Source organism: Gobius niger (genome assembly GCF_951799975.1).
Source record: "Gobius niger genome assembly, chromosome: 19".
Lineage (NCBI taxonomy): Eukaryota > Metazoa > Chordata > Actinopteri > Gobiiformes > Gobiidae > Gobius > Gobius niger.
The window spans coordinates 23,832,278-23,904,366 of record NC_136870.1 but is presented as its reverse complement, the minus strand read 5'-3'; the positions used below and the strand labels follow the sequence as shown (position 1 = coordinate 23,904,366).

Here is a 72,089-nt window from a genome sequence, read left to right as displayed (position 1 = left end):
TCACTCTGTCCCGGTCATTTCTGTCAGTAATAGCTACTTTGCTCACAGATTGAGTCATGTACAGTATATAGAATTTTGATGTGCACGTCAGAATAGATCGTTATTGTAGTGTCTCAAACAAATTCGCCGTTTTGGCCTCTGATAATACTAATCACATGAGTCGTGTAGATCTGTTGAAAAAATATGGCGTGTAAATAGACTCTGCAGCCTCAGCTCCAGGCGACGTGTCCCGCACTCGCTCACTTTGGCTGAGGAACAGCAGCCACCGGTTATAAGCGCGTCTACTCGCTTCCCGGGGCAGCCTGCTAATGTATCAGTCTGCAAAGTTACGCCGACACTGTGCGCAAATGTGCACGAGTCTGAGCACCAAACTAATCTAAGTTTGACATGACTGTAGCTTTTGACAGTAGCTACAAGCTAGCCTGTAAAGCTAACGTATAGCTAGAACGTACTGTGTGTCTGAGGCTAAACTGACCGGCTCCGTGCGCGCTCTGCTCCCGTTTGATGCTCGATTGCGGTCAGTGAGGAGAGGGCTGACCACTCCAGGTGGACCGTGTGGTCAGTGAGGAGAGGGCTGACCACTCCAGGTGGACCGTGTGGTCATTGGGCGCTCACAGATGTGAGCTGGTCTTACGTGCTTTCAGAATCAGTATAGTTGTTATTGCCATTGTTGTTGAACAGGTTCACAAAGTAGGATAAATTCTGATAATTATGTTCATGTTGACAAGTTTTCTGAAGTGAACCAAAGTTTACACCTATTTGGACGCAGCTTTTCAAAATGCCAAACCATTTGGAAGTTTTTAGTAGCCGACTGTAGCCAGAATTAACCTGATACAAATATTTGGTTTATCTGCTATAGGGGGGCATATTCTAAAGTATATCGTAGGTTGTATTCCTATAAATCATCAATACAAACAATGTGTTTGCATGTCACTTGTGTGTGCACTTTATAAATATTATTTATTGTTATGTTTTCAGCCAAAAGTGAGCAGAGAGAAATGTCCAGACTGATCCAGTCATTACAAGGCATGCAAGTGTCCAGGCCAATGTGAAGCCGAGCAGGCGACGCAAAGGTGAAATCTATTTATCCTTTATACAGTACTGTCATTTTATGTATAAAACAGTCTACACTTTTGTTTTTTTATATACTGTAGTTAGACACAAGTTGTGTAATTACTGCCATTTTAAACGTGTTTATTTTGTTTGTGTTTTGTACAGCTACTCAAGCCCGGACCGCTTACACAAGCGTCGGTTGTGGGACAGGGGACCTGATGGAAATCCCTCTTCCTGACAGTCCCAGAGCAGCCTCTACACCTTTAAAAAGGAGAAGGTGTGAGGTGTCAGCATCTGACCCCAGCTTCCACATCGATGACAGTGCCAGCACTGTGAACTGTTCAAGGTACAAAGGAAATCTAGAGTTTTAATTGAAAAAATATATACAGCGTCCTGGTTTTTTTAAGGGGTTGAAATATCCTTTATTTTATATAGCATTCCTGCTGAAGTCCCTCCACACAAGGACAAAAAATATATTGTTCTTGAGGACCAACTGCTGGAGCTGTTCAGGCGATGTCCTGTCTGGGTCACTCAACAGTGTCCTCGCTGTGAGTTCTCCAGTCAGTGGTCCAGTCAGCCCATGGTGAACAACATCCCAGCTGGAAACCTACAGCTCTGTGCTGCTGTGCTGTTCACCGGCTCATCATTTAGCCAGATTTCAAAGGTACTACAAAAACATTTTATTTTTCCATATATTATCCGATGATAACAGATGTTTTAATTTTATAGTTCTTGGGGGCCTTCAATATTCAGGGACTGTCAGAGCAGTGCTTCTATAGGCATCAGGCAAAGCTCCTCATCCCTACGGTCAACTGGCAGTGGAAGCTGGAGCAGGATGACCTCATCAGGGAGGCTCTTGAAAGCGGCTCTGTTACACTGGGCGGGGACATGCGGGCAGATTCACCTGGTAAATACATTTCATAAACATTTATCTGAAAAAAAACCCTGTTCCCTCGCTGTCTTCACAGGCCTTTGGTTGGGGATGATGCAAGAGTGTGGCCAAAATCAAGTATGTGTAATTACAACTACTCCTCCCAATATCTAATGTATATTGATGTATTTACACTTCACATATCAATTTATTATTCTTTGTAATTCTTTATAATTCTTTGTAGGCACAGCAGCATGCGAGAGACTCTTACCCTTTTGTTAACACCACGTTTTTTGAAAGATTAAGCTAAAATAAGCCCACAATACCACACTTCAAATATTGAGGCATCCATAGTCTGATTCTCTCACAATAGTCTGGGCTTCTTATTCAAAGGAAGGCTGGCCAGGTAATGAATCCTAAAGGTTCAACAAATATTCACTAGTTATTTTATCACTTTGAAATGTTTAGAAAATAGATACTGCATATTAATGTTTATTTGTGAAATTTTAAGGTGCAGGTTGGTGCCTTGAATTATGATTAAAAAAGGCAAATCGTTTTGCTGCTGTATGTCATAGTGTATCCAAAATTCAAGCGTGGAGACTACACAGTGAGAGCATGAAGACCAGAGCTACCTCAGGTATGTCACATTAAAAACAACACAACCAATGCTTTTACAAGAACAAATGTTTTGTGCTTTGTTTACAGTCTACTTTGACCAACTAATGGCCCTGCTGTTTGAAAGTGTGGTCGAGGATCCTCTCCCATATCAGGAGCACACAAAGCACCTGTGCCTGAACCACTCTGTGCCCATTGGACAACGTAATAGATTAAAATCAATGTTTCATGCAAGATTTAATTGTGGGCAGTAAAAAAAAATGAAGCCTGTATATGTTCTGTCAGATATGTCACAGGAAGGTATATGCAGCACCGCTTTGTTTCTAGAAGCTGAAAACTTACTGCATGTATATTTATTACAGTTGGTATTGTATAACATAACCCGTCAACTTTGTCTGTTCAATTTGTTTATTGCACACATCTATGTAGACCAAGTGAGTGGCACATGCAGCTCAACCTCAAGTGAAATGTGAGCTGTAAGTTTGTAGTAAGTTTTACCAAAGAAATTGTGCTATAATTTGGAAATTGCACTGTTGTAAGAGCCAGAAGTGCAGAATCAAGTACTGGTACAAAACAAGATCTATAATTTTCATTAATATTTCAATATTCAACTAAAAAAGCATACATATAAATACTTCATTATAGCCTTTACTCTACAGTGCATCATTCAGTGGTAGTTTCGTGTATGTGTTACGTTGGTTAAACCTTTTAGTTCACTAAATTTAGTAATAGAAATTACTTCAGGCTATTTACTTAGGGCTAACTGGCTCTTTGGGTTCACAATGTTACAGTCAAGCCTTTAGAGAAACATGACCTGAATGATTCTGTCTCACATCTTCAATAGCAAACCAAAAATCAATTTCAAAAAGACAGTGTTCCTGCTCAATAATACAGGCCTACATTTATTTATTTGATATGTTTTGTGCACTTTGCTGTAAGAAAAATAATAAAAATCTTTGTAACACAAATAGCCACGTCTCTATATCACACACTCTGCTGAGGACACTGAGACACATCTCCCATGTTCACGTAGACCACAGCAAAAGTCTACATCTAAAATAGATCGGTAAATTCTGAAGCAGCCAGGACGGTTACGTCCCTTAGCTGCGATGCTAACGTCGATCGAGCTCAATGCTAAGCCGCTAGCTTTGTAAATGACAGAGGAATAAATGACCCAGCGCCTCAGGTACAAGGCCGCTGTCTGCCACGATGCCCCCCCTGTGTAGAGAGAGCTGTAGAGCTGTCCCAGTGGAACAAGTTGCTAAATAAGTTCGCTCGCTGGAACTCCATGCTCCCATGCTCGGACTTTGTTTACGAGGAGCGCTGCAGGTGCAGCGTCGAAGTCAGACGCCTCAAGCCCCTCCCACCCCTCACCCCTCCCGCGTGCCCCTTAGTCCTCCAGGCAACGCCCCCTTTCTGTTGAGATTTTCAAATCTGAGGCTCTGATACTGAGGCTCTGGAAGGAGGGGTTAGTAGCTCTTTAAGTACATTTTTGGTCCTGTATGTGCATGACCCTGCAGGTTATTAAGTGTGCATGCCGCGGCCGAAATGTGCCACCAGGCCTCTAGGTGTCGCCACTGGGTTAAGGGTGTCAGGCTGTGTTGTGAGTGTTTCATGGCAGAATATAGGACATTTTGTACCATACATTCTGAGTGTTGGGCTCATTCAACAAGAAGAACAATAGAAACTTCTGGTGCAACTCTTAGAAGTACAGTAAAAAACGAACTCAAGTGCGTGTGGCTGAGTATCGCCTTTTGTCCTGTACGCCTATTCCTTTCAATTAGTTTTCATGCAGTAACTTGCAAAGAAAGTCTGGATATCCAACTGTATGTTCTCCCTGCTTTGGGTGTGTCTCCCTCGTGTCACTTCTGACTTTTTTTTTTTTTCCCCCGTGCAGCGCGACATACTGGTCCCACATTCCTCTGACTGCTGAGTAAACTCGAACTCACTGCGCTTTGTCTGCAGCTGCTGTCACAGGCCACAGCGGCGCGAATGTGGTGCAGCTACAGGAGGAGGAGGGAAAGTTCAGCTCTCACAGATGACAGTGTTTTACAGGCCTCTGCCACCCGTAGTTTATGTGGCAAATGCTGCCCCTTTAGCTGGTCTCTTGTCATTTTTTTGGCCATTTGGTTTTAACTGGTGCTTGGGGTGTTTTCTCTTTTCTCTGTTAACATGCAAAAATTCACCAAGGGACAAATAAATGATTAGATACTGACAATGAGATTCAAATTTCCTCCAGATTTACATGGGAAGTGTAATTTATGGACATTTTCTGGAATTGCAAGGCAAGGCAAGTTTATTTGTAGAGCACAATTCATACACAAGGCAATTCAAAGTGCTTCACAGTTGAAAACAAATAGAATCAATAAAAACATCAACATAAAATTAATCAATTACAGTAAAAGGCGAGAGTGCAGATAAAATACTTTCAGTCATATGCATTGGTAAAAAGAACTGTTTTCAGCCTGGATTTGAACATTGTCAGAGTTGAGGCCTGTCTCACATCCTCGTGAAGACTGTTCCAGATTTTAGCTGCATGAAACTGAAACGCAGCCTCACCGTGTTTATTATTGACTCTGGGATTGCAGTGACGACGGCTCCACATACGTAGCACCGACAGACGCCACACTTTCCAGTCTGGCACCACAATCTGATATTACCAAGTGATTAAAGGGATATTTCAGGATTTTTGACATAGGGCCTCATTTCCTAGTTATCCAGAGTGTTATGGATTACCTGGAGGCGAGGCTAGGGCATGTCCAGGGCCGGATTTAGGTAAAATGGGCCCTGGGGCTCAAGTTTTTTCAGAGCCCCCCACAATCCAGCGCCTTAACAACATCTGTCGGATTTCTCTCTCTCTACAATGAATGGATAAATGAATGAATTTTTAAAAAATTGAACATGCAGAAGTAACTTCTTAAACATGGCACTAGTGTTTAAAAATGACAAATTTGTGAAAAAATATAGCTCCATGGCCCTTGCGGAAGAACCTTTGCTTCTGCCAGACTGGTGGGGGGACTCGTTTAAAAGGGGGGTCTGAGGGTCCTCCCACAGAGGTCTTTTTTATTTTAATGGTGCATTTTAACAGACCAATAGGTACATATTTTTTCCCAGTGTCAACTCAGACCTTGTTTAGAACTGGTTTAGATCTGGTGTAGTCCCGGTTTAGTCCTGGTTTATTCTCAGGTATTAAAAAAAAATCATCTGATAAATGTGAGGGAGTATTCAAAGAGAGAGGGAGCTAGTTTACAGCCCGCACAGAGCACGCATTTTTCTCTGTATGCCCATGGGCCCTTCAACCTGCTGGGCCCCTGGTCTTAGCCCCTGTAAGCCCCTGCATCAATCCGGCCTTGCACATGTCTATGGTAACTAGTAGCCTGCATTAAAAACCTCTTCAGAATCATGGGGTCGTCCTCCAAACGTTGCCATATCTGATTGTAGAAAGCTCCTTTGTGAATTCCTCGTGTAGTAATGCGGCCGCAGGTAATGCAGGCTACTAGTTACCATAGACATGTACTAGCCTAGCACTAGCCTAGCACTAGCCTAGCCCCACTAAATTCTTCAAACTTATTCGCTTATTCATCACACATACATAAAGTCGAGTCTAAATGGGGTACATATGGATGTTTATTCAAAGCAAAGCGAAAAAAAGGCAGTCGTAGCTAGCGTTAGCATTAGAGCGATGCTAACTTGAAGCATCCTTTCAGCATTCTCCGTTATTTGTGTATTTATGGGCTGTTGAACCACTTTGCTCCTCTCTTTATATCTTTATTTAGTAGAAAATTATGTATATTTTTTCCATACCAGTAGTACCTAAACTTTTTCCCCGATACCATACATCATTTAGTGGATGTATTTCTCAACAATCCCAGCAAGAGAAAACAAACGGCCAGCGTATTTGAAAATATCGTTCAGCTTTATTTATAACAGAATACAGTTAATTCGGACAGACAACCTCTCGATCCTGTTAACTGTGAGACGCCAACGTTTAGACCTTCAGCTTCGGCCGGTGCTTCTCCCGCCAAAAAAACACATTCTCGACTCTGAAACCCGGGATTGAAGATTCGGTGGGAATTTGTTGGCACGTTTTTTTCTGGACAGAGCTCGTATTTTTTCACGGTTGGCATCGTCTCTGGGTGTTTTGTTCGGAGTTGTTGTACAGTACCCGGTTGCGTTGTGGTGCTACTGTGGATGCCTTTTTTTTTTTTTTTTCATTATTGTTCTAACAGAGAGGAGATCAGAATGTGGTCGTAAGGCATTAGGTAGTTGTCCTGAACAATGGGAGTTGAATCGGGAGGGATTAGCCACGCCCACTTTCAACGCAAACCAACGGGATCTTGTTTAGGAGACAGTATTTACTCTATTCTTGGACGTTTTTAGAGGGAAACTGGTGTCAAACCCAGGACATTCTGTCATATCTTAAAATAAAATAACATTTTACATTTAAAGTGGACATATCATGCATAATTAAGCCTTAAAACGCCATTTTTGGCACCTCATCATCAATATTTCTAGTTTTAAATTTCAAATTAACGAGAAAAGACAGTAAGAAGTGAGAGTTTGGGGTGGTAAAGCTTCAGAATTGGCCTTGGAGTGCCCTCTGCAGGCAGTGGTGGGAATGGCATGTAATGAAACAGTGAAAACAACCCCGCTAGCAAATCAATGATGTGTGATGAACACACTAATGGCTTCCCGGAACTGTTTGAATTGATTTTTCTATCCCCAATGCAAATGAATGTAGTACCCAGGCCCTATACTTAACTATGGCAAGGTATATAACATGTATTCATATAATTTCTGTGGTTTCTTTATCATTAATGTATTGTAAGATGATGTAAAGTGCGGAACCGTGACTGAATTTGAGTTCAGAGGACACTTTTCTACGCTAATTCTTATGTAAAGTAAAATCTAAAAGGTCTGTACATTCATGAATGATTTCTAACGAGGCTTTGACATCACTTTTATGATGTCGATGGGTTGCCAACAGCTGAAAACATCTGGATCATTCATAATTTTCCTATGTTTGATGGCTAATGCTAACGGCTATAGGGAAAATACATTGAAACGGCTAACGGCTGCTAAAATGTTTCCCAGACTAGCTTACTTCCAACTGTCTGCATACATTAGGATCGATCTTTTTTTATTTCTAGGCTCAAAAAGGGTTTGGTGTCGGATTATCAGCTTTAAAAATTTGGTGACAGCAGATCAGAGCGCTTGAGTAAGACAGTTTGCGATGTCTGTTGGCTAATGCTAACGGCTATAGGGAAAATACATTGAAACGGCTAACGGATGCTAAAGAGCTTCCTGGACTTGCCTACTTCCAACTGTCTGCATATGTTAGGATTGATCTTTTATATTTCGATGCTCAAAAAGGGGTTTGGTGTCGGATTATCAGCTTTTAATATTTGGTGACAGCAGATCAGAGCGCTTGAGTATGAACAGAAGACACAGGATTGCTCAAAACATAAGGGGATGAATGAAAAATACATCTACTCTGTATGTTTTTGACGAAGGAACAGTGTTTTAACATATTTAAAAGCACAAAAAAGGTCAATTTTGCATGATATGTCTTCAAGCGTCCAAAAAATATGCATTTTTATGGGGCGTTTCAGTTTGATAGGTAGTATAATTGGTAGCATAAAGTCCTCCCCGTTGGTTTTTTACAAAAAGGGGCGTGACGTCTCCCATTCACAAAACTTGGATTTACTTGTTCAAATCACCTTAACTTTAAATGCAGCAATCAGAGGCCACTTTAACAAACAATAAATAACAACATAAATATATATTTTTTTTATTAACACAGGCATTTCAACACACTTGAACCTTTCCATGTTTTGCAGGATGTCAAAAAGGGGAAACCGGACCGTCGGCGATGCAAGGAATCAGCCGAAAGCGTAGAGTGTAGTTTTAAATGTAACCAGTTTCTTTGCTGATGGTTTGAATTACAGGGCGAAAAGGAAACGCAAAGCAGCTCGACTTTGGCACCGAATGTCAAAACACGACACGTCTCTTTTACACTCTGGCAGTTTTAGTTATAGACGTTAATGTGTCGTAAGGCGTGACGTCGAAGCAGAAATGAAAATGGTGGATGAAGCTGCATGAAAGCCTTACAGATACACTGAGCACTTAAGTCTGTGCAGAATCGTTCACTTCCTTCTGAGCAGAGGCGTAACTTTGTGTTGAAAGTTGGTGGGGACACATAGCGGCCATGTTAAAGTGACAGTCTGGGAGTCTCAATATTTTACAAATTTTATAAAGTGTGCAAAATAGACCACCTCGTTTTGCATTTTGAAGTGAAGTAAGTACAAATATACCTAAATTATTTTTTAAGTTCCTCCTTCCCAGTCTAGTATCCTACCGCGTTGACCAATGAGATGAGCTTTTCCTGTGACCCAGCCTGTCAGGTCCAATCAGGAGGGGAGGGGGAGGAGCTTGATTATTTACTTTCAAAATTCTGTTCCTGAAGGGCTTTCTGGTCCAAGAGGGGAGGGGAGTTCACTTTCACATTTCACCCTATCTCTCCTCACTTTGCAAACTTACAGACTATCACTTTAAACAAATAAAATACACTGCCTGGCCAAAAAAAGTCACACACTGTATTATTTGCTTTGACCGCCTTTAAGCTTGGATTATTTGGGCCCAAATCGTAAATTTGCATAATTTCTCTGAAAGTTAGGACACAAAACTTTACGTTTCAAGCTAAATTTAGTTTTTTTAATGCTTTAAAGGGATATTCTGGAACTTTAAATGATGTACAAAATGTGCAAAATTGACCACCTGGTCTTGCATTTTGATGTATAGTAAGAGTCTGGTATCCTCCCGTGTCGACCAATGAGACGAGCTTCTTCTGTGAGCCAGCCTGTCAGGTCCAATCAGGAGGGAGGGGGAGGAACTTGATCATTTACTTTTCTGTTCCTGCTCTCCTCATTTTGTAAACTAGGCTAAAGAAGGGAGGAATTTGATTGTTTACTTTCAAATTTCATTCAATCTCTCCTCGCTTTGCAAACTTACAGACTGTCACTTTTAATGCAACAAATCTATTGCATTAAGCAGAGCAATTGAGTCAAATTGGGCAAAATATTGCAAATTTATGCTTATGTGAAACAACTGTAATGCTTTTCAATGACATTTAAGGCCTTGATTCCCTTAATGACTGGGAAACACTGGTAGATTTGTCATTCTCTGTTCAAATCTAACTTTATCGAAAACGTGTGACATTATCAAAATAGGTGGGATCAGTCAAAACCTAAAAAAAAAAAAGGTTTTGTCCTTCATATGTTGAAAAAATGCAAGGTGTGGGCTTGTGATCCACTTTGAAATGAGCCCAGGCTTTACACAGCTCAAAAAGTGACCAGAAACCTCACGATTAATTAGCATCTCGAAAGCGCTTGAATATAGATGCGCTGGGGGGAAAGAAGGATTGGTGGCGACGTGTCCGAACCAGCCTTTCACAAAGTTACGCTGATAAAAAATCACCTCTTAACACGCAATGCCATCATTTATCAACACATCTCTGAGCGCCTCAATTCAGTCTCTCCTTTAAATGACTACAGTGTCTTCACAAATGTAATAACTTGCCGTACAACAACATGAAATGCTACAGAAAACGAGCGGCTTCGTGTGGGTCGAAGGTCTGGATTCCCCTTTGGTGACAGATTATGTGCCATTTTTCATTTATCTCTTTAAAGCCAGCGATTTGAACATGAACCTTTGTAAAAACTTTCTGTAAACTGTGATATTGTCAAAGGACCCCTTCAAACCAGGCATTTCGATCCATCTCCGGGATTCGGGTTTTGTATTTATCACAGTAAAATGAAATAAAAAGGAATTGACACTGAAGAAGCTGAACCAATTCCACATCCATTCAGGGCTGTAGGAAATGAATGCATAAAGGTTTTGCAAAATGGAGTTTCAATATAATTTGACATTTCCGCTGCTTACATCATCAGTGACATCAGCTGGAGGCAGGAAGTGATCAAGGGAAATAAGATTAAACTAAAACTAGAGATTATAAGTATAAAACGACAACTAAAAAATGTGGTACTGTTGTGGCTTAAGGTGCCTGAACAAGAGGAATGACATTTGAGACGATAAAATAAGGTTTATCTCATATTTCCAACAACAGCTAGACATTTGTTTATTGTTGCTATGACAACAGCTACAATGGAAATAGATAGCTAGCTTCCCACCTCCAGCTAAGCCTATAGATAGACGGCATCTCGTCATAAAAGGGAACTTATTTATCACATAAATAAAGTCAAGGGTAAATCGTGTCCATATGGATATTTTCTCACAGCACATTGTTCAGTAGAAGTGAAAAAACGGCAGTTGTAGCTAGCGCTAGGTAGCGTTAGCATTAGCCCGATGCTAACATGTAGCATCATGTTAGCATTCTCTGTTATTTATGTATTTATGGGCTGTTGAACCACTTTGCTCCTCTCCATATGTTTGTATCTTTATTTAGTAGAAAACTATATTCATATTTCAGCGTTTGTTAAAATAGTTTTTTGAATAATTAAAGAAAGTTTCCTCAAATTGTTTTCCCCCCAAACATTCTAGAGATGCCGTCTGTATCTATACGACCACAAACTACTACTACTACAATTTCATGTACGATCTCTACTTTTAGAACGTCTCTCAATAAGTCATTTAAAGCAATAAAGTACAATCTTTTGAGGCACATTTTTGGTGCTGTTTGAAATGTATTGCAGGACGCCTCTATTATTATTGTGAATGTTTGGTCAGAAAAACTATTATGAAGACAAAAATAACCTTGGTACAGCGAAATTTTGTCTGTTGGGGACTTTTATTTTGATTCCTAAAGCATTTTCTTAAATATATGTGTTTTATTGTTAATTCATGAAGTTTATACTAGATTTGTCATCCAAATTTAAAGTGCGATATAATTAAAATATATCATTATACAAATTCTATTCTAATTTTAGCAACTGACGCGCTGCTTTGATTTACAAACTAACATGCTGCAATTTAACTTAAAAAAAACTTTTCTGTCATTTTATGTTTTCATACAAAAATAAGACATTTTATGCATAGAAAATTGCCAGTATTTTCAGCAATGAAATCGAAATAATAGATAGAGCCAGCTTTGAATTTATGGTTTTATTTTGTTGATATATTAGTTACACATATTGTCTGTCAGAGGGGATTTTGGATCATGTTTAGTTTTTGAAAATCTGTAAAAAATTCTAATTTCGCCTTTTTGTGTGGTTTAAAGCCCATTAAATCAGGCAGCAATTAGATATCAAAAAATCCCGCTTGAAAAACCTTTTAAAATATTGTTAAGTATAAGACTTTAAAGTTTGGAGACTGTACGAGCGACTAAAGTGGAGATGTTGTTTAAACCAGGCCTTAAAGGTGCCTTATGTAACTTTTTATGAGGAAAAAAAAAGTTGATATTTGTGCGTATTTGACCTTGTAGTGACCCAGCTGTATGTTTTGTCACCATGACGCCTTTAATTTCCATCACAGTGGTCTCTACAACGCTCCAGGATCAATTGTTTGGAAGGTTTTCACCGCTGATAGACCCTATCACTAGAAAACCTACAAAACAATTCATCCTGGAGCTTTGTAGAGGCCAGTGTAATGAAAAGTTCAGGTGCCACACTGACCACTCCTACAGCCGCTGGGGCACTACAAGGTAAAATACGCACAAATATCAACTTTTTTTTTTGCATAATGCAGCTTTAAGTTTTATCTACAAATGTGTCTGTATATTTCTCCCGCCTTTTTCGCCGTGGCTGTTTCCCAGAAAGGAAATGACCATATTTGGATTACAGCGACATCTCGGTCGCTTTCGTGCTACACATGGATACCAAACATGCCAATATTCATGAATACATGTTGCAATGTTTAGGTTATTTCTTGGATATATAAAACGCCATAAAGGGTGAGTTCACCATTTTTTTTTTTTTTACTCTGACATTAAAACTAAGATGTTAAAGGAGAAAACATGAAAAATAAAACAAAAGGAGCTTTTATATAGATGCCATTGTAAAGTTATGAATTATTGGCTTTGTGGATCATTTTACCGGGTTTGAAGGGGGTCCCTGAAGGCAACAGTCTCGGATCAGTCCCAAAAACCTGCTCCCTCCTCTGAATCTCCGCCTTTTCCGCCTCCAATGACGTCTTAAAATCGAATATTAGTCGAGTATAATACTTAATACAGAAAAAATTGTTGGCTACATGACTTTTGACTTCTGCGTGAAAGAAAAATGCACACCGAAAATAGCGAAACAGCGGATGGCGTAAAGTGAAAATAAAACTATTACTCCAACGTCTAAAACTTGGTCTTGGCCATTATCGTACAGTTACCGCAAGTCCTTGGTCCCGAGTTTCTGTTTCTTAAATCACGACAGCAAAAACCACCAAGGACTTTGCAAAAACCATTGCCTTTTGAACAATTTCTTAAGTTACGGCTACGGAAACCACAAAAAACAAGCAAAAATGTGGTCAAAAAGAACCCCGGCGGAGCTGACGATTTTTTTTTTTGCCCGCACCAGAGTATGAAAAATGTATCGCGGTTAAAAGAACATGACGCTTATTTTAATTTTTCATTGTTAACGCCCTTTCCAACGCCCTTGGCCGCTGCGGGGGACCAGTCTTTTTCAGCCACGGTGCGAGCCGTCGCCGGTGCGCTGTACCCGGGCGCGGATGAGGTCCCGGGACACTTGCTTGGGGTCGGAGGCCAGGCCCAGCCCGCACATGAGGTTGATGAAGGCCGTGGTGAGGTTGACCCTGCAGCCGAACTCGCTGGTGGCGTAGTCGAACGGAAACGTGTGGTGGTAGTTGTGGAAACCCTCGCCTGGAAACACAAGGGGATTATAGTTACCGTAATGTCAGGAATAATGCAGCATAATGGACTCCACTCTCAAACCAAACATGACCACAGAACAAAAACATCCTTCTTTCTTCCACCGCTGTAACATTGTTGATCCTCTTTAAGTCCACAGCTGAAATACTCTTCTTCTACTCTATTTCTTTCTTAAAATAAGTTTTTTTCTGGGTAGCGCTTGTGCTCCTAATTCTGAAATTTAGGAGCACATCCAAAAAAAAAGTAACTCTTGCCCCTAGAGGCCATAAGCGCAACTGCAGGTGTCGTTGCAAGTTGCGATTTTTTAACTTATTAATTGTCTTGGAGAGTGAATACTAATAATTTTTTTCACTCAAACTTGGCTGTAAATACTGTCTAAAGTGACGCTAGCCCGCAGTTAGCTTTGCCCGTTAGCCTGTTAGCTTCTTCTTCATGATTCTATTAGTGTGTATTGGTGACTCCGGCCCGGTGGCAGTCAAGTTGCAAACATGGTTTTCTGGGCAGAGACACAAGGGGGGGATGAAAGACCCTCCAATCATCCCATAAACACTTGTACGGAAAGGATTTATTAAGGTAAACACGTTACTTAGTACTGCTTTAACAGGGAAGAAGGGAATTAAAACATATCACATGCCACTTCCAGCATTCTATTGCATGTTAGATGTAGTATTTTAGCTGTTTGCATTGATTCACTAATCTAAAAAACTCATTATATTTTAACAACTGTAAATAGGACACCAGCTTTTGTGCTTCCCAACGCCCGACTTTCTCTGCTCTCCTCACTCTGCACCTTCACTCTCTTCCATTGTGATTGTGACTTTACGTTTTGTATTTTGCGAGCGCGGCGATGATTTGCTTTCAGCTAGGGATGCACCGATACCAGTATCGGGTATCGGACCGATACCACATGCTTGTACTCATTAGGTCCCGATACCAGAGACTGATAACCGTGTGGCCGGCGATCCTATGGGACACAGCTCCAGTGAGTAGAAAATAGCAACAAACTGGAGAATTCTTTAGTGGAAATACAATATTTCACATAGATCTGACTTTACTACAGACGACACTCCCTAAATCAGAGTCTGAGCTGGTTTTAACCAGAGCTAAATGTTGTTAGTGCTGCAGCGTCTGCAGTGTTTACAACATACAGGCTAAAGTTGCTAATGTTGCTAACGAGCTGCTAACTCACTGCTAACAGTTCTGGCGATTCTTAAGCCGTTTTATGCCCAGGGGCTTGTTCATCTGAAAAACTAAAAAGTACTCTGAAAATCCCAAATAAAGCAAAACAATCAAAATTCTGTAGCTACTGGATAAGTTGCTACAAACACACAGAAAATCCACACGGAGCTGAAGTAAAGGCCAAAAGAGACAATTTAGCTGCAGTAATAAGTAACATCTCAATACTATTGTTAAATAAAGATACATAAATGAATAAAGCACAAGCATTGAGGAGCTTTTGGACATGAGCTGTTCTGTCTATGACGGACAGTGCAATAAAAATAAAAAATTATATTGAATGAAAATAAAAAAAAATAAAAGGGCATCTGTTCAATTCTGATATAATTTCTCTTAAAAGTGTCGCCTACTTTACTCAAGGAAATGTAAATGAGTAAATAAACTAATTCCTAACCAATCTGCTGTGAAAAAGTCTATAAACCGTCTATTCACTTCAAAAAGTCTGTGAAAGAAAATGCCTTGTACTCGTATCAGTATTTGGTATTTTTTTGGTCGTATCGGTTTTAGAAAAGTGGTGTTGGTGCTTCCCTACTTTCAGTGCTGCACGAGGTGAGGAGCGGGTTGGATGGAGGTTTTGAGCGTCATAGTTTGTGAATACATACATACATACATTTTCCGTTTCCTCATAAAGAGACCACAGTTGCGTGAATACTTTGGCTCATTCAGTGAAAACAGGCTGATGAGCGAGCGCGGCGCTGAGCCAAAAGAGACGACAGATCAGAGCTAACGATATCGATTTATTTTAGTACAGACAGTTTGCTGTTGCTGACGGGCAGCGTTTGTGAAAACAATGGGGAAAGTTTTTTTTAAGGTCGCACAAGAATGCTTTCTTTAAGGTGGACGGAGCAGTTACGCTTGCAAGTAGTTCTATTTTTAGAACACAAAGGCGGGTTTGGGAGCATATGCTTATTTTGCTTTTATTTAACCTCTTAGCCTCTTTAACCTCTTAACTTACATTGTAAACTTCATAAATATCTGTCTGTGTCTCATCCAATCAGAAGCAGAATTAGCACAAAGCCACAAAGTTTACTCCATCAACACGTCCTCAAGTGGCACCACTTTTGCTTTATGTGATTAAAAGAAATAAATAATAATAATAATTTCATACACCATTTACAGCCAAGCGATTTATCGATTACCGGTAATCGTATAAATAATTGCGGGGCGGCACATGTGAAAAGAGAAAGTGTCATGAGCTGGAACCGATCCTACAACCTTTGACACACAAAGCTACACCCAACTTAAACTCCACTGGCATGTGGGCCAGTCTAAATAATTTCACTACAGTAGTAGCCCATACTACTACTGTAGATCCGGTAACTGAGCAGATCAGTCTGCCGCTGCACAGCTACAACCAGGAAGCTGCTCAAATATAAGTTGTCTTAAGTGCAAAATGGTTATATTTCAAAAGTTATTCAGTCAACACAGACATTTATATGGTTAGTCTGGTGTTATAAGTGATTTGCCTCAGGTGCACTGTGCTTGGGTCAGACTGTTTTTAATGCAGGCTACTAGTTACCATAGACATGCACTAGCCTAGCACTAGCCTAGCACAACAACACTCTGGATAACTAGCCTAACTCTGTCAAAAATCCTGAAATATCCCTTAAAGCTTTGTTCTTTCTCTAAAACAGGGTCGTCCTCCGTGTCGTTTCTCACCTAATGCGCTGAGAGCCACAAACTTGTTCTCCCGGGGGTTGATGTGGTGGTCGTAGGGCCGGTTGCCCCACATGTGCGCCGCGCTGTTGACGAGCCACGTGGCGTTCAGGACCACCGTGTAGCGCAGGAGCGACGGCACGAAGTAAGACACCGCCAGGGACTCCCCCCAGAAATACCAAGGCACGAAGGTGGGCAGGAGGAAGCAGGCGAGCACCACCGACGGCTTGTAATACCTGCGGGACAGAGAGATTTGGGTGAGTGACAGACAGCGGTGTTATTCAGGCTTCTGGAGTCGACATCATGCATTATTGAACAACAAACAAATCAAAGGGGCCGAAATTCAGCTCCCACGGCGGGTCACGGGCCACATATAATACAGAACATTTTTCGAATAAATGAATAATAATATTTGGTCAAAGCCCCAACTTGACTGTAGCTTCATTAACCTCTTACCACCCGCCTAAGCCAAATGCATTCTGTCCTCTTTTGGCTATTATAGAGGCCTGTGCAGCACCTCATTTGAAAGCTAAGACCCACAAAACTGTTTTTTTTGCTGTGTTGTGTCACCTTTTTTCTTTATTTATTTTTTATCTTTTTCAATTTTGGTCACATTTTTGTTGAGTTTTTGTAATTTTTTTGTTGAGTTTTTGTCACATTTTTGTTGAATTTTTGTCACTTTTTGGTTGAATTTTTGTCACTTTTTGGTTGAATTTTTGTCACTTTTTGGTTGAGTTTTTGTCACTTTTTGTTGAATTTTTATTGAATTTTTGTCACATTTTTGTCGCGTTTTTGTCACTTTTTGGTTGAGTTTTTGTCACTTTTTGGTTGAGTTTTTGTCGCATTTTTGTTGAATTTTTGTCACTTTTTGGTTGAGTTTTTGTCACTTTTTGTTGAATTTTTATTGAATTTTTGTCACATTTTTGTCGCGTTTTTGTCACTTTTTGGTTGAGTTTTTGTCACTTTTTGGTTGAGTTTTTGTCACTTTTTGGTTGAGTTTTTGTCGCATTTTTGTTGAATTTTTGTCACTTTTTGGTTGAGTTTTTGTCACTTTTTGGTTCAGTTTTTGTCACTTTTTGGTTCAGTTTTTGTCACTTTTTGTTGAATTTTTGTCACTTTTTGGTTGAGTTTTTATCACATTTTTGTTGCGTTTACATACTTGTTTTGGTGCTTTTTTCCCAAGAAGCTTTTTGATTAGGGTAAAGCCAAACTGGAGAAAATGGGATCCGTTCAGGTGGGAGTTAAGAGGTTTAATAACAACGGCTTACACTTGTATTGCACTTTACAAGCCTCGGTGGTGGTAAGCTGTTATCGACGCCACAGCCGCCCTGGGGCAGACTGTCCATTTACCACATGGCTATAATGTGTTGTTTATGTCCTGATCTATTATTATATCAGTGTCCTCTGCTTTACACATGTGAAAATCTTTCCTTTATTTAAATGTAAGGGGCTAGATGCAAGTTAGCCATTTTATACTCACTACTGCCACCTCAGGCCATACGTGTAACTGCATCTTCTCTGTTGAGCTCGTGCATGACAGCACTTTGGACCCGAATTAACACCGTTTTGAGTGACAGTGCAGGATTTTAGAGGCAGGTCTGAGTTCATTTTACATATTAGGACATTGGAACATGTAGGGGAGGAAAATACTTAATTTTAACATTTTTAAACTCTGTATAGACCCTTTAAGCTGCCCCCTGGTGGCTGGAATGAGCATTCTGGTTATTCTTTAAAAATTCATAACTCCTCCCACTTTTTTTCTCACATACTCTGGAATTTATGTTCTACATGGCAGGGGCCGGATTAAATCATCTCACGGGCCTGATGGACGTATGTTTGACACCACTGGGTTAAACCATCGCCTGACACAAGCACATATTCTACAGTTTGGCTTTATCCAAATTTAAAAGCTGCATCAAAACAGACGACAAAATAAGTGATGAAAAAGCAACAAAAATGTGTCAAAAAAGCCAGATAATGAAAGGAAAAATCTAAGATGAGTTTTGTGGGTCTTGGATAAGTGGGCTTTATCAGTCATTATACAATACAATTGCTTTCAAATGGTCTATAGCTTCAGTCGAGAAGCTTTCAGATTTGGGTAAAACTGAACTGGAGGAAATTTGCTTGGTTCAAGTGGGGCTTAAAAGGTTAACAATCTGTGCAGTGAAAACCATTTCTGGAGACGACATCGTGAAACCATTGAGAAAATGTCAAAAGTGCAAAGCGGTAATTAAAGGTGCATTATTAATGTGTATTTGACCTTTCAGTGACCCGGTGGTTATGGGTGGTCAGCTTGGCGCCCTCCAGGATCAATTGTTTAGTAGTTTTACTCGTGAAAGGGTCAACAGCAGTGAAACTCTTAAAAACAATTAGTCCTGGAGCGCACTCGAGGGAAAGTAAAGAGCAGAGTAAAGACGCCATGTTAACCACCCATAGAGCCGCTGAGTTACAGAAAGGTCAAATACGCGTTAATGTTAACTTTTCTCCCCATATAAAGTTGCATAATGCAGCTTTAAAGAAAAAGACGTCTATTTTGAAGAATCTGTTGCACCTTTAATGTTTAAAATCTAAGTCCATGCGTGTTCTCCAGTGAGAATCTACAATGTAAATAATCTAAAAAGACCAATACATAAAAAAGCGTTTCCAAATGTTTATCCAGTGCTGTGTTATGCTCCGTTTACCGGTAAATCTGACGCACGTTACAGAAGTTGTTGAGTGAACCCTGTGAACGGCAGACCTTGTGAGTGCACCGCCCCGGACACAAACGCTACGCAAAATTGTATACAAAGTGACTCTCAGTTTGCAAGAAAACCGTATCAAATACGTGTGAACCAGTCGAGCATGAGCCGCGGTAACGCAACAAAATAAGATAAGATGCAGAAAGTTTTTTGTTGCTGAAGAGGAGACAGTAAACAGGATTATTAAAACTTGACAGAAGTGAAGTTTGTGATATAACACGGTTAAATGGTCAGAATGGTACGAGACCTGGTTTGGTTTAGACCTGGGCGGTGCATGAAAGTGAGCAGCATTGAGACAAAGCAGAAACTGACGGTTTTCTTTGGCGCTGGGCCACGTTCAGGCTTAAAACATGTTGTACGACTTGTCACTTTGGTAAGTTACAAAGACTGTGGGCCCGAATCCAAGCTAGCGTTTCACCGTGAGATCTTACAGCTCCAGATCTGGTGCATTAAGTGTGCTGAAAGTGGGCTTGACTTACTCCCATGGGCAAGGGCGACTGGGATGGGGCGAGGGGGTTGTGGGGGTGAACTAGAGGTCGATATATCGGGCCGATATTTGGGGATTTTACATTATTGGCAGAAAAAAGCCAATATCTCTAGGACTGAAAGTGATAGAGACTTTCCGTTTTTTGCATTGGAAAGAGCGAAGTCATGGCTTTTTAATGTTAAGTACCATAAAAAAAAAAAAGAAAAAAAGGATTTTCTAACCATTTTCAAACCGGTCCAAACCTGATCTTAATAGATCTAAAACAGTATAAACAAGTTGTTACCTGGTCTAAACCAGTCAAAAAGTTGTCAAAAGAAGCATAAACTGGTCTAAACTTGATCTAAACCAGTCCAAATTTCATATAAACCAGTCTAAACCAGTCCAACCTTGATCTAAACAAGTCCAAACTTGATCTAAACCAGTCCAAACTTGATCTAAACCAGTCCAAACTTGATCTAAACCAGTCCAAATTTCATCTAAACCAGTCCAAACTTGATCTAATCCAGTCCGAACTTGATCTAAACCAGTCTAAACCAGTCCAAACCTGATCTAAACCAGTCCAAATTTCATCTAAACCAGTCCAAACCAATCCAAGCCAGGTCTAAACCAATCCAAACCAGCAAAAACCAGTCCAAACTAGTCCAACCCATATCTAAACTGGATATTTTGAGTATTACACACTTGGTAGAGAATGGTAGAGATATGCAGAATTAGAAACAACACATGATTCAATAAAGTGTGCTCTACCAAACAGTTGAGCAAACTATTAAAGGGTTAAAACAAATTTCACTAAACCTCAGTCAATATGGACATGCTGCAGGTCATTTTTAGCTGAGTTAGTTTTAACCTCCGTAATTGTATTTTTGGTCGCCGGGCAAAATGCAGCGGCTAGCAACCGTATGCTAATGTTAACAGCAACATATCAAAGCTGGGACAGAAGCTATGATTGGATCACCTAAAGCAGGGGTTCCCAAAGTGTGGTCGTGAGACACTGAAGTGAGGGTCGCCAGATGTTTTCAAGACAATATTCATTGATTACAAATTAGTCTTAATTTTGTATGTATTTTTGATTGAAGGCAGTATATTTTCAAAGAAATCAAGAATTACAAAACATACTATCAATACAAACAATATTACACTGGATTTAAAAAGTTGTAGGCCTAAATGTATCGTAAATACGAATTAAAATTTACAGTGGGGGGGTCCAGAGTTGTTGGTTTGTTAGTTTTGGGGTCGCAGCCTGAAAGATTTGGGGACCCCTGACCTAAAGTATGTTTTAGAGGATTATAGACCAGACATTTGGAAAAATCGGCCAAGCATATCGGCATCAGCTTTAGAAAAACCCATATCGTCGACCTCTAGGGTGAACATGTGTTTTGTTTGGATTGCATTGCCGAATGCAGATCCGCGCCACAACTTTACATCTCTCAAGTTTTAGTTTGACCTCTCAGACCTTATAAAAACCTATAACGCTGATGGAAGATCATGAGGCAGTGCGATGTAAACGAAGAAAAGATGTGAGCCCACGGGTCATTCTTTTCCAGGGTACGTACTTCCTCTGAAACATGACGACTTTGTCTGCCATGAGGTCTTTCAGCTCCAGCTTGCGGCCCTTCTCGATGACGTCCGGGTGCTTACGGACCAGGAGCCAGCCGATGTGCGAGAAGAAGAACCCCCGTTTGGCGTTGTGCGGGTCGGCGTCGGACTCCGAGTATTTGTGATGCACTCTGTGGTCCCTCGCCCATTCGAATATGTCGTTCTGAGGGGGGAAGACAGAGGGAGATGGTGGATGGTTCATTTATTAAGACGAGACACTACAGGCCAACACAGATATCGATGTCAACGGTCTTTCCTGCAGGGTATCTTTTAAACCTTCTAAACCTGAACAATGCATAACACAACACCTTTCAGTTATGTAATAGTCAGTACCTGAAAGGCCATGGAGTTGGCGACGCCCAGGAAGATCCTCAGAGGCAGTGAAGCCTTGTACGACCTGTGGCTCCAGAGACGATGCGCTCCGGCGGTGATCCCCAACGCGCTGACGACGTAACACAAGAACGCTGAAGGAAAGCACAAGAAGCACAATATGAGAAACTATTTCAGCATCACTGATAAGAGGAAGGCTATTTTGCGATGTATTGCAGTTAATCTGCAGTTAATTTGCTTGCTTGATCTCATCATATGCAAAAAAAAGCTGCTCCGAAAGTGTGTCATTTCCCCGAGTGATTTGAAGCCGGAGCGATGCCAGATTGAGATCAGAGCTAATGTTATTGGCGCTGTCATATCAGTCTCGCTCTTGCCAGGTTGAGCCGTACCTGCACAGTGATAAAAGCAGCCGGGACTGGCTTCTGCAAGTTAAATTGCCAGATTATCACAGCGGACGTACATTTGTCAAGTTCTCATGATGCAAGGCCGAGTTTCTTAATAGGTTGCGTTCACGTGACATCACAACTTTCTAAAGAGCCTATAGTTTAACACTGAGACTAAAAATACTATAATGGTAACTGTGGTAACTGGCGAATTGCAGATTTTTTTGTCTTCGTTTTTGGTTAATATCTCATTCATCCTCTCCTGGAACCGCCACCTTAACGCGGTGAAGGGGTTTGAGCGCCCGAATGATCCTGGGAGCTCTGGAGGCTTCGTGCCCCAGGTAGGGTCTCCCACGGCAAACAGGTCATAGGTGACGGGTCAGACAAAGAGCGGTTCAGAAGCCCCTTATGAGAGAACAACAGGCCCGGTTAGAGCCATGAGGCCGTCCTTCTGTGGACCCACCACCTGCAGGAGGAGCCATAAGGGGCTGGTGCCATGTGATAAGTGGGAGATGTGTGGCCGGTCGCTCCTACCTCTCAGGTGAGGAGAGAAAATAGCAACAAACTGGAGAATTCTTCAGTGGAAAGACAATATTCCACATAGAGCTGACTTTATTACAGACGTCACTCCTTAAATCAGAGTCTGTGCTGGATTTAACCAGAGCTAAATGTTAGTGCTGCAGCGTGGAGTCTGCAGTGTTTACAAGATACAGGCTAATGTTGCTAAAAAGTGCTGCATCCCTAGTGACAATGTTCAAAAACATGAGCGTGATGTTGGCCAATAGGAAGGACTTTCAGACATAACAATAATATGTCAGGTTTGTGAATCCAATCACTGTCAAATCCTGAAGAGGAAAATCATTTGTTGGAGATTTCTTACAAAAAACTGTATTCCTCCCATAGAGTTGCATTGGCCCCTGCTCCACCTGACATTATGACATCATCATATTCTAAATCGTGAACAGACCATGGGCCGGCCCTGCAAAAACATTTGAGAATAGGCTGAGTAAAGCTTTTAACTCCAGTGCAAGCAGGTTTCTCACATAACAAAAACCACATGGAGCTGTTTCCCGAGGACGCCGTTCCATCAAATCGCAGCCGCTGTGACTTAAACCTGATTGCGTTTATTCTCGCAGCTCTGTCTCGGACGGTTCGGGACATGATGTGCTGTTTACTGTGAGCTATTTCAGACAGTGGGCTGAGCGCGTCATGACCCGCTCACGCACACAAATGGACTTCTGTTCTCCACATCTGCACAGACAAAGAGTGTTTGAGCGGCGCGGGGCGGTAATATTACCTAACATCGCAGACACGGGCCAGTCTTATGTATTGTATGGACAGTATAGCGGCTCAGAATGAAGTGCGGGCTCTTCACAGCGACGCGATAATCTCCTGCCTGGAGCTGTCGAGCAGGTGGAACCAGAGTATTAAATATGAGCCCAACTGGCACTACGTTTAATTAGGTCAAATCTTTGCTTAAAAAAAACTCTACAACAGGGGTGCCATAACTTTTTGTCTCCGAGTGGGCCAAAATCAAAAAGTGCCTGTGAGTCGCAGCGATGTCAAGCACGAAAAACACATATAACTGCAAATTATAAAGTTACTTTTTTTTAATTTATTTTTTATTTTTTATATAGCCTACATTTGTTTTTATCTATGCAACCAACATCCTATATTAAAACAAATGAAAACTATGGCAAAAGCCTAATTTTAGTAAAACAAAACAATTGCAGCAATTTAGTGCAAAAAAACCACCTGTATCTACAGCACCTACAGTAACTTTACCTCATTCATTAACTCCAAGAAAATGCCACATTAAATTATTTGGAAAGTGTCAGTTCAGCATCAATTCTTTTATAAGTCAATTTTTCACACATACTGTTGTCGATGTCAACAACCTTTGCAATAAAAGTTGGAAAACTGTGAAAGTTGCCGCTACAACGCTCTGTAATTGATAAATACCAAGACAACACAACAGTGTTTCCTTAGCTTTGCGAAAGGAGTGAAACAGCGCCCCCCAATTTGACGCTGGTGGTCAAAAGGTGTACTGCATCCATATTTACCATTGAGAATGAATGGAAGAGTGTTTTAACCACACACAGCGCAAAAGTAGGTCACTCTCTGGTGGGCCAACAGAATTATTTAGGCGGGCCAAATTTGGCCCACGGGCCCCACTTTGGGCACCCCTGCTCTACAATGTATCCAATGTGTCTAAATCTTCCATAATTGCTCTGTTTACCGGAATACTGGAAACAAAACTTAAGAAATGATGAATGATTGACGGTATCATTAAAAACATTGACATTAAACTGTCATTTTATAGAATTAAACTTGACTTGCAGTTACTTGTATGGGCTAAACCCGGGTTTGGCAGAGATCGCCTTGTGACTGTGGAGATGTTGAACATCTGTGCATAATAATGGGCCCGGCCTGTGAATGAGCAACAGGTTTTGAAGATTTATACAGGTAGCAGCAAGTCACATCTAATGCTGTTTATTAGCCGTCGACCGATGTGGGTTTTTCTCAGGCCAGCGCTGATTTTTGTGGGTTATTCTTGTCCGATGCTGTTTTGCACCGCTGATATTTCCAAATGTCTTCTCCATTATCCTGTGTATAATGCGATATCTGGCATGAATATCGTTCAGCCCTAATCGGTAGTGATGGGCGAGTGAAGCCTTGTAACACTTTGAGGCTTTCCTGCAAAAAAGTGTCTTGCTTTGAAGTCTCTGAGCTGTTTCATTCTGTTTGAACACTGACTTCTTGTGGACAAACTTTATTATCACGACTTCCCATGAACACGACTGAAGCACCAACACAATTATGTGGAAGGGAAGTTTCAAACAGACGTGTGGAAGTTTTATTATTGGCAGCCTGATATTGATGTTTGAATGATCAAATCAATCAGGCTGATAAATTTGAGTCATTTTCTTTGTAACGTGGGTCTGTGCTTCACGGAGCTCCAGTGGGCGGTGCCTCAGTCACCTGCGGCTCTGCTGCTAAAGGCAGGACATCAATGTGCGATCTTTTTACTTCATTCAGTCAGAGCTAATTTTGCCACTATTTGCAGTAGATGCTCCTTACGCTTCCCTCGCCTGATCAGCTCCAGCTGTAAAGAATAGGAAATTACAAAATGTATTCAGGCTCACAGCCACTTTATCTAATGGGAAATGGGGGAAATACAGCACATTTATTTATCTGACTAATGATTACTAATGATCACTATATGGACGAGGAAACAGCCGTTATTTAGTGCCTCGCTGCTAAAGGCAGCTCAGTGAGACGCTCTGAGCTGCAACTCACAGAATGAAGCAGTTTTCGAGACAGTCACGTGACCAGGTGTTACTGAAAGAGGCTCCGACGCATCTGCTTCAGGAAGAGCGATACAAGCTCCGGAGCGCTGAGTTTAATGGCCATCACTACTAATTGGCAATGATATCGGCCAATAGCCAATATTGTAAAATACCCAAACATCGACCCGATATATCGACTGGCCAATATATATTTAATCAAAAAGGAAAAGGAGAAATTTCAATACTCAAAAGTAAATTGGACAGACACAGGAAGCAGAACAGGGCGATAACAAAGAGGAAAGAGAACTACTCTTGAACAAATGCCAAATTATGGATGAATTTTCTACCAAATCAAAACACTGAGATATGGAGAGGATTAACGTTGTATATAGACACAATATGCTTATTTTCTAATGTGCGAATGAGACCAAACATTCACTAGGACCCGAGTTAGACTAGACTTTTTAGTGTGTGCTAAATATGCTTATAATCCACCAGAAAACATAAACATCCATCCATCCATCCATCCATTTTCTTCCGCTTTATCCGGGGCCGGGTCGCGGGGGCAGCAGTCTCAGCAGAGATGCCCAAACTTCCCGATCCACACACACTTCCTCCAGCTGTTCTGGGGGGACCCCGAGGCGACACCAGGCCAGCTCGGAGACATAGTCCCACCACCGTGTCCTGGGTCTTCCACGAGGCCTTGTCCCACTAGGACATGCCTGGAACACCTCCCGCGGGAGGCGACCAGGAGGCATCCGAAACAGATGCCCGAGCCACCTCAGCTGGCTCCTTTCGACGTGGAGGAGCAGCGACTCTACTCCGAGCTCCTCCCGGGTAGCTGAGCTCCTCACCCGATCTCGGAGGGTGCGCCCAGCCACCCTGCGAAGGAAACTCATTTCGGCCGCTTGTATTCGCGATCTTGTCCTTTCGGTCATTACCCAAATCTCATGACCATAGGTGAGGGTGGGAACGTAGATCGATCGGTAAATCGAGAGCTTTGCCCTCCGACTCAGCTCCCTCTTCACCACGACAGACCGATACAGCGACCGCATCACTGCTGACGCTGCACCGATCCGTCTGTCGATCTCACGCTCCATCCGTCCCTCACTCGTGAACAAGACCCCGAGATACTTGAACTCCTCCACTTGAGGTAAGGACTCCCCACCGACCTGGAGAGGGACACATAAACATAAACAAGAGTGAAAAATTGAAATCTCAAAGATATTTCATATTCTACGTATTGGTGCCTTTTGCTGCAGCTTTCCAAGGACAGGATTTACATGTAGGGCGTCCATCAGCCAATCTGCCTTGCTCATTTACCGGTGAGCGTTTGCGTCACGCGGCGGCTCGTGCCTCACATGCAAGAGATAAACCATTGCTTCTAAAATTCTGTCAGTTATCCTACCGTGTCCTTTTATAATTGTGGTATTCATAGAACCGGTTAACCTTGACATCCTTAGCCAAAACAAGCTATCTTCCTAGTCGACTATGCAAATCTTGATTGAATCCAGGTTTGAATCCAGTTTTCTCATGATTTTCTCTCAAATGTTAAGGCTCGTGGATGTAAAGAATAATTCAATCCTCTAGTTCCTTTACTGGCAACAAATTTGCATTCAGCCAAAACCATCCAGCCCTAAATATAAGTCGGTACTACCTTCAGGTATGCACTTTAACAGCCTGCTTTTATCTGTGCCTCCTCTCGTTGGCAGGTGATGACAGATCTATGGCCTTAAACCTGTCACTGACTTTAAATGAGAAACAAACACAAAGGGCTGAGCATAATCTGTGTCAAAGGGCAACCCGATCGCACTGACACAGGTATGACACACAGGAGAGATTAGTGGGTTTTCTCTAGGGGATCGTCTTATAGAAATGTATGTATTATCAACAAAAGAGGAGCCTTTAAGCTGAACCAACAACAACACTGTTCATCAGTTCAGAGAAAAATGCATTGTTGCCGAGGCTGGAAAGACCAACACCACGGTCTCTCACCGACACAAATACATACTGCAATTTAGACTATTTCATTCAGTCTTGTATTTGTGTCCTGCTATTGTTCTATTTTAGTAGTTACAACTTTCAAAATACAATATGCTTGTATTACATATTACTGTTTAGCTGAGATATATAGTGGTCACAAAGCGCTTTACAAGAGACAATTTTACATTAACTCAGTTCTCGGTGGTCGGTCCCTCTGACCCCCACCATTCATTCACACTCACATATCATTCATTCATTCATTCTGGCCTATTGTATGTTTTTAAAGGTAGGGGAAAAACGGGGGTAACCGGAGGAAACCTACGCAGACACGGGGAGAACATGCAAACTCCACACAGAAAGGTCCCACCCAGGTGGGAATCGAACCCAGGACCTTCTTGCTGTAACCGCTGTGCTACCGTGCCGCCCGACACTAGTTACACTAGTACACTAGGTAGTAGTGTGCTTTGTATTCAGTTACACTACTTTTGAGTTACTTGACAAAACACAAACACAAACTGAAAGTAGTAATAATGCACATGTTGCCAGCCCATATTCCACACAAAGTATTGAAGCGCTTTCTTTTTTATTATTGTTGGGACATGGTTCACTGTAAATAACAGTATTTATTCATCTTTTTTGCTAATGTTAAACACTGCCTTTTTATGATAATTGATTAAACAGGAAGCGTTAATCACGTGACCGTGCTAACGCTAGCTTAAAAATGCTAGGCCCACAGCCTCAGAGCAGAAGCTGTGGCGCAGTAGTGGGCCGTGGCCTAAGCCTTTTTACACCTGGGACGTGTAAGTGTCGTTTTATCTGTTTGTTTACCCATTTTAACTTAATCCTCAATACGCTAAAACCTATTTTATTGTTTGTTCACGGGGACCTATGTTTGCTTTTGTTTTGTAATGTTTGAGCTCAAAATAAACTTTGAAAAGACATCTGATTCTCCCTGGTGATTCCGAGGGGGCAACAAAATCTTGGTGTTTCTGCCCGGTTGGATTAAGTTTGTGGATCATCTGGATTGCTACCATGGATTGTGGCTACCGGAGCACGTGTGTGGACTATATTTGTGAGTGGAATACTCTACGAGAGACGCCAACACGAAGCTATCACGGAGCTAATGCTAACGGAAGCTAGGTCGAGGAAGACGACACAACCCACCGCAAGTCACGATCAAAGCCAAGGTAAAAGACTTTCCAATCATGCCAGACTTTAACGAACAAGTGTCTGAATGGGAAAATATGCTGGAAGAAATCGAGGGAAAGCTAATTGCCTTACCTGCTTCGGAACTTCTCAAAACATGCACTACACTCGAAATCAGTGTGAGGAGTGTGAGGATGTCACGTCGCTTGAAGATGGAGGAATGTCATTATTATTGAAAATAAATGACAGAATTGATGAACTGAGAAAACTGCTGTACAAGTCTGATCCCACGTCGCCACGTCGCCCTCTGGCGGACACAGCTGGTACTGCGCCCAGCAACACTGAACCTGTGGTAAGACCACGCACTTCTGTCACTACGGTTATTGCCACTAATAACTTGTCCGAAAGAACTCAAACTGTTGTTCACCCAATTTATAGAAAAGACTTGAAAATTAATGGACAAATTGGTGAACATGATCAAAAAGATAAACTGGGATATGCAAGTTTAAAAAAAGGATATGATGAATGTGAAATTATTGATGCAGTCCTTGAAGGTATTAGTCCAGGAACAAAACTGCTAAGTTATCTGGAAAGTAGAGATGATTTGTCATTGCAAGCTCTGAAACAAATATTGTGGACTCATTTTTTTGAAAAAGATGCTAATGAGCTGTACCACTCCTTAACTCGTGCTGCACAAGATCACGGAGAGAATCCAGTCCAGTTTTTAGTTCGAGCTATGGACTTGAGGCAACAAATACACTTTGCTTCAGAGAAAGCAGACACTGGATTAAAGTACAGCCCAGAGCTCATCCAAAATCAGTTTTTGCAAACTCACTGGACTCCAAGATGACACCATCCGTATTGACTTAAAGCCATATTTGCAAAATCCAAGAGTAACTGATGAAGTTCTGCTGGAGAAAATGACCGCCGCCTACAACCTGGAAATGGAGAGGAAGGGCAAGCTGTCAAGCAAATCCAGAGCCAAGGTGTTAACGGTGAGTCATGATTCACATTTCACTGATTCAGAGAGCTGCAGTTATGAAAGTAACTCTACCAGCTATAAAAAGCAAAAGTTTGAAAAACGTGACAAATTGATGGAGAAAGTAGACCAAATGAGGGCCCTGGAAGCTGTTTTCCTTCTGGTCACATGATAAGGAAATTATGTTCAGCACTTGATTTGGGTCAGGAAACTGCGAGGGCTGTTCTTCTTACAGAAGCCGCCACCTGAAAACAACCCCCACATTGCTCGTCTGGGAAGAATGCCAGTTACCGTCCCAAAGAGGAACGCCATCCAAGTGCAATGCAACTATCTACAGCAAGTTTTGCTATGTGGAACTCGCGTCGGGTTGGAGCCTAATCCAGAGACACCGTGGCCCACAGGACTCAAAGTGAGAGAACAGCTCATTCAACATCAAGAGAATACAAGGATTAAGGTAACTGTTGAAAACACAACAAACTGTGATATTACACTTTGTGGCCGCACAACGCTTGGCTGGTTACATAGTGTTGATACTGTTTATCCACTAGAGCCCAAGTCAGCAGAGGGCAGTGCCACATCCTCACCGGAGCAGCCCAGTCAAGCACCACAGAGGGAGCCCTGGGTCCCGCCTGTAGATCTGAGTCACCTCTCGGCAGAGCAGCAGCACAGAGTTCGTCAGATGCTGATGGAGGAGGGTGACGTGTTTGCCAGAGATAAGTGGGATGCTGGTTTGCAAATGGACATTAATTTGAAAGACTCTGTTCCTGTCCAGAGAACATATAATGCCATACCCCGACACCTGTATCAAAGTTAAGGCTCACATTCAGGATTTGTTAAGTAGAGGTTGGGTTCAAAAGTCCTATTCCTTTTACTCTTCACGGCGAACCCAAGAGAGGTGGAGGCAGTAAAGGCGCTCACGTACCAGACCCCAGCTACAGTGAGAGAGGTGAGGAAGCTCCTGGGATTCTTGAGCTACTACAGAGCTTACATCCAGGACTTCTCCAGGACGGCAAAGCCACTGTATGAGCTGCTGGCAAAGCCCAAAGGTGAGTCAAAACACTGCCACAAAAAGGGGACAAAACATTCAGGTGCTCAGCTCCCACCCTCCTCTCCGGTTCAGAGGACAGAAATCCACAGAGCAGTTTTAGAGACGCTTGTGAACCAACTTACAAATCCACCTGTTATGGCATATCCAGACCTTGAGCAGCCTTTCATTCTCCATGTTGACGCCTCAGAGCAAGGACTCGGTGCTGTGCTGTACCAGCGACAGAGCACAGAGTGATTGGCTATGGGTCCAGAACCCTGACGCCTGCAGAGAAGAACTACAAGCTGCACTCAGGTAAACTGGAATTCCTCGCACTGAAATGGGCCATCACAGAGCGTTTCCGTGACTACCTGTTCCATGCGCCACAATTCACAGTCTACAGTGACAATAACCCACTCACTTATGTTACCAAGTCGGCAAAACTCAACGCCACCGGTCACTGCTGGGTTGCAGAGCTGGCAGACTATAGATTCACACTCAAGTACAGACCTGGAACAGCTAACACAGATGCCGACTTTCTCTCTCGCAGACCTAAGCCCATCAAAACCATCATGCAGGAGTGCACGGAAGAGTGTGAGCCGGAGGTCATGGACAGCATCTGTAAAGCAGTCAAAAGCAGCCAAACAGGTGAGATAAACTGGATTTCTGCTGTCACCTGCAACGTGGATGTCCTACCACCAGATGGCAGTGCTGTACCCTTCAGCCCTTCTCCATCCAAGACATCCATGCCCAGCAAAATGCAGATACAGCCATCCAGAGGGTCTCCAACCTGAAAAGAGAAAACACTTACCTGAAGTACAGAGACAAAGCTGCAGAGAGTGAGCAAGTCCGGGTTCTCCTGAGAGAATGGCCAAAGCAGCAGCTGGGTGAAGATGGACTCCTGTGGAGGAAGACCAACAACAGGCTGCAACTGGTGGTGCCAGAGCCCTTGAAGCCCCTGGTGTACAAGTACCTCCATGAGGAGATGGGACACTTAGGTGCTGACCGGATGGTGGCCCTGGCCCGAGAGCGCTCCTTTTGGCCAAAAATGAGGCAGGAGATGGAGCACATGTCACACGTGTCTGCAGCTGCATCAAAAACAAAAGGCCCAACAGAGTCACAAGGACACCACTCCAAAGCATTGAAACTTCTGCACCATTCGAGATGGTCTCAATAGACTTTTTACATCTGGAGAAGAGCAATGGAGGTGAAGAGTATATCCTGGTTTTAGTGGACCTTTTGACTAAATAAGCTCAGGCCTACGCAACCAAAGACAAGGCTGGGAAAACTGCTGCCAGAAAGCTGTTTGACGAATTTATCCCACGCTTTGGTTTTCCATCCAGGATGCACCGCGACCAAGGAAGAGAGTTTGAGAATCAGCTGTTTGGGAAGCTCCAGGAATACGGTGGTATTCAACACTCTCGCACTACACCTTACCACCCCCAAGCTAACCCTGCCGAACGTTTTAACAGGACTCTGTTGAGTATGCTGTGGACACTGGAGGAGACACAAAAGGCTAGATTGAAGGAGCACCTCAACAAAGTAGTTCATGCCTACAACTCCACCATCCATGAGGCAACAGGTTACTCCCCTTTCTTCTTGCTTTTTGGACGTGAACCAACCCTCCCAGTTGACCTCTTGTTTCCCAAGAAGCTTGGTGATGCAGAGAAACAGACCCCTGCTGGCTATGCGGAGAAGTGGAGAGAGGCAATGCAGGAAGCCTATGCCATTGCCCTGAAGAACATGAGGAAGTCTGCAAAAAAGGGCCAAGATTATTACAATCAGCGCGCCTGGAGCTCCACGCTGAAGCCAGGTGACCATGTATTGGTGAGAAATCTCATGCCTCGAGGTGGTCCGAGGAAGCTCCGCAGTCACTGGGAGGACACTGTCCATGGTGAGGGAGAGCAAAGGCCCTGGAAGCCCTGTCTATGTGGTTGGGCCTCTGAATGCTGTAGGGAGAAGACGTGTGCTGCACAGAAACTTACTCTTACCTTGTCCTTACCGGGTTGAACCAGCGCCTGTCGTGCCCAACCCTAAAAGGAGAAGCAGGAGAGCCAGAACGTCGCCAGGAAGGACAAGTGTTAAGTGCAACATCCAGCCTGCAGGTACAGAGAGCTCTAGTACTGAAGACTACCATCTCGTCATGCCACCCCAATCCGCTCTTCAGCCGCTCAACCCAACTGCCAGAGAGTTCCAACCGAGAGCCCCCACTCTAAGACAGCCGGAACAGAGAGCTGCACCTGCTGAGGAGAGAGCTGTGGTGATCCTGATCCCAGACGTTGACCCTGAGCCGGAGCCAGAGCCAGTACAGGAAGCAGAGTCATCTGAGCGAGAAGCATCCTCCTCAGACTCCTCGGAGGGACCAGCAAGACCTGTCAGAACCAGACAGCCCAGGCGTTTCTACACCTACGACCAGCTTGGTGAGCCCACGGTCCGGGAAGTGCAGACCTGTCCTGTCGGTGTGTCCAAACCAGCGAGGGTCCGAGACGGCTTCTTCAGCACCTCGGCCAACCTACATCCTTTTTAATTCCCAGTCGTAATGCAGTAGTAACATGCACTTTACGTACCTGCTAATTGAGTTGCACTTTGCACTTTAAAGTATGTGGCTTGTGTGCAATAGAGATATGTGCAATAGGAGTAAATGTACTTTAATTATTGTTTAAGTAGTACATGCTATTTGTTTGGTTGGTTTGCTATGCTGCTACAAAATCTTGGGTAAAAGATATAAAGTGGGCGGGGCGGAATAAGGTGAATACCCATTCTCTTGTGTTTTGTTTTGACAGCATTAACTACACGCAACTGCAGGTCTTATACACCAGTGTCCGACTTGATTTGGTGCTGCATTTTAGTCTATTAAGCATTTGATAGACTAATTTTTAACCCTAACCCTAATACAAATCATTTACATGCACTAGTATCTAGTTACTTAAAGGGACTATACAGAGTTTAAAAATGTTAAAACTATGTATTTTCAGACCTGTCCGAAGTGCCGTCATGCACGAGCTTAAGAGACTGCAGTTACGCGTAAGACCTGAGGTGGCAGTAGTGAGCATAAAGTGACCAACTTGCATCTAGTCTCTTTAAATTGTAATGACTAATATATTACCATACTTTGGTTTAGAAATATGTTATATTCCTCAGTTACTGTCACGATACGAATTTGATGTTCAATATATTGAGGAAGGAAAGTATCGCGATAAACGATACTTTTGACTCTAACGATACTGGACACTGTCAACTCTCTGGCATAAAAATAACAGTAAACCTTTGTTCTAAAAGTGCATAGTCACATTCTAAAATACCACACAAGCTGCAATAAACATGAATCTGTTATTTATTGAACGATAAGTCAATATAGTAATTGTCGCTAATGTTTTAGTGCATTTAGCTTTGACTTTAGTGCATTTAGCTTTGACTTGTGTGGCCACTCCCGCCCCAAACAAGGTGAAACCAAAGTTCTGTCTCCAGGCTGAAATTCATAAGTAAATCTCAGCCAGCGCTTTTCAGAATCATTCAGCCGTGGCAAATGGGAGTGAGATGGTACTTGTTGCTATGTGGGGCTTTGCCTGCGTTTCCTTGCGCTCGGCCCTGAGGGATTGTGGGTAATATGATCCTCCCTGGTTCTCACGGCGCAGACTGTTCCTGTAAAGCTCCGCCGAGACCGGGCTTTCATCATTAAGAGGAGCCTAAAGCGTCAAACACTGTCTCTGTGCGCGTCTATGTTTCCTATGCCGTCTTTGTGCTGTTTTAGACGCGGTTTTACGCCAAGTTTAGTCTAATTTAGCTTCATTTTAGACACAGTTTAGCCGTGATTTGCTCTTGTTCAAGGCCTGGTGCGACTTGAAGGTTAAATATTTTATGAGATGGACCTTGGGGTGAAAAGTTTGAGAACCGTGCTGGAGAAAATTGTAAAGGGGTGAGTCCGTGGCTTTGAAGGTACATCTGCACAGCGCCAACTACTGTCCCGGAGTGAGTTTTAAAGCACTTTTAGCTAGTTTTCACCCTTAACGAGTAAAAATATTAATCCATATGTGGTCATTTCCATTGTGGGAGACAGCAGCGGCTAAAGACGGGACAAATATACAGGCTAGAGGACTGGAGGCTGATATATTGGAAGGCAACGTATTTTACAATATTAGCTATCGGCCGAAAGACCTTTTTGCATTGGAAAACCCGAAAACAGGGCTTTAAAACGAGTCCTCCCACAACTTCCAAGGCATCAGGGGAACAGAGAAACATCACAATGGAAATTGGTTAGCCACAAGTTTCAGTTTCCATGCTGCAAAATGCACGCAGCAATATGGACAATGTCGATATGGGCATTTTGAAGCACAGAACTTGGAGAATTGCTGAGTTAGTTTTAACCTCCGCAGTTGTTTTGATCACAGCTAGCAACAGCATGCTAACGCCAGGGTAGATACAGACGGCATCTCGTCATAGAAGAGGGCGTGGTTTCGCCGAGGGGGTAAAGAGAGTCTTTTGGGACACACAATTTTTCACTCTTAACCATTTTCTGGTGGAATATGAACTTATTCATCACACAAGAATAAGGTCAAGTCTAAATCAGTTCCATATGGATATTTTTTCACAGCTTATTGTACACTAGAAGCGAACATGGAGCATCGTGTTAGCATTCTCCGTTATTTATGTATTTATGGGCTGTTGAACCACTTTGCTCCTCCCCATGTCTTTGTATCTTTATTGGGTAGAAAACTATATTAATAATTCTGCATTTGTTAAAGTAGTTTTTGAATAATTCTTTGTTTTCCCCCATAACTGTTTCAAACATGACCATATATGGGTGATTCCAGAGATGCCGTCTGTATCTGTGCTGATGCTAACGGTGGCTAATCCAAGCTGGGACAGAAACAATGATTGAATCTCCTAAAGTAAGAACATAAAATCAGCCACTGCTGGAAGGGTCATGTATTTATGTTATTACAGGATTAAAGACCAGACAATTGGAAAAATCAACCAAAAATAAAGAATTTTTCAGAGGGCTGTTTTAATATCCAATTCCTTGCCTGAATTATTGAGCTTTGAACAAAACTGCAAAACTATAAACACACTACAAAATAAACCATACATTTAAACAAGACTTGATTCTGTATTCAGATTTTGCCACTGAAAATATAGTACATTTTGGCGGTTTTTATGCATACCTTTTTTTTTTATATGAAAACATAAAATGACAGAAAACTTGCAATACATGTTTTCCTCATATTTATATCAGCAATATACAACAAAGCCTTGAAATTAATATCTATAAACATAACTCTTTTGCCCAATTATATTCAGTCTGCTCTGGAGCCTATATGGAAATGTAGTAGAGTAAAAACATGATACTTCCTCTTTGCAACAAAACACGACTCCAGTGTAGTACAAGTTCCTCAAAAACTCTCCTGCTTTGAAAAGTAGCGACTCGATCTTATCTCAAAATGGTCCCGCTGTTGTTCGGGGCTGTGAACCCGTTGAACCCTTCCCTCCTCCTTGTTATTACGTCGTTCATTTTTCTTGGCTCCGTTTGCTCCTCAAAACTACAGCCAGCTTTTCCAGTCGCTCCGACACGGGACTAAAAATAGCCTCCCCCTCGCCCAGGTGTGGAAATTGGATTGAGGCGGAGGGCATTTTGCGTGAACTCTTCTTGACAATGTGCCTAAATTTAGTCGGGTTTCTCTCTGCAGACTCGGCTTGTTTGGACTGGCCTCTTCGCGTCTCGCTGAGAGAAATTTACCCGGTGACAGGAAGGAACTGGCAACCGCTCGATAATGAAAGCCACACCGTATCTGATCATGCTCGTAGTGAGTACAGAATGCCTTCATGTTTGCGTAATTTAGGGCCACGAGATGAGCTGCTCACGATTAGAGCTTTGATTGAGATTGAACCAGAATCACAAATTGGGCCAATCATTATCGTCAGGGGGCTTTATATTGTCTGCAGCTAATTCTGTGGCAGTGATGGTGCGTGGTTTGGAGTTTGAAATTTTTTTCTGTACAATAATATTCAATTTCCTGATTTTAGTTGATTTAGACATATACAATATATGTTCCTATCAAAAATCATCAAAAAAGGGTCATAAATGTGGATGACCATGGTCTGATATGTCCCACTTTTGAGTCCTGACCCACCAGTTTCAGTTTCAGACCCCTTTTAGACCTGGTTTAGTCCTTTTTTGATCTAGATCTAGGCCTGGTGGCACTTAGGAGGTCATATACTTGAAATGTTTGAGAACCAAAGCCTGTTTTAAATTATGTTTATTGCACTTGAGCGGAAAGCATTCATTTTTCTTTGAGGGGAGGTTTATTTCAAAGATTCATCTTGCCCATGAAGCTTTATTTCTATGTTTATTATAATGAAAATGTTGATTTTAGTTGATTTAGACATACACGATAAATGTTCCTATCAAAAATCATCAAAAAAGGGTCATAAATGTGGATGAACATGGTCCTGGCCTGGTGGCACTTAGGAGGTCATATACTTAAAATGTTTGAGAACCAAAACCTGGGTTAAATGATACACTTCATTTTTCTTTGAGGTGAGGTTTATTTGAAAGATCCATCTTGCCCATGAAGCTTTATTTCTATGTTTTTATAATGAAAATGTAATATGATGCATTGTTCTAACAATGTGTTGAATCTGTTTGTGCTAGAAAAGCTTCTTGGTTTCCATCTCAGACTAATGGCTTCTCCAGCGGACACATAACAAGAGGGGTTAAGTGGCTGACTGGTTAGCACTTTACAGTAGGAGGGTCGCATATAGCATATACGGCCTTTCTGTGTAAAGTGCATGTCCGGCCAGGCTTCCTCTGGTTGCCCCATCAACCCAAAACATGCACAATACGTTAAAGCCCACAGCTGATGAGGTGGCACTGAAGGACAGGTCAGATGCATATGTTGATTTTCCCAACAGAGACGATAAAAGATTCTTAATCTCTGAGCAGTGACTCTACAACGACATGCTGATTTTGGTACAAGACACATTTTTTTTGACGCACTTTTCTTTGGTCCTCATGGCAGGCTAATGACATTGCTGCAATACCACCCCCTAGTGGCTAAACGTGACTCCAGAAAGAACAATTGACCACTTGCGAGGGTCACGTGGTTTCACAGCGCCCTCTATGGACAGACGTCAGGAGTGAGCGGGGGCAACATAAGATTGTACAGCACGCAGAGCAAAAACTTTAGCATCTGCGCTGTTTTCTGTCGATACAGCTGTGGTTTCTGGTAATGAATGTCAAAGTCAGTTGTCATTGGAAGTAGGACACCTTTTCGAAACACACTGGGCAAAGTTCAAGATCACGTCTCACAATGATGAAGGCAAGAAGACTTCATTTACATCATAGGAACAACACAGATTTTTTTTTTTTATCAAAGTTTTTACATGCTCTGGCTCAACGTTAGCACTAGCCAAACAGCTAAATGCTACGATTAGCAACACTCAGGAGCTACATCTGTTTGGACAATTTGAAGTCATTTTTCAGTGGGTTGCTAGTCTATAGGGAACTTTTTTTTTCAATATTTTCCATCTGAAACTGCACGGAATGTCAGTTTATAAAGGCATATCTACTGCTTGTGCAATAAAAACACAATATTTTTTACGATATATGTATGACAAACAAAGGTTTTATTTGGGTTATTTGGGCCTGCCATCCAAGGGTAACGTTGCGTCCCGACTTGGGAACCACTGATGTAAAAAAAAAAAGTTCTTTACCTTAAGCTAAAATGTTGAGGTTCGGCCCTTGGTGCTTCGGCGATGATGAAAATTGTCCCGCCTCAATGCAAACTTGCCTACCCCTGTCATAGTATATGTTTATTTTATTCACCTTAAATTCAAATGTTACTGATGAACTGGTTTATTTTACCAGGACTAAAACCAATTTGGATATAACACCAAAAACAAGTTAAAAAGCCTTGCTAAAAAAGAATATTATTGTTATCAGGAGATGGTTTCCTCCTAGTTTTTGTTCTGTGTAGGTTTTTAAAGTCTGAGCTTTGGCCGTGGAGCCTCACTGCCTGAGGGCGGAGTTTCCTCGCCTGGCCAGACAGAATACCGTAAATATATATATATAGGCCCGGGCCTTGTTTACTCAAGCGCATGGAGGACCAGGACTTTATTGGAACCAGGCCAAAAGTAGAGACAGGTCTTTATGTCTATTTGAGCAAAACAGACTACAAGTAGAATGAAGAAACAACATTGCCGTCTTTTATTTTGTAGGGACAACAGGAAGCGTTCATTCGTTGTGATCTCGAATACAAGGCGAGTTTAGACGATAAATGTCTGTGTCCATAGAATATTTTTTTGGAATACAACTGACCTTGCATCACATGAATGATCGCATTTTGAGGGACTATTTTCTGCTCAAATATAAGTTATTTTAAATGCAAAATGGTTAAAATGACTCCATCGACACAGACATTTATATGGTTAGTCTGGTGTTATAAGTGATTTGCCTCAGGTGCACTGTGGAGCGGGTCAGACTATTTTATAATGCAGGCTAGCTGATACCATAGAAATGCACTAGCCTTGCATTAGCCTAGCGCCACGAAACTCTTCAAACACAAGAACTGCATGAATTACAAAAAAAAAAAATATCTCCAGAAATCAGCAACACTCTGGATAACTAGGAAATGAGGCCCTATGTCAAAAATCCTGAAATATCCCTTTAAGGATAAAAAGAATCATAGCAACTTGATTGAGATTTTAAACATGGGAGAATTCAACATAAATGCATAAGGGCTATTTTCAATCAATGTACTTTTGGAACGGGACAAAAATACTTTCAATAAACAGCAACAAGAAGAAAGTCCTCTGTTATGTAACAAAATGTTTTAGGTTCATTCAGTTCCTGTCGTGACAAAGTGCTCTGTGATTGGATCGATATGAAACTCGGCCATATCTCTAATGTGACTGATCCGAAAAGACAAGATCTAAACAAACAAAGTACACAAAAGCATAAATGATCCCAAACCAACGTACCTACTTGACGTCATTATTCGATCATCACTTACGATTTTGACATTATCAGCGCATCATGGCCTTGTGCTTGGTTTGACCCGCATATTTCATCCGCCTCTATCTCCTCCATCACCAAAGTGAAATAAAATCTATACTCTTTCCCTCCCGCCGCTGATCTGAACCCGCGCACTTCAGACGCCATCACTCAGACATGCGGCTTTAAGCATCCAGGAGCATCCAGAACCTTTGCTCATTTTCTGCTCTCGGAAATCGCATTTATATATAACAAATTTGGTTCAGACTTTGTTGTTTTCTCCCAAAGTGCCCAGCATATTTGGCGTAACTTCCCAACGACACACGCCCGCTGACTGACGAGCCTTCAGCCCAGCGCCACCAATAACTGCAACAATCCGGCCTCTGTTGCTCCTTATTTACAGCTCGAGGGAAGAAATTGCCATTCTCTCCGTCTTCTCATGAGCTGCACAAATGTTACATGAGCAGCGTGGCCTTGAGACTGAAACATCGCAATCAGAATCGGCAACCTCTTAAAGGGATATTTCAGGATTTTTGACATAGGGCCTCATTTCCTAGAGTGTTGTTGATTTCTGGAGATATTTTTTTTCCTTAAATTCATGCAGTTCTTATATTTGAAGAGTTACGTGGCGCTAGGCTAGTGCAAGGCTAGTGCATTTCTATGGTATCAGCTAGCCTGCATTAAAAACAGTCTGACCCGCTCCACAGTGCACCTGAGGCAAATCACTTAGAACACCAGACTAACCATATAAATGTCTGTGTCGATAGAATCATGTTTGAAATATAACTGACCTTGTATCACATGAATTACCGTATTTTGAGGGACTATTTTCTCGCAGATCACTCCGCCGCTGCGTAGCTTATACAACCACGAAGCTGATGCTGCTCAAATATAAGTTCTTTTAAATGCAAAATAGTTATAATGATTTATTATATAAGACATTTATATGGTTAGTCTGGTGTTATAAGTGATTTGCTTGCTGATACCATAGAAATGCACTAGCCTTGCACTAGCCTAGCGCCACTAAGCTCTTCAAATATAAGAACTACATGAATTTAAGAAAAAAATCTCTCTCTGGATAACTAGGAAATGAGGCCTTATGTCAAAAATCCTGAAATGTCGCTTTAACTTGAATCGTATGAAAGTTTTATGTCTTTTTTAAAGTTATCAGTATATTCCTATCTTTATTGGCTATTAGGGCAGTCTGATTAGAGAAAATATTATTGGGACATACACTGCCTGACCCCAAAAAAGTCACAAAGTTCAAACACTCTATTATGACATTGGACTGTCTTTATCTTGGATTACAGCATTCACTGTGGCTTTGATTCAATAAGCTTCTGCAATGTCCAAAGAGCCAGGGTCGCTTCCATTATTCAACTTGTATTGATGATGGGAGAGTTGGACCACTGCCCTGAGCCTTCTCCAGCACATCCCAACGATTGTCAATAGGGTTAAGATCTGGACTCATCTTGGAATATGCCCTCGCCATCAGGGAACAAGAAATCCATAGATGGTAGGGCTGAACGATATGGACAAAATACCGCGATATTCATGCCAGATATATCGATATGATACAATATTTTCTATGATAGTGCAGTTTTATTGATGAAATCTATATCGTTAATGCCTTGCTTTTTCGATTTTAATACTTTCAATGTTCATATCTTGATATCAATACGATAACGATATATCTTTCAGCCCTAATAGATGGAATAACCAACTCTTTCAGGATTCTTTGGGCACATAGTGTTGCTGAACCTAGACTGGTATAAGGCCTGTCACGATAACAAATTTGAACTTCAATATATTGAGGTATTGCAATAAACGATATTATTGACTCTTATGATACTAGATGCTGTCAACTCTCAGGCATAAAAATGACCTCTGTTCTAAAAGTGCGTCCTCAAAATACCACACAAGCTGTAATAAACTTTTAATATTATGAACCTCAATTTGCTAAAACCTCAAGTTTTATAAAAGAAAAATAGGGGAAAATGCTATTAAATGTACACACGATAAATGTCGAGCCCAAAATGTATCGTTTATCTGTTATTTATTGAACTCGGAGTCGATATAGTATTTATCATGACTTCTTATGCATGCCCTTATAGTCTTATAGTTTTTACAGTTTATTATTAATCTAAGTTATATGTTGGGTGTTTTATGTTGCACGATTGAAAAAAAATCCTCTTTGTGAACCTGTGCACTGACAATGGCCAATCAAAGATTCAGATCAGAACAGGTGGTTAAATACAGAGATGAGTAAAGTAGCCAGAATAGTAACGAGTAGGAGTAACGGTACTTTGAAATAATTTCACTCAAGTAGAAGTAAAAAGTAGGGAATAGGAGTAAAAAAGTACTTGGGTACTGAGTTTGAGCGTTAAAGCCTGATTCAAGCCTCAGTAGTGGCATAACATATGAGAAACAAAATACCATAAAAACATATAGCAGTACTAAGTAACTCATGCCCCTAGAGGCCATAAGCTCCACTGCAGGTGTTGTAGCATCTTGCGGGGCTTTCTACTCATTAATTGTCTGTGAGAGTTAATACTACGATGACAGAAAAGACAAGGGACAGAGGGAGATTGTACATCCAATTACACAATGGAGATCATTTTTTTTACTCAAACTTGTCTGTAAATACTGTTTAAGTGGTGCTAGCCCGCAGTTAGCTTGGCCCGTTAGCCTGTTAGCTTCTGCTTCGTGATTCCATTAGTGTGTATTGGTGACTCCGGGTCGGAGGAGGGAAAGCTGCAGGTGTGGTTTTCTGGCCAGAGTCACCAGAGGGAGATGAAAGACGCCCCAGTCATCCCTTTAACACTTGTACTACTCCCAGAGGGACTACGGAAAGGATTTATTGAGGCAAACAAGTTACCTAGTACTGCTTTAAAAGAAATTAGTATGAAGTATTACGTAAACAAACAAGATATACATCTATTTTACATGTCAAAATGAAGATTTGTATGTTAAAGAGTTACTCATAGTGGTGCGAGTAGGAGTACAGTTACTTCACTTTACTATAACTCAAGTAAAATGTGGAAACAACGACTTGCAAAAGTACAATTTCTTCAAAAAGTTACGTACATGTACTTGAGTAATTGTGAATGTCTGGTTAAATGCAGGCGGCGACTTCACTTTTGGTCAGGCATTTCTAAACCACTTCAACACATTAGATTTAAACAAAGCTACTGAACCCTTGTACTAGGGCAGAAAGATATATCGGTGTCGTGTCGATATCGAGACATGAACATTCAAAATATTAAAATCGAAAAAGCAAGATATGAACGATATAGATTTCCATCAATAAAACTGCACTCTTTTGTGGTTTTCACCTAACCCATAGTATCGCATCGTATCGATATCGAGATATCGGGCATGAATATCGATATGTGAAATTTTGCCCACATCGTTCAGCCCTACCTTGTACATCTTTTGCGTTAATTTATAGCCATGTAACTCTCAGTCAGACGGATTACATCAGTGATTTTCTCAACATATTGTAGCATTGAACCGAACTCACCGAAACATCGTGCAGCCCTATTGGAAACACTAATGTGAAATCAATGCAATTCAAGGCATTTTTAGCAGTTTATAACAATTCAAGGCATTTTAAGCAGTTTATAACATGTCTATTACCAGTTCTGACTCTTTCCTCAGTTAAAGAGTTCCCAAATAACTGTACACCCCAAAAATGGCCAAGAAAAGGTTACAAAACCTTCACTCTGTCTCATTACACAACCATAAAAAACACTTTTATTCAGGCCTGTTGTGCGCACTAGACGACGAACTAGCCTTGACTGTCCATCCCCAGCTTTTTAATAGCCCTAAATCAATAAGTCTAAGTGGTACAGCTGATTTGACCCACATTTCGCATCGCACCTCTTTGATAACACGCACTCTAGCGCCACAATGCCCTTTTCTGTTTGTCTTGGGCGGACCACGCATCACTCCAAGAGGCTCGCGCAGCAGCCGTAGATTATATACAGGTTATGTCATGCACTATATACCCTACATGGTGGTTGTTGTTGTTGTTGTTTTTTTAATGGGATTGCGCCCCGTACTCACCCCACACCAGGGTCTTCGCAGCTGCGGAGGGGATGAGGAAGAGGCCATACGCAGCTCCTATGTGCAAGAGCGCCATCAGGAACACATTTTTCCAGACGATTTGTAGCGGCGGCTTCGGCCCGGCTTTCTCCTGGTACGTCGGGTCGAACACGTCCTCCCTGCAGGCGTCCGTGTGCGCGGTCCCGTTGCTTTTGGGCTGGTTGTCTGCCACCTCTGCCTCTGTCATGTCGTCGCTGCTCCGCGCGTGTGTGTGGCGGTGGTGGTGGTGGCGGATGATGCTCTGCGCGGAAAAAAAAAAGACGATTACCCAAAGACACTACGACATCTGGAGAGCACGCGAACTGCGCCACGGCACGTTTGAGCGTCCCTGTGCTGGATTAAAAGAAGGAGGCTCGGCTAAAGTGGGCTAGCTTTGATTGGGGGAAGAGGGAGGGGGTGAGGAAATAACAGGTAAATTGATGCTGCGTGGTGGCGTAGTTGCGCGTTTTTTTTTTTTTTTTGGCACACGTTGGCGCGCAGACGGGAAAAACAAAGGACTTACCGGGCAGGAGAGTGCGTCAGGCTAGGGCTTAGTTTGAAACGCAGGCGAAACAGCTCGGGGTCTTGGTGGATGCACTTCTGGAAAAGGCAAGAGCGAGACTGCAGCAGCGAGTGGATGCATCAATGGGGAGCTGGGGGAAAAGACACAAGCGCTTCGGCGGGTTTGGGCCAATCGCGGCGCAGCAGCCGCCTCCCGCCGCCTCCCCATTGGCTGCCGGCTTATCTGCTGTTTCACCTTTTTACTCATTATGCCACCAGATGTAAGCTTATGTAGCCCGCGTGCCCATGTCTAGACACGTATATGCCCAACACGTAGGCTAAGCGTTATGGGGTGGAGATGCCCGCGCGGAAAGTGACTTTTGGGGCGAACGGGGGTAAAAATAAGGGTACAGTGAGCGTGAAAAGGGTGCGCGCGCTGCAGAAAGAGGAGAAAATGTACAGTAAAAAACTCTTTTGTAACAGGATGCACGCCCCCTGGCAGGGCGAGCGAGGTATTGCAGCTTCAAGCAGAATTTTCTCGACTTTTGCACAATGTGGTCACACTTTATATTAACTACACCGTATTTAGCCTTAATACATAAGGAATGGACATTGAATTCATCATGAGCATAAAGGTGCATTATGCAACTTTGTATGTGAATGAATGAATGAAGGTTTATTCGGTTACAAAACATAAATCAAAAAGTACAGTATGTACTGCAAATTCATCACAGACAAGGCGGGTAACTGACAAGGTGTAGGCTGAAGCCGTGGCTTGTTTTTCCTACCCTGTTTACAAAACAACAAAACAACATCTACCCATCAAAGACGTTACAAAAAACCAAATGTATAAAATATACAGTATTATATATATACCTATACATTCACGCATATACAGTACACATATTTTTTCTTCTTTACTAAAATAATAATATGGTAATTTGTAAATACAAATGCTTGTTTGTTTCTCTTTTCCAATTCATGCACAACAGTAATGCATGAGCTTAACTTAACCAAATGTTCTTAAGCATTGTTTGTATATTTCTCAAAAATTAAGGTTTTAAACAGTTTTTTGAAATAATGACTGGAATTGCTCCTTTTAAGATCATTGTTGAGATTGTTCCACAAGTCGACCTCTTTGACCGAAATAGTGTTCATTTTAAAGTTTGTTTGGACCATTTGTTTTTTAAACATGTTTTCTCCTCTCAGGTTATGTGGGAAAATAAAGTTGATATTTCTGCGTATTTGACCTTGTAGAGACCAAGCGGCTGTATGAGCGGTCAGCATGGCACCTTTATCTTCCATCACACTGGTCTTTAGGACGCTGTAGGATCAGTTGTGTGGAAGGTTTTCTCCACTGACAGACCCTCTCACCAGAAAACCTACAAAACAATTGCACCAGGAGCACTGTAGAGACCACCGTGATCGAATGTAAAGGCGCTACGCTGACGCTTATGCAGCCACTGGGTCAACTATGCACAAATGTCAACTTTTTATTGAGCATAGAAAGCTGCATAATGCACCTTTAAAGGAATAGGCCACCGTTTTTACATACTGTGATATGGGTAACACTTTACATTACGGGCCGCTAAGTCTGTGGTACTTACAGTGGTAATTACTAGTAATGACAGCGGTACTTATTGTAGTACTGACAGTGGTAATTACAGTGGTACTTCTTGGTACTTATTGTAGTACTGACAGTGGTAATTACAGTGGTACTTCTTGGTACTTATTGTGGTACTAAAAGTGGTAATTATTACTAGTAATTAGTTAGGGTTAGGGAGTCACACAGTTACCACTGTATCTCTCATTACTAAGAGATACAGTGGTAACTCTTAGTAATGAAGTACTTCTATTTACTTTGGTATTATAAGTGATAGTAGGTACAATGATATGTCTATGGTACTTACTGGTAATTCAAGGATGCTACAGCAGCAATTCATAGGTAGTAAATGAGGTACTTCTACAAACAGAAGTCATTTCTAGGATTGTGTGACTATAAAACAACATAAAACAGCATTAGGGAAAACAAGAAGTACAACCTTCATTACTAAGAGTTACCACTGTTTCCAGAAGTACATACCTTGTAATTCTCACTATAGTATCCTTTAAGTACCACAATAAGTACCACAATAAGTACCTAGAATTACCACTGTAAGTACCACCATAAGCACCAATGTAAGTACCACGATAAGTACCTAGAAGTACCACTATTATTACTAGTATTTACCACTTTAAGTACCACCATAAGTATCTAGAATTTCCACAGTAAGCACAAAGGACTCACCGGCCCGTAATGTAAAGTGTTACCGAGATATGTTCTTACCTGAGCTTTGACGAGTTCTTTAGGACCTGTCTGATCTTCTCCCGTGCCTTCAGTCACGTAAACACAGCGCAGACGGCGTTAGCATTTAGCCTCTCCCTCTCTCCTCCTATAGCTCCAAAACAGGTCAAGATAGAAGCTACCAAGCTCCTCCACGTTTTCCCTATTTAAATATGGTTACGTGAAGTGTTCCACTACAAAGTATAATTACACAAAATTAAACAATGTGGATTTTCTAAGCGGATAAAGGGGGAACTATATTGTAAGGCGTAATAATACCAGGAGTAGTTCGAAATCCGCGCAGTATGACGGTCTGAAGTGCCGTCATGCACAAGCTTAATATAGAAGCTGCAGTTACACGTATGACCTGAGGTGGCAGTAGTGAGTATAAAATAACCAACTTGCATCTAGTCCCTTTAAGTTATACTTTATTCATCTCTGTAGAGCAACGTGTTCTCTGCATTTGACCCATCCTCAATGACCTGGAGGACAGTGAGCTACCAGCGTGGGCCGGCGCTCGAGGACCCGTCTCCATGATGTGGAGCCAGGCTGGAGGATTCCCCTATTGTACATGTTTTTTACCACTAACCTACACAGACACGGGGAGAACATGCAAAGTCCACACAGAAAGGCCCCGTCCAGGTGGGAATCAAACCTGGGACCTTCGAACCGTGAGGCACGGGCGCTAACTGCTGGGCCACCGTGCTGCTTCCTCCGGGTACTCCGGTTTCCCCACCACTAAAAACATGTACAATAGGTGAATCCTTCAGCCAGGTGATTCTGACCATCAGCCATCAAATGCAGAGGACACATTTCCCTATGGAGGCAATAAAGTTTTGTAGCTTTCAAATGAGGCGTTACACATGGCCTATAGGCTGTAAGTCAAGAAGTTGTTAAATTTGGGTAAGACTGAACTTGAGGGGTGAAAGATTGTGGCTTTTATGTGTTTCTTGAAAGCCAGGAGAGTTCCTGATTCTTTTACTTCTTTCTGAAGTCCATCCATCCATCCATCCATCCATTTTCTTCCGCTTTATCCGGGGCCGGGTCGTGGGGGCAGCAGTCTCCGCAAAGATGCCCAGACTTCCCGATCCACACACACCTCCTCCAGCTGTTCTGACCCCGAGGCAACACCAGGCCAGCTCGGAGACATAGTCCCACCAGCGTGTCCTGGGTCTTCCACGAGGCCTTGTCCCACTAGGACATGCCTGGAACACCTCCCGCGGGAGGCGACCAGGAGGCACCCGAAACAGATGCCCGAGCCACCTCAGCTGGCTCCTTTCGACGTGAAGGAGCAGCGACTCTACTCCGAGCTCCTCCCGGGTAACTGAGCTCCTCACCCGATCTCGAAGGGTGAACCCAGCCACCCTGCGAAGGAAACTCATTTCGGCCGCTTGTATTCGCGATCTTGTCCTTTCGGTCATTACCCAAATCTCATGACCATATGACGGTGGGAACGTCGATCGATCGGTAAATCGAGAGCTTTGCCCCGACTCAGCTCCCTCTTCACCACGACTTCTTTCTGAAGTTTATTCCATAAAGTAACTCATTGGTTTGGAGTTTGAACCATTTTTTTTAGATGTCTGTTCCTTTCAAATTAGGTGTTACATTAGACGTTCATTGGCAATATTGTTTTATTGGCCAACCTGAAGAATATTATAATCAAGAATATCAATAAAGAGTGGGTTTGATGGATCTCTGTATCTACTATATATAGTTTTCAGGCCCTTTTTTGTAAAATGAACAGTTGCCCGTATATATTGTATAAAGTGAGTAAAGCAGATTGACTTTGAGAAAATGTGACTTTATAAAACACAAATGGTCCCCGCTTAAAGGAAAAGAAACTCCTTGCTGGTTACTCATTCCACTTTTTATTTATTTAAACTTATTGTCCAATAATATGTCAAATAAATCAGTTTTTTTAATGTTTTGTCTGTTCGGTCACAAACAAAATGCACAGTCATTATTTCTAGCCTCTACTTTGTTATTCCTATTTGAGTCATTTCAAAGTGACGTGATTCCATATTATGACTTCTATATCTTCCTCTGACTGGCACATTTCCTCACATTTCACCACAACAAAGTCTTATCTTATCTTTCCTGATAATCCTACAGAGGAAGTTAATGGCGACGCGATTTTTAATGACCCACTAAACAGACTGATCCGACGATGCCAAGATCAGACCAATAAAGTGTTTATATGGCCTCGGGAATTTAACACTGAGTTACCAATTATCGTAGCTCCAACCGATCCAAGTGACTGTTTGTCCGCCGTGTGGTTGCAGATCTGTCACACATTCAGGAGGTTTTGTTATTACTGTAGTGGTACAAACGTACTGTACTGCTCATCAATACAACGTCCCAGTCGTGCATGTATTAAATGAAAGCTTAAAGGGACTATACGGAGTTTAAAAATGTAAAGATTAAGTATTTTCAGAGGCAGGCAACGTCAGGCCTCAAGATGATATTGAGAGACATTATTACACAAATCAGAGAGTACTTTTAACATTATTAGAATGGGAGAAAAAAAGGTGCACTGGAAAAAGAATAACTGTTTTAAGGAAGAAATGACATAAATCTCCTTGAATGAACAGATTTAATCAAAGGTTTGAGTTGATTTGTTCTGGTTTTAGATGAGATAAAACCTTTAGTAGTTTTAGTCTGATTTCAACTTTTATTCTTGTTCCACTGGCGCTAACATTTGTATCTTGGATTAGTTCAAACCGACTTAAATTCGACATAGAAGAACTTTAATTCAAGCAATTTTAAGTCATTTATCTCCTGATGGTCATTTTTCCAGTGTTGTGTTAACTTTGGGCTGATAATCAGCAGCTTCGGCCCTCGGTCTATTTACAATAAAGGCAATCGGCCCTTCCCCAAGAAAACTTGCCTACCCCTGCCCTACATGTTACAGTAGCATCCTAATGTGTAGAATGAGCTCAGACCTGTTCACTGTCACTCATATAGGCGTTACTTCGGGTCTGAAGTGCCCTATAGAAGGTGCAGTTACACTTAAGACCTGAGGTGGCAGTAGTTCACAGAAAATTACCAACTTGCATCTAGTCCCTTATTTTAAAATATTAGTAGTTACAGCTTTAAAACTCTAATATGTTTGTACTGCATATTACTGTTTCAAAAAAGGAACTGAGTGACACTACTTTGAGTTACTTCTGAGTTACTTTTGATATGCAGTAGTAAAGCAAAAGTGCAGTCAAATATTTCTTTTTCCTTCTCTCTCCTCATTCATCATGTTTGTTTGACTTTAACTTCACGCAACTGCAGGTCTTATTCACCGGTGTCCAACTTGATTTGGTGATGCATTTTATTTGGGGGCAGTTTGGCATTTTCTTGTTCGTACATCAATACAAACCATTTAAAGGGATATTTCAGGATTTTTGACATAGGGCCTCATTTCCTAGTTATCCAGAGTGTTGCTGATTTCTCGGAGATATTTTTTTTGTAATTTATGCAGTTCTTATATTTGAAAAGTCACGTGGCGCTAGGCTAATGCTAAGCAAGTGCATTTCTATGGTATCAGCTAGCCTGCATTAAAAACAGTCTGACCCGCTCCACAGAGCACCTGAGGCAAATCACTTATAACGCCAGACTAACTATATAAATGTCTGTGTCGATAGAATAATTTTAACCATTTTCCATTTAAAAGAACTTATATTTGAGCAGCACCAGCTTCGTGTTTGTATAAGCTACGCAGCGGCGGAGTGATCTGCTAGAAAATAGTCCCTCAAAATGCGATCATTCATGTGATGCAAGGTCAGTTATATTCCAAAAAAGATTCTATGGACACATTTATATGATCAGTCTGGTGTTATAAGTGATTTGCCTCAGGTGCACTGTGGAGCGGGTCGAACTGTTTTTAATGCAGGATAGCTGATACCATAGAAATGCGCTAGCCTTGCATTAGCCTAGCGCCACGAAACTCTTCAAATATAAGAACTGCATGAAATACAAAAAATATCTCCAGAAATCAGCAACACTCTGGATAACTAGGAAATGAGGCCCTAGGTCAAAAATCCTGAAACATCCCTTTAAAGGCACACCGCGTAACATTTTGGACTATACTGTCACCATCAGTACAAAACATGCCCCTAATGACCAGCTCAACACAGAAAATGTGTGTAATCAAACTTAACCTGTTTAAATTTCAGATTCTGCTGACTTTAGTCACATCTCCATGGCGACGAGCTGGAGACGCACCCACTCCCGGTAAAGCTACAGTCATGTCTTCGGAGAGCTGAGCCGCTCACAGCAAAGGCTCATGTTTGTTTGTACATTTATGAGGTGTTTTTCAATGATGAAAATATCCTTCATAAAATAAATGCTTGTATTTCAATTTTATTTATTGAGAAAATTATACACAGTGTGGCTTTAAATTGTAATGACACGTATATTACCGTATTTTGTTATATGTTTTATAGTGTGAATGGAAGCATATCAGAGAATCAGGAAGCTGAACCTGATCTCCAATAACAATATCGAGTCACAGCGCCCCCTAGTGTGGCTGTAATAAGCAATGTGACAACCACCTCTTGTGTCAAATGTTTTCGTATACAAAAAAATGCCAACCTTCTGAAATCACATGTTGGATCATCGTTAGTTTGCTCTAATCTCACTGAACCTTACATCACCAGGTTAAAAAGCGTTATCTTATCAAAGTGCGATCATTTATTTACCGAGAGCAGCAGTTCAGAACATGATAACCAGATTATAGTGTTTTATCGACATGACTCCAGAGTGTCCATGAATGCACCGGAGTGAACTGTCTGGAGCAGTGGGTCAGAGTGGACCACGGGTCAGCAGCGCCTGTGGGGGAGTTTGGAAAGTCGACAGATGCTGAGATGATAAGTAAAGGCAGCCCAGGTAGAGTTGGTAACCTGTAAAAGCTCAATTCCTTTACTTTTCTAAGCAACACGAGGTTAGAGCTGGAGCCTGGATGGAGGGTTTCTGTGTGGGGTTTGCATGTTCTCCTGTGTCTGCGTAGGTTTCCTCTGGTTTCCTCTACCACTGAGATGAATGATGTGTGGTGAGCGGTTGATGGTGGGGGTGGGGCCGATGGTTAGAGCTGCTGTTGGTTCCGGGAAAGCATGAAAGGAAGTTACTTGGTTGTTTCAGCTCAAATAAATGGTTCAGTTTTTTAAAAAGTAGTCTTCATGGACCCCTCCTGGAACCGCCACCTTAACGTGGTGGAGCATCTGAATGATCCTGGCAGCTCTGTTGTCGGGGGCTTCGTGCCCCTGGTAGGGTCTCCCATGGCAAACAGGTCCTAGGTGACGGGTCGGATAAAGAAAGGTTCAGAAGCCCCTTATGAGAGACCAACAGGCCCGGTTAGAACCATGAGGCCGACCTTCTGTGGACCCACCACCTGCAGGAGGAGCCATAAGGAGCTGGTGCAATGTGATTTGGGCAACTCCAATAGCTGCCTCCACGACCCGGCAATGGAAAACTGGATGTGGATGGATGGATGGATGGATGGATGGATGGATGGATGGATGGATGGATGACAGTGGCGCAGATGGTAGAGCGGGTCGTCTCATGATTGGAAGGTCGGGGGTTCGAAACCCACCTCCTGGAAGTGCACACTGTTGTTGTGTCCTTTGCCCCCAGTGTCTGTGTACATTGGTGTATGAATGGGTGTGTGGATCCTTGCTGTAAAGCGCTTTGAGTGCCTAATGTAGGTGGAAAAGTGCAATATAAGTTGAGACCATTTACCATGGATGGATGGATGGAGTCTTCATGGAATAAGTTAACAGTATTGTTCTGTTTTATGGTTTCAGATGACAAACATTTTAGTTTAGGTCCGTCAATCCATCAGTTTTCTTCCACTTGTCCGTTGCCGGGTCCTGAGGGCAGGTGAGTTGCCCAAATCACATTGCACCAGCCCCCTTTGGCTCCTCCTGCAGGTGGTGGGTCCACAGAAGGATGGCCTCATGGTTCTAACCGGGCCTGTTGGTCTCTCATAAGTGAGGGTGATTGGCTGTGAGATCCCATCTCTCCAAGTCCTGTTCACCTCCAGGACCCGGAGGCATGTGGGTCGGATCACTGCTGAGTGACCCTTCTCACCCTGGACATGGACAATTCACCCCTCTCCCCTCAGGCAGGAGGCTACGGTCCAGCAAGACCCACAGATCCACAACTTGAACAGTTTTTTCCACACCGCCGTCAGACTCATGAACGATAATAAGACCCAATGACTCAGTACAGACTGTAATCTGCTGTATTGCACTGTGTGGTCTGTCCTCACTTAGATCCACTGCATCACTTATCACTTTATCACTTATTACTTTATCACTTTATATCACTTTATCACTTTATATACATACATACACAATATGTAAATCCAATTCCGTTGTTGTTCTATGTCAATTGTTGTCGTCTTACCATATTTTACTTCTTTTTTTTTCCTTATTTATTTTAATATTCTTTATACATGCCCCTAAAGCCTTATAGTTTTAAGTATATAGCTTATTTTTCCCTAAACTCTGTGTTATATGTTTTTATGTTTAATGTTGCACGTCTTCACCGAGAAAAAATCCTTCTTTTTCTTTATAGGTAACGAAAAAAGTATATTGTTCAAGTATCGGTATTGAAAACCGGGTATCTTTAAGGTCCATTGGTCTGCCCCCAATGGGAAGCTGTGGCTACAGAGGCAGGAGCTACATTTACTCGAGTACAAGTGTGAGTACTTGGGTAGTCTGTGAGCCCATTTTTCTTCAGGAATATATCCTTTATTAAAAAATGTATAGATTGATTCATGGTATTTTCTTTGGAAATATTCAGATTTTCACATTATTACACTCAAACAGTCACTCAGTACTTACAGCTCTACTTTTTACTTGTTCTTGACTAAAATATTTCAAAGTAACACTACTCTTACTTCAATATTTGGGCTTCCCACCATCGAGCATAAAGTGAATGAATAATGCTCACATTAAAAAGCGGCTTTGAGTATCTGGAATGTGCTATAAAAGACTATTACATTAAAGTACAAGGTGAGACAGTAACAGATGTATAATAATATTAGTCGTAAATACTTTAGAGCGACTTACTTCAATGTTTTATTCCAAAACTCCCCCCACAGCAGCGAGACGTCAAGTCCCAAGAGCTGCAAGTTTGTATTCTGTTACTTCTGAAAGATGGCCGACTTATTTGAAAGCTTTGTGCACACATTAACTGAGTTTATGACCAGCAGCTGTTGTGGAGTTTTACAAGCCTGGGTTGACAAGTTTCTCAAAGTACTACACTTAACGATACTTGGTTTACAACACCTATAACTGAACTGTTAACGATACAAAAATATGTGTCATAGAACCAGAAAACAGAACTATATGTTACATTCTTCCTTAAAAGACCATTTCTTTTGCATTTGGATTATTCATTTGAGCCAAAACAACCAAGTCACTTCCTTTAATGCTGTTTAGGGCTAGATGCAAGTTGCCCATTTTATGCTCACTACTGCCACCTCAGGTCATAGGTGTAACTGCAGCTTCTATATTAAGCTCGTGCATGATGGCACTTCAGATCCGAATTAACACCTTTCTGAGTGACAGTGCAGGATTTTAGAGGCAGTTGTGGTGAACAGGTCTGAGCTCATTCAACACATAGGACATGGCTTTGCCGGGTGATTGTTTTTTTTCAAAGTACTTTTTATCAAAATCTATCAAAACATGACAATACATGACACATTTGAGTCTAATCAAATGAAAAGAAAAAGGCATCATGAGGGGACCAGATAAAAATGCTCCAAAATTACTGGGAAAATAGGAATTTGGGAACAAAAAATTCCTAAAAAATAAAATAATGAAGATGGAAACTTTGTTTTTGGTCGACCCATTCCTGGGATATGTGAGACTTCTCTGGTTCAGGCTCAGTGTCCTCGGCACAAACAGCCTCAGGAGAGAGAAACTAAATATGTCTGATTTTGAATGGGTAGAAATGAGCAGCTGAATAAAATAACCATGTGTTTCTCACTCACTGTGAGGCCAGAGACACAAACTCTGAGACAGGAGCAAAGCTGGAGTTGAAGCAAAGTAAATGTGTCAGTCCTGAATGTCAACCTTGAACGGGGCAAGAGCCTGATTAAAACACTAACCCTATAATACCTTCTATCACTATAACATGTGCCTGTAGGAGAAAGTGTGTTTTGGAGGAAAACACCCATAAAAGATGTCAAAGACAAAGCTGAAGCTGCAGAGACCCAGGACACTCAGATAAACACAAGTATTTTTTTTCATGCAGCACTTTTTACTTCTACTTGAGTAATATTAAAATAAAGTATCTGTTTCTTACTCGAGTATAAGAAAAAGGTAACTCATGCCACTGTGAGTAAATCTTTCAGTGCCAAATCTTCACTTTGACGCATAGAACAGATGTATTTTGTGTATTGTTTTCTTTTCTTCCAAACATTTAAGCTCAAACAGTTACTCAGTGCACACAGTCGCCTTCAAAGTAAATATTTGTGTACTGTATGTACCACACCTAACATTACAGTAATTACATTTTGTTACACCTGAAGTTTCAAAGTCAAGTGAAGTCCTTTTATTTTTTACATGTTTTGGTCAAAATGAAAACAAAAAAGCAACAAAAACATGGCAAAAATTTGGCAAAATGGGCCCCAAAAAAACCACACAATAAAAACGTAAACGTACAATGTGAAAACAAAAACAGAGAAGGTGGTCTTAGCTTTCAAATGAGGCGTTACACTATAGGGTGTAAGCTCCAGTCAAGAAACCTTTAGATTTGGGGTAGAGCTGGACAAAATGTGCTCAGTCAAGGTGGGGGTTTGGCTTTACCCAAATCTAAAAGCTCCTTGACTGGAGTTTACAGACTATAGGCCAGAGTAACGCCTCATTTGAAAGCTAAGACCTGCAGGACTTCTTTCTCATTAAGATTGTGATGTTTTTGTCCTTTTTTCCTTACGTTTTCATGATGTTTTTTGTGGCTTTATTTATTTATTTATTTTACATGTTTTGGTCAAAATGAAAATGTGACAAAAATGTGGCAAAAAAAGTGACAAATAATTTGGAAAAAAGCAGCAAAAAATTGGCAAAAATGAAAACAAATAAAATGAATAAAGTGACACAAATTCGGCCCAAGTCTTTAAAAAATGCGACAAAAAAGCAACAAAAACATGGCAAAAATTTGGCAAAATGTGACAAAAATTCAACAAAAAGTGACAAAAAATCAACAAAAAGTGACAAAAACTCAACAAAAATGTGACAAAAAAGAAAAAAAAGAAAAGAAAAACATACAAAAGGTGACACAACACAGCAACAACGCAAGGAAAAAGATCAGTTTCGTGGGTCTTAGCTTTCAAATGAGGTGTTACACAGACCTATACAGTAGCCAAAGAGGACAGAATGCATTTGGTTTAGGTGGGTGGTAAGAGGTTAAAAAAAATGCGACAAAAAAGCAACAAAAACATGGCAAAAATTTGGCAAAATGTGACAAACAGCAACAACAATGTGACAAAAAAACCCCCACACACAATAAAAACGTGAACAATAGGTGGTCTTAGCTTTCAAATGAGGCGTTACTGCCCTATAGGCCGTAAGCTCCAGTCAAGAAACTTTCAGATTTGTGCTAGAGCTGGACAAAATGTGCTCGGTTAAGGCGGGGGTTAAGGGGTTAAGTAATAAAAAAGGAAAAGCATAAGGAGCTGTCTCTCATTCCGCTCTTGCAGGACTTGGGTGGAGCTCAGATGATGATGACTAACACCCGCCAGCTCCTATGAACCACATCATCGACCTGCGTGATGATGGTTGGCCTACTTTTGAAGCCAGGCGCTTTGTCTCCCCCTAGCGACAAAAATTCAACCAAAATGTGACAAAAATTTTAAAAAAAGTGACAAAAATTCAACAAAAAGTGACAAAAATTCAACAAAAAGTGACAAAAATGTCACAAAAATTCAACAAAAATGTCACAAAAATGTCGCAAAAATTCAACAAAAAGGGACAAAAACTCAACAAAAATGTTACAAAAACTCAACAAAAATGTGACAAAAATTCAACAAAAATTCAACAAAAATTCTACAAAAATTCAACAAAAACTCAACAAAAACTCAACAAAAATGTGACAAAAATTCAACAAAAATTTGACAAAAATTCAACAAAAAGTGACAAAAATTCAACCAAAATGTGACAAAAACTCAACAAAAACTCAACAAAACTGTGACAAAAATTCAACAAAAATTCAACAAAAATTCAACAAAAATTCAACAAAAAGTGACAAAAATTCAATAAAAAAGTGACAAAAATGTGAGAAAAATTCAACAAAAAGTGACACTTTTTTTTTTTTAAGTGACAAAAATTAAAAAAAAAAGTGACACAAATTCAACAAAAATTCAACAAAAATTCAACAAAAATTCAGAAACTCAGATGATGATGACTAACCCCCGCCAGCTCCGTACGAACCACATCATCGACCTGCGTGATGATGGTTGGCCTACTTTTGAAACCAGGCGCTTTGTCTCCCCCTAGCGTCCGCCCGCCGCACGCGCACCCCGCAGCCTCCAATTTAAAAATGCTTCGTGCGGCGCAAAGCTCGTATTCCCCTCGCCCCATCTGTTTCCATGCCTTTTTCCGATCTCCAGCTGCCTTCTGCCACTCATGCCCGTTTTAGCCCGTGCGCCGTCATCACCCCGCGACATTTATTTACTTCTGCTCCGTTTATCTCGCTTTTATGCGTTCTCGTGCGCTGCTGCTGCTGCGATGGAAGTGAACAGGGACGAGGCTGAGCGGTGCATTGACATTGCAGCCGAGGCGTTGACCAGGGACCAGCCCGAAAAGGCGCTTCGTTTCCTGGAGAAGGCGCAGAGACTTTTCCCGACAGAGAAAGCCAAAGGTACAATGAAAACGATGGGGGAGAGGTTTGGATGTGGAGGGTGGGGGGGGGGGGGCTGAGTTTGGAGGTCAGTGTGGCCGCATCGTAGCATCACCTGCAGCGGATGGAGATGCTGGAGGAAGTGGCCTCTCCTGGAAACAACGCTTTAGCCTAGCACCGCAGAGGAGCACAGTTTGATCCCTGATTATGCAACAAAGCCTCAAATTAACGCTGTTTGCCGTCGCTAATGCTACAAACAGCGAGTGCTTTAGCGGGATCACGTGAGCGTAGCATCACAATGAATACAAACCGATACAAATCAAACTTTACGGCACGTTTTGATCAACAATGTAGCGTCTAAAGCGCGGATCAGTCTCTATGTAGCTCCACCAGAGTTCAATATAGTAATACAAAAGCAAATGAGGCTTTTACACAGATGTATTGATGCTTTACGATACTACAAGGGCTGCACGATATGAGAAAGAATCGTCATATTCGATCTGTCAAGAGAATTGCGGTGACGATGTTTTGTTTAAAGGCCCTATAACTGATTTTTTTGTTCACTCACTCAATTGTTATTAACTTTTTTAACATCCCAGTTGTTCTCAGGGATATGTTTCAGGGTCATTATTCAGGTTCTCTTTCACGTAAATGCCAGAAAACTAACCTGCGAGTTCATGTAATGTATACAGAGGCTTAATAGTGAGATGCACAGTCATTTTCTACCATGATCTGAGGTTATAATATACAGGAGGAGGACAAATAATGTGTTCTATTCAAGGCCGGATGTATACAGGGGCTGACAAGGGCTGAGCCCAGGGACCCTGCAGGTGGAAGGGCCCCTGAGCATAAGGAGGAAAATGCGTGCTCAGTGCGGGCTGTCAAATTAGTTCCCTCTCGCTTTGCAGACTCACGTGTAAGGCTTTAGCAGATGACTTTTTACCCGAGACTAAACCAGGACTAAACTAAGACTAAACCAGGACTAATCTGGGTCTAAACAAGGTCTGAGCCATTTTCATTGCGTTGACACTGGGGAAAAAATCTATCTGTACCAATTGGTCTGTTCAAATGCATGAAAATGCACGAAAATGCATCATTAAAATAAAAAAATATCTCTGCGGGAGGACCCCCAGACCCTCCTTTTAAATGTGCCCCTCCACTAGTCTGGCAGTAGAAAAGGTTTTTCCTAAAATTGGGGTCATTATGTTAAACTGTTTTTTTTTTTTTTTTTTAACTAGTATTATGTTTAAGAAGTTACTTCTGCATGTTTAATAAAAAAAATCATTAATTTATCCTTTGATTGTAGAGAGAGAGAAATCCAACAGATGTTGTTAAGGCGCCATAGCCTGGCTAACACCAGACTAAAATCACAAGTGATATTTAGTCTGGGGACACCAATTAATTTTCTCGTAGGAGGTGTGGTTTACTATCGTCCATGGCCGTTTATTGGGCGCTACGAATGTCTATCATGCGTCTGCACGAAGCCACAGCCAATCGTATCATCGTATCCGATGATGTATGACGTACCCGCTGTAAACTTTCGAGCTAAACTATTTAGAACAAGGTCTAAAGCTTGATCGAAAAATAGCGTCGCGTCTGCTGCTGTCATGTTTGATCCGTAAATAAACCTTTTATTTTTTATCCGTAAATAAACTACAAGCTTCCGTATATCGAATAGCGCGTCATCGTCTTGCCGTCCCTCCTCGTTCTGTGATTGGTTCCCAAATCCGGGCAAAAATTTCGGCCATGGTCCCCAGGCTGTTGTGCAGTTCCAAATGATTCGAGCGCACACAGCAGTCTGGTGTTAGCCAGGTTTAAGGCGCTATATAAATAAAAATAAATAAATAAATATTGATTGATTGATTGAGTATATTGGGGCCCTGAAAAAAACTTTAGCCCCAGGGCCCATTTTACTTAAATCCAGCCTTGGTTCTGTTACTAAAAATAAATCAGGTACTATAGGGCCTTTAACCATTTCAACTCAGTATAGCTCCATTGAATTTAAACACCATAAGCTAGAGTTAATTTCATCGAATTGTGTCAAAACAAGACTTAAAACAACTCAATTAGGAACCAAAGAAAGCAATAATCAGACTAAATTAGAAAAAATGAGGCAAATATATGTGAGTCAGATGGCATTTATGTTCCAAAGTAGTTTATTTAGTTGCCATCCGTCGTCCCCCATACGCACTCTCATACACACTCTCATTCATCCTGGCCTATTGTACATGTTTTTAGTGGTAGGGGAAACCTACGCAGACACGGGGAGAACATGCAAACTCCACAAAGAACGGCCCCGTCAGGTGGGAATCTGTGCTCTCGTGCCGCCCAATTATAAAGCCCATTAACCACAATTTAAAAAGGATTCGCTTCCAACTAAGTCAAATGTATTGTGTATAAATGGTTTTGTAAAACATCGCAATAATATTATCGTAAAATGCAAGAACATAAACCAATATCGCAATTGTTTCTCACACTGTGGGTTTAGCTCAAAGCCGAAGTAATTTCCGAGTGTTTGTTGTCTATCTATAATGTATCGCCTTCTCCTCGTGCACCTGTTTAAACCGTCCTGCATAATTCAGCTTAAACTGCAGCGAGTTACAGTTACACAGTCGTCTGGGCTGCGGCAAAAAATCAAGGGCAAATGTTTTAATTGAAATGGAGCAAGAACAAGTTTTACCTTTTAGCTCCGTCTTGGTGGCTTTGAATGCAGCAGGATTTGGGTGAGAAGTGGGTCAGAGTATCTCCACAAGAGTAGCTCTTATGCAGGTTTGGTGTAATTTTAAAGAAGTATATATAAAACAATGTAAGTAGTTTGTAAAGTGTGCTTATTATTGTAGTGCCGCCCTCTACAACTCTACTCCAGGACAATATTCCTGACCATTATTGTAAATAGATCTATGAAAGCAGTCGAGCAGTTTAGTCTTAATAATGTTTATATTGTCGTCAAAAGTATCAATATCGGCGCAGAAAGTATCGTATCGTGCCACAAAACATCACGATGTATCTTAGAATCGATGTCCTGCCACACTCACTGGTCAGATAGTTATTTTACGAACGTTTCTGTCTCGCAGCGTTGCAGGAACTAATCGCAAAGAACGGCTTCAGACCGAGGAACGGCAACAACCATTTCAACTCCACGTCAGAGGCCAGACAGCGGCACCCGACGGAGAGAGGCGACCGGAAACCCGAGGAGAAGCCGGCCGAGAGTCAGAAGTCCTACACGGCGGAGCAGGTGGAGGCGGTCCGGAGGTGAGAGAGAGAGGGAGAGAGAGAGAGGGGGGGGAGGGAGAGAGAGAGAGGGAGAGAGAAACACAGAGAGACAGAGAGAGAGAGAGAGAGAGAGAGAGAGAGGCAGGAGACAGAGAGAGAGACACAGAGAGACAGAGAGAGAGAGAGAGAGAGAGAGAGAGAGAGGAGACAGAGAGAGAGACACATTGAGACAGAGAGAGAGAGAGAGAGACACATTGAGACAGAGAGAGAGAGAGAGAGAGACACAGAGAGACAGAGACAGAGAGAGAGAGAGACAGAGAGAGAGACACAGAGAGAGAGAGAGAGAGAGAGAGAGAGAGAGAGAGAGAGAGACAGGAGACAGAGAGAGAGACACAGAGAGACACAGAGAGACAGAGAGAGAGAGAGAGAGAGAGAGGAGACAGAGAGAGAGACACAGAGAGACACAGAGAGACAGAGAGAGAGAGAGAGAGAGAGAGAGGAGACAGAGAGAGAGGCAGAGAGACAGAGAGAGGGAGAGGGAGAGAGACAGCGAGAGGGAGAGAGACAGCGAGAGGGAGAGAGAGAGAGAGAGAGAGAGGGAGAGAGAGAGACAGTGAGAGAGACAGAGAGAGAGAGAGAGAGAGAGAAGAGAGAGAAGGCTATTTATAAACAAAGGCTACTGCGCTTTAGGGGTTCAGACGGACACAGCACAACACGCCTCCATAGTGGTTCAATCTGGAGTCATCAGGCCTAGAACTAATATAATCCTGGTTTAAAAGCCTCTATGTAAATGTAGGAATACAGGGTTTCCACAGGGTAAATTTAGGCTTTAAATGTCAATTAGACAGCATTAAAGGAGCTATCCTTGATTGTTTTAATTTTCTGTTTTTGAAATAACATTTGTTTTGTCCTTTAGTATATGGTAAAAGCAAACATTTATCCCAAAACACTGGTTTTAAAGCCTTTTAAACTGAGCAGTAGGCATATTTTACAGTGAAGTGACAGTTTTCCTCCTGAAAGTTGTGAAACCTGGTTTAAACTCAGTCCCTGTGATGAATGTTGATGTTGTAAATGCATTAGGAAAGTTTGAGATGAGTTTGGACCAGAAAATAGCAATTTGAAATTTGAGTGACCCTGTTTCTTTGTACAATCAGGTAAAGCTCCTTTAAGTCTGATTCCAGCAGGCCTTTAAGAACTGGTGTTATGCTTTTTGTAGGTGTTTGGTAATAATCTCAAATGGGGCTGAAACAACTAATCGATTAATTGACAACTAATTGATTATTGAAATAGTTGTCAACTATTTAAGTAATTGATTAATCGTTTTCAAGTAAACACAGACTTAAAAAGAGCAAAAATTTCATGAACATTTATTATTTTTGATGGAAACCTACTTTGTTTTTCAAGTTAGGGTCTTTAGTGTTTTGTACATTGAAAATTTCCTAAATATCTGTCTGTGTCTCATCCAATCATAAAGCATAAAGAATTGGCACTAAGAGCCTCCAAAAACACTCACTTTAAGTTAATCCATCAACATGTCCTCAAGTGATGCCATTTTAGCTTTATGTGATTAAAAAAAATGAAAAAATACAATTTTCATGCACCATTCACAGCTAAGCAATTAATCGATTCATCGTAAAAATAATCGGTAGATTAATTGATTACCAAAATAATCGTTAGTTACTGCCCTAATCTCAAACCATTTTACACTTAGAGGTGATTGCTGTTTGGAAGGTATGCAAACTTATAATATCGAGGTTATATACACATATTGCTTTCTTCATCCTTATCAAGAAAGTATTGTGTAAATATCACTCAGCCTTACTGTGTTTGTTAGAAAATGCAATATTGATCTAAAACAGGGTTAAGTTTAGCAAGAGATGCTTTTTGGGAGTTGCCACCATGTTGCTAAGAACTCAAAGATGTGCGAGTGGGTCAAAACACAACTACAGGTGTATTTTTGATGATAGAACAACATTGTAACATAGTAGAAAGCTCTATTAAGTCAATTTCTCACCTTTCAAACGAGCCACAGCATGTGTCCATCGCTATAACATAGAATACACTGTGCTGCTACAAATATCATGAAAAATGATCCCCCCCAAAACAGCGCGGCCTCAATGTGTTATTGAACAAAAATTAAATAAACTAAACTACTTCGTGTGTGAAACATTGGAGAACCACTGTTAAAGTATTTGGCTTTTGGCTGTAGGACTTCGCTGGCCTTACTCTGTCTCTCAAAGTCATCAATATTTCAGGTGTATACTGCCCACGTCCTGCATGATATTAATAGCCGGGATCCATTTATCTTGTGGTTCTTTCGCCGTTTGATATGGGAAAAGGTTCTGTTTCTGAGTCAAGCATTTGTCCCTAAAACATATTACAGGGTTTGGTTTCCATCGGCACTAAAATGATGAAATATGTGCGTTAAAAGCATTAATTTAGACTAACCTTGTGCTGAGACTGACGTGTTCTGTGTTCAGGATAAAACAGTGTAAAGACTTCTACGAGATCCTGGGGGTGCAGAAGGACACCTCTGAGGACGAACTGAAGAGGTCTTACAGGAAACTGGCTCTGAAGTTTCACCCGGATAAAAACCAAGCACCGGGAGCGACCGAGGCTTTCAAAGGTATAAAGTCTTTATCAGGAACTTCCCACCTCCACGTGTGTGAAACTGAACAATGTAGTGGACTCTAGGAGTGTGACAATATGTCGATTTTCCCGTATATCGCGACAGGACGATGCGATACCGGTACTTTTTATTCCGATATCGATACTTTTGATGGCGTCATGCATATTAATGAGCGACGTCAATAGAGGCCAACACTGATCAAGAAGTCAGTCAGGACAGCAGGGGGCAGCACTACAGTTTTAAACACTTGGACCAACACACAAATAATTTACTTTTAATGATAGTTTTCATATTTATAAATAAGATCAATTTGGGGTTGATTTTTTCCCTTTTAAATAGGACTGTGGGTTCTTGTTCATTTATAGACACAGAAAAAAGAGTTACGAAGCACATGAAAAGAAATGAAAATTATGAATAATCTGTGGTTTGTTAAAATGAAAGTTAAAAGTAGCATGTTTTTTTTATTAATCGCGATGCATCGTAGGTTATTTTTGTGCAATATATGGAGTATCGCAGTATCGCCGTATCGGGAGAAAATCGTTATTGTAAGCCATGTATCGCCCATTGCATTGAATAGGGATGCACGATAATATCGGCTGCTGATAATTATCGGCATTTATCGGCATTTTGACGCGATCCCCAATAAGCCGCTAAAAAACATTTGGCGGATAATTAGGCCCGATAATAATAAGCTCAAATTGCATTGAATCTGCGGCTCCAGCTCGCTGCCTTTCTCTCGGCGGCACCGCCCCGCACGTCCTGCAACCCGGAGCTGCTGCAGACTCAGGACAGCACATTTACAGCAGCAGATATACGCTCTCCACGGCCGACTTCTGCACTGCTTTAGCTGAAAAATACGAAGAGTATTCCAGCGAAACAGCTGTGCAGGCGCTCTCCACGAAGGAAGAGTTTTCCGACTTTTTACATCAAAGTCACTTCAACATTAGCGCCGCAACAAAATGAGAAAAAGGCGAGGAAATGCGAACCTCTGACCCGCTCACATAAGTTACTGGAACAGAGCGGGTCGTAAACACATGCATTATCTTCTTATTTCTGATAAAATAAACACGATAGCCCCGTGACTGAAGCGCTATAAACGAGAGAAGTTTTACATTGATGGAATGAGCCGCGCTGCTCATGTTTTTTTTACCACACGAGGCACAAATGCATAAATGAGCCCGATGCAGGAGAGAGTCTTGTTTTGATGCTGTAGTTTCGTATTATAAGTCAAACTTGAATCTGTCACAGGCACAGATTTAGCATCACTTGCCTCTAGACTCAGTGAAATACTATAATACTGTCTATATTCCAGTATTGTAAAGAATAATTCATTAGCATGATGTCAACAAAAAGAAAAATACTAAGAAGGAAATGGTTGTAGTAATATAATTTTTTTAAACAAGATGTGACACAGATGAGCAGAGACAGACCTGCTCAGATGATGGAACTGTAAAAAACCCAGAGCTTTAGAAAAAGGTGGAGACCCAAACCCAAACTAAAACTCATTATTTGATTTATATTTATACACTTATATATTGGTTGGTAGAGTTACTACATTTTGGGCAGAACTGTGAACTGTTACATTGAGTTCTTCTTCTCTTCTCTCATTATCGTGCATCACTAGTATCGAATCGTGAGGTACCCAGAGGTTCCCACCCCTGATGGACCCGTTTTTGTCCTGAATCTACTCTCAACCTGTTCAAAAACCCTTACCCTGGTCGGGGATAATTTTTGTAGATGTTCACAAACCTTCGTCTTGTCATCTGCTTCCTCAGCGATCGGAAACGCCTACGCCGTCCTGAGCAACTCCTCCAAACGCAGACAGTACGATGAATACGGCGAGGAGAGGACGCATCCGCACAGACCGGGAACAAACCACAACACCTTCGAGGCCGACATCTCCCCCGAGGACCTGTTCAACATGTTCTTCGGAGGAGGCTACCCAACAAGTAGGTCCATCTCGAAACATCTGAAGGCCGCGATATCTGCAAACTCTATCTGATCAGGAATTTGGATTTTTTTTTTGTAGGTAACGGTCACGCTTACACCCACACCAGGACGAGACAACAGAGACCTGCTCCCAGAAGGGAACGGCCAAGAGACGTGAGTAACAGGCCCTGCAGTTCAAACCATGGGCCACTAGGGGGAGCGCTGTGATCATTTATTCACATGTACGAGCAGGCAGGGAACTTTATGGTCAAAGAAAGGTTTCCGCTGACTAAAACAAGACTAAAACTAAATTCAAAGAAGTTCATGGGAAATGGGTAACTAAAAACTAAGTAAGAATTAAAAGAAGGGATTGAAAACATGACAAGCCTCAAAACATTTAAATTCACTGCCAAAAGAACAGATCTGTGCTTTGTTCATGTGGTGGAAGATCCATGAAGAAGAGAATGTGAATAAATATGTTTGAATACAAAAATATCAATGTAGAGTTGATGCTTTTGTGGACTAGACTAGACTAAACAAAAATGTTTTCACTACAATGATACAATGAAAAGACAAAGGCTGAAACGTAATTTTTTTAAATACGGGGGAAAAAACTGACTACTTAACCCCCGCCTGAACCGAGCACATTTTCTCCAGTTTGGAGAAAGCGTCCTGAAAGAAGTGTCAAAATTGCGACAGAAACAAGAAGAAAACGAAGCTGAAAACACAGAAAAAAAAAGTGTCAAGATGAACCGATGAAAGTGCGACAAAAAAAAGTGACGAAAAGGCCGTAAAAGATCAACGAAAAAGTGACAAAAACTCAACAAAAAGTGACAAAAATGTGATGAAAAAGATAATGAAAAAAGCGACAACACGAGGAAAAGTTTAGATCAGTTTTGTAGGTCTTAGCTTTCAAATGAGGTGTTACACTGGCCTATAGGGTCATTTAAGCTCCAGTCCAGCAGCTTTTAGATTTGAGTAATAATAATAATAATGCATCGGTTTTATATAGCGCTTTTCTGGACACTCAAAGACGCTTTACATTGCATTATTCATTCATTCCATACTTGGTGGTGGTAAGCTACTATTGTAGCCACAGCTGCCCTGCGGTAGACTGACGGAAGCGAGGCAACCAGTCTGCGCCATCGGCCCTTCCAATCACCACCAACCACTCACTCACACACTACATTCGCTAGGCTTCCTGGTGTTTCCCAAACGGTCTCCCATCCAAGTACCGACCAGGCCCTTCCCTGCGTAGCTTCCAAGGTCTGACGGGATTGGGCATAGCATAGGCGGTATGACCACTGAGTCATACCGCCATACTGGGTAAAGCCAAACTGGAGAGAATGCACTCGGTTAAAGCAGGTGCAATGGGCGAGGATCACACTTCTGTATGGTCCTTATGGCGGGGAGCTGACATTGCTGTAATACCGCCCCCCGGTGGCCAGGGGCGACTCCAAGAGACACTTGGGAGCGTTGATTCTAATGAGACTTCAGACGTCACGAGAACGGCTTAAAAGCCTGGCTCCAAAGAGTTTTTCTTTTTCTAAAAATCGCTTTGATCCATGTGACCACGCCGGGGTTGGTGAACATTTTTTAACCCCGCTAGTTTTTGTTTATCAGCCCGAAATTTGGAAGCATTTAACTGGCTCCAGCGCCTGTCAATCAAGCTCTGGAGCTCTGTCGGCTCCGCCCACCCTGTGAGAGCAGGGCTTCACACAGGACTCGGGAACCTTTTTCAATGAATGGGGCTGAATGGGACCCGCTCATTGATTGACTGCGGAATTCTTCCGCAGTCAATTATTGGTTTTCATGTTCTTTATTATTATTCCTCTTCCATCTTTTTCCCGATTTTCTAGAGCTTTCAGCACCTTCATGCTTTGTGCAATTTATGCAAGTTATGCATCAAAATGTTCCGCATGTTGAGGAGAAGGGTGCTATTACTTTTGGGACTTCTGCAATTTACGGTTTTTCCGCAATCGGCCAAAATGTCGGAGATTTTTCCTATTGACTTATAATGGGGCTGCCGCAAATCCATGCTTTTCTGCACTTTTTTCTGCATTTTATGCAATTTCTGCACTTTGTGCATGTTCAGCTTATGCAACTTGTGGGTTTTGAGAAAAAATTGGCCTTCTGCAGTTTTCCATTTTTTTAATACAGGAGTTTGAAATGTTTGCATTGGTGTGTATGGGAGAATCCAGCCAATGGGGAGACTCCAGGACTTTCAGCCATTTGTGCAGCTTCTGCCAATCAAGCACTTTCAACAGTTTACCAGTTTATGGAATATAAAAGTTTATGCAATATTAACAATTTATGCAAATTAACCATTTTATGCATTTTAAACCGTTTATGCAACTTAAGAGTTTATGCCATTTAGGATTTATGAATTTTAAAGAGTTTATGCAATTTACATAATTTATGCAAATTAACCCATTCATGCATTTTACCATTTTATGCAGTTTATACAGTTTATGCAACATGACATTTTATGCATTTTACCAGTTTATGCAAATTAGATTATGCAAATTAAGCAATTTATGCAATTTGAACAGTTTATGCAATTTCTGCATTCGCTTCCCGCAATTCCGCAGTCAATCGCAATGGCGCAGCCATTGCATTTCTAGTTTTTATTATATTATATCTATGTGTAAAATATTGAACAAAATAAGGTTTTTCAGTCTATTTTTAAGCTTTATATGCAGGATGTGTCCACTTTAAAGGACTCTCTTTCAAATGAGGAATGGGGCAAATCACAGAAACTTGTGCTTATGTTCATGTGCAGCTTTGAGCAAACAAAGTTCAGCTGTAGAGATGTTTTTGAAGCACTAAGAGCACTCAAAATAATCATTAGTTACAGACCTAGATGCTACTAACACTGAGGGGGCAAACAGAGTTCATCAACTTAAAATATGTCTATGATACTGTAACTCAAATGTTGCAGGAGATTTATTGGCCTCTTGGTTGATGATACTTTATTACTGATAATGATTTCGGACTCTCTCTCTCTCAGGGCGGGCTGGCTCTGTTCGTGCAGGTGATGCCGATCCTGATCCTGGTCATCGTCTCTGCCCTGAGTCAGCTCATGGGCCACAGTCCGGCCTACAGCCTCAGCTACAGACCGTAAGAGAAGTCACACCACATGAGAGCGATTACTGGAGTCCACAGACATGATAAGCAGACACATGGATTCTCTAACTTGTTTTGACTGCATTTTATCCCAGCAGCAGAGAGCATTAAAGTGTAAAATGTATAAGCCTTGTTAAGTCAGTGTTTCACATCACAATTACAGTGGAACAAGTTGATCCACTCGATACTACAAAGATCTTTAAGTAAAATAAAGATGTGGATTCACTTTCATTAAGATAAAACTCTAATGCAATATCCAGGCAGCATCATTAAAAAGGTAGAAAGAGGTAGAATAAACTGCTTGTGCTGTTTATTTGTTTGTTTGTTGAGCAGCAAAGCGATAAACAGTAAACAGCGAGTTTCCAAAAGGTAAATAAGGAAGGGCATGACATTAAGCACAAAAGGAGTAGGTAGAAGTTTGGAGAAGTTATGTCGGCAAACTTACCCTTCAGCTTTCAGTTCCAGTCTTTAGATGAACATCCACTTTAAACTCTTGCACGAATGCGTCCATACATTACAGTTTATGGCACATATGCACAATGTAATAACACATACTATATGAAAACTACATTTTTTGGATTCATGATCTGACAAAAATTTACAGCCAACAGCAAATGAAATGCTATCGTTTTGATCGTACAAATAAAAGAAAAATATCCTGTGATGTTTTATCGGTTATGGTTGTACAAAGACAAAATAACAGTCAAAAAAACATATATGTAGCCACTCGTTATCTTAATGATCGTACAATTAATCGTCATAGGATGATTAATATAGAGCAGTGGTTCCCAAAGTACATTGAAAAACAACAGATTTTGAAAGGAAATGTACATTTATTTGCTAAAAATGTACCTCTTTAAATCTGTATTCAGCTATTGTAGATGATTTTCATGTAATTTTAGCTGTAAAATAATTTGAATAGAGTAAATTATTATTATTGGGGGAGATTTTTGGAACAATAAGGGGGCCACAATGTCCCAGACTTTGGGAATGGCTTATATACAGAATACATTGACAGCGTGATGATTCTTTTGTATATTTATATTCAAACAGTATATGTTGGTGGAGAGATGAAGAGCGCTGTACTGGATTAAAGCAGAACTAAGTAACTTGTTTACCTTAATAAATCCTTTCCATAGTCCCTCTGGGGTAATACAAGTGTTAATGGGATGATTGGATTAAAATATATTATAGTTCGAATGTCTAAAAAAGTCTTAAACATCAAATATAATGTACTAATGAGGAATCTGACAAAACTGTTTATAAACTCTATTTCCTCTGCTGTGGGCAAACTATCTCTAAACACGAGTAATTACTGTAATATCACGGCCTCGGCCCACGCAGACCCTCCTCGCCTCCTGACGCATCGCTCATTGTTCCCACACGTCGCCCCCCCTCAGCCCTGTCCTCTGTCCCGCGGCAGGTCGGCGGGATACTCCCAGAAGCGGCTGACGGAGAAGCTGAAGGTGCCGTACTTCGTGGGCGAGCAGTTTTCCAACGAGTGGAGCGGAGCCAACCTGCAAAACCTGGAGCGGAACGTGGAGGAGGATTACGTCTCCAACCTCCGCAACAACTGCTGGAAGGAGAAGCAGCAGAGTAGGCCGAGTTTGCACTTACGGAGTCGGGGTTTCCTTAGAGAAGCGTGACGGGGGCTTTGGGACGAGTTCAAGCAGCAAAACGTTAAGGATAAAGTTTGATAATGTGGGTTTAAAGGGATATTTCAGGATTTTTTGACATAGGGCCTCATTTCCTAGTTATCCAGAGTGTTGCTGATTTCTGGAGATATTTTTTTTTGTAATTCATGCAGTTCCGTGGTGCTAGGCTAGTGCAAGGCTAACGCATTTCTATGGTATCAGCTAGCCTGCTCCACAGAGCACCTAAGGCAAATCACTTATAACACCAGACTAACCATATTAATGTCTGTGTCCATAGAGTAATGTTTGGAATAAAACTGACCTCGCATCACATGAATGATTGCATTTTGAGGGACTATTTTCTAGCAGATCACTCCACCGCTGCGTAGCTTATACAACCACGAAGCTGATGCTGCTCAAATATAAGTTATTTTAAATGCAAAATGATTAAAATTATTCTATGGACACAGACATTTATATGGTTAGTCTGGTGTTATAAGTCATTTGCCTCAGGTGCTCTGTGGAGCGGGTCAGACTGTTTTTAATGCAGGCTAGCTGATACCATAGACATGCACTAGCCTTGCACTAGCCTAGCGCCACGAAACTCTTCAAACATAAGAACTGCATGAATTACAAAAAAAATATCTCCAGAAATCAGCAACACTCTGGATAACTAGGAAATGAGGCCCTATGTCAAAAATCCTGAAATATCCCTTTAAGGCAAGACACTGCAGGTGAATGGGGGGTAATTCAGAGATATCACTTTGAAACATCTTTTACTGTAGATTACTGACAAAACATAAAATTGCCTATACTCTCAACAAGAAAACATTAATGGATAGAGCCAGGTTTACATGTGTGGTTTTATTTTGAATTTTTGGTGAGAGAGATTTGCGATATTGTGTAGTTTTGGAAAAAGCGATTTACAATGAAAGGAAAATGTTGTTTTGGGAGTTCAAAACACAGTAAATCAGGTAGGAATTAACCCTTCTGATGTGCTAATCTTGGCTTGACGGTAGACCAAAATGATAATTTGTTGCTCATATTTCCTCCCTGTCTCCTGCAGAGGAGGGCATGCTGTACAGAGCACGGTACTTTGGAGACTCAGACCTGTACGAGAGAGCGCAGAGGGCAAGGACGCCCAGCTGCGCCAAACTGTCCGAGATCTCTGCATCCTTCCACCACTGACGACCAAGACCCAACACTTCAGGTACAATGATGTTTGATGATGACTAGGTAATATGCTATGTATGCTATAATGAAGAGAGATCGATCACCCTATGGCCAAACCTGCCACATTATTTTTTTATTTAAGAAGACTTAATTGACCTTTTGAAAGACACACATCAGTGTTTCTGTACCTAAACACCCAGGATTAAAAGCGGCGACAAGAAAACTTATTTCAGCGGCTGAATCTGCGCTGGGAATGTGTTTGGGCCTCGAGGTTGCCTGTTGTAGCATTACCACCGGAGAAAGCTAAAGCTAAACCTCCGGTCCTCACGTGAAAACGAGAAATATGCACAAATAAAGTCAATAAAGAACAAGGATCACACACTGAGCTGGGCTGATGTTGTAGTTTATTACTCACATCATCTACAATTAGCTCCGGGAGAAAACCACAGCTTGTTAGCTCAGTTAGCTCGCATTGAGCTCCGGTTTTCTCCCATGAAAACAAGCATTATGCACTAATAACGTCAATGAAGCCGTAACAACATAGAGCAGGCTTTATGACGATCATATACTGAGCCGGCCTTCACGCATTTGTGGTTTATTGCAGACTTTTAATCAACAATGTACAACTACAACTGTAGCAGGTATTTTTCAGGCAAGAGCTGCTTCCAGAAGATTCAATAATATATATGAAAATCAATGAGGACTTTACACCTGTCCAATGCAACTTAAAGGCCTGGCTCCAAAGACTTTTATTGTTTCTAAAAACACTGAGAAGAGTGTAATATTTTTAACCACATTGGTTGTATGTTATATTTCTTTTTATTTGTCTTTGGGCCAGGTAAGACATATTTATTTATACACATGCCCTATAAGGAGACTCAAATTAAGTAATTCATGTGAATGGGGAGAAGCGAGCCTATAAGAACAACAAAACCCTCCTGTCGCACTTTAGAAGCAGCTTTTTTGTGACCAGCAACGACAGCTCATGAAACTCTTGACAAACGACAAGACGATGGTAAACAAGTCTTACCTTGGCTTACACGTTAGCAGGCGCTCCTCTTGATTTTTTTTTTCAGCTTTGAAAGGGGGAAAAACAGATCGCTCTTCGCTACTTTCTATGACAGGAGATCCGGAGATTGTGTGGTAGCAACGGTTGCTGTGAGGTTTGATTGGACAATGAACGTTTTGTGGGCGGGGTTTTGCGAAAGATCAATTAACCACCTGATGACTGAGCCATGTTACAAATACTTATTTTTTTCTTTCAGGTTGTTTTCTGAACTAACCCAATCAAAACACTGGCTGTAAATGTCGATCAACCGGACTCAACGACTGATCTTCCAACAAACCTCTCTTCTATGGACATTTAGTAACTAGCTTAAGCCAATACTTACGGTAATTTCATCATTTTATGAACAAAAGGCCAGCTTAATGGGTC

The 72,089-nt window shown here is 41.5% G+C and overlaps 2 protein-coding genes across 2 annotated transcripts; one reads left to right on the top strand and one right to left on the bottom strand.

Annotated features, from left to right (window-relative positions):
- Window positions 1-12,895: 12,895 nt before the first annotated feature.
- scd (stearoyl-CoA desaturase (delta-9-desaturase)) lies at window positions 12,896-43,540 on the bottom strand. Its single transcript, XM_079577265.1, has 5 exons — window positions 43,276-43,540; window positions 21,417-21,547; window positions 21,041-21,246; window positions 16,266-16,498; window positions 12,896-13,361 (listed from the first exon to the last, which is right to left on the bottom strand). The coding sequence occupies exons 1-5, from the start codon at window positions 43,499-43,501 to the stop codon at window positions 13,165-13,167; spliced, it is 993 nt and encodes a 330-aa protein (XP_079433391.1). The 5' UTR covers window positions 43,502-43,540; the 3' UTR covers window positions 12,896-13,164.
- A 13,094-nt stretch (window positions 43,541-56,634) lies between these two features.
- On the top strand, window positions 56,635-70,695 carry dnajb12b (DnaJ heat shock protein family (Hsp40) member B12b). The gene is made up of 8 exons (XM_079577237.1): window positions 56,635-56,971; window positions 60,025-60,202; window positions 62,644-62,789; window positions 64,568-64,741; window positions 64,822-64,895; window positions 67,732-67,841; window positions 69,271-69,443; window positions 70,548-70,695. The coding sequence occupies exons 1-8, from the start codon at window positions 56,737-56,739 to the stop codon at window positions 70,667-70,669; spliced, it is 1,212 nt and encodes a 403-aa protein (XP_079433363.1). The 5' UTR covers window positions 56,635-56,736; the 3' UTR covers window positions 70,670-70,695.
- Window positions 70,696-72,089: the final 1,394 nt, after the last annotated feature.

Excerpts from the sequence above, each read along its gene's own strand:
- dnajb12b (XM_079577237.1), top strand. The coding sequence starts at position 56,737 with ATGCCCGTTTTAGCCCGTGCGCCGTCATCACCCCGCGACATTTATTTA. Across the intron at positions 60,203-62,643 it reads CAGGTGGAGGCGGTCCGGAG|GATAAAACAGTGTAAAGACT; the intron begins GTGAGAGAGAGA and ends TTCTGTGTTCAG. Across the intron at positions 67,842-69,270 it reads TACAGCCTCAGCTACAGACC|GTCGGCGGGATACTCCCAGA; the intron begins GTAAGAGAAGTC and ends GTCCCGCGGCAG.
- scd (XM_079577265.1), bottom strand. The coding sequence starts at position 43,501 with ATGACAGAGGCAGAGGTGGCAGACAACCAGCCCAAAAGCAACGGGACC. Across the intron at positions 21,548-43,275 it reads TGCGAAGACCCTGGTGTGGG|CGTTCTTGTGTTACGTCGTC; the intron begins GTGAGTACGGGG and ends GCTTTCCTTCAG. Across the intron at positions 13,362-16,265 it reads TGTGGCTCTCAGCGCATTAG|GCGAGGGTTTCCACAACTAC; the intron begins GTGAGAAACGAC and ends TTGTGTTTCCAG.